Genomic DNA, 72,089 nt, shown 5'->3' on the forward strand with positions numbered 1-72,089 from the left:
TCATGTCTGAGGGAGTATGGGAAATAAAACCTGCATATGCCTAGAACACATTAGATTCTCAATTCCTAGGGTCCAGGAAGATTCATTCACACTCTACCCTGTGTTAGCCAAACATCAACGTGTAGCTAAGCAGGCCAGATTTCCCTGGGAGTCTCCTCTACCCCTCAAGCCAAGGATGGGGGTTCGGGACAGTGGTGGTGGAATTGTTGCCATTTCCAACATTTGTTTTTGTTGTCACAGGTTCAAGGCACACACTTCATTTCTTACTTAGGTGTGCCGTGCTGTGAGGGGTTAAAATAAGATGCTGCAGTGAATGAACTTAAACCTTGCAGATCGGTCTCTAGCAGGGATTACCAGTGATAAGTCCACTTTCTCCATTAGATGTTGTAGGAACTAACATAATTTGTACTAGGGGTCATGGCACTTGTTGGGTACACCAAAGGAATGGGTGAAGGTGCCTTCAGATTCTCAGGGAGGGTCCATGTCTCGGTTTGCTAAAGGTGCCAGGACGCACTGGTCTTTGTTTTAAGCCACACGCTGCTTTATCCATTGAAAAGAGACCCTTCCAGCCCAGAGACATTGCTGTGCAGGGGCTGAGAGAGTAGGGGAAAGATTGGGGCTGGTTAGATGTGTCAGAGAATAGCTGCAAATATTTTTAAATAAATAAATGCAGTTTTATTCAAATATATGCACACACCATATGAAGCATCCTAAGTATACAATCACTAGCTCCCAGTATCACCAATAGTTGTGCATAGAAATCCATGGTCAAACTTACGGTATTTTCATTACTCCAGATAAATAAAAATAAAAAAGAAACCCCACATCCTCCCATACCCCTTATCCCATTCTATTACTGACATTGGTAAGAGCCTATCTTGAGCTTCAAGGTGTCAAGTACTGCTTAAAGATGGAGTATGCAGACATCAATCCCACTACCTCTCGCATGCTAAGCAACATTTTACCATTTGGGTTCATTCTCTTTACTGCAAGAAAACCCCATGAATAGTAATTTTTACCTGTGACCCGCCAGCTCCCCATTCTGCCTCATGAATGATCAGCTCAGATTACAAGTTTGTCCCCCTTAAACTAGCTAGACACATGAGTAACTGCTGTTCAGTTCACTGACTGAGACTGCTCTCGATTGCAAAATAATCCTAAATGTACGTCACAGCACCTCTAACTCATCTATTCCTCGCTGGAGAAGCCGAAGGCAAAACCATCCTGCCAAGACACTCTGATCTTCAGATCTGGGGTGCTCTCCTGATTGCAATAGCCTGAATAAAATCTAGGTCGGTTTGTGTGCTTATGTTGTGCATCCAATTGCCTATGCAAACTAAAATACAAAATAGAAATAAACATTATCAAATAGCAGAATGATGTAGCCACCTTTGAAAACTGTTTGGCGCTTCCTCAGAAATTTAAATATAGTATTAACATACGACCCACAATCCTACTTCTATGTATACACCCGAAAGTATTGAAAGCAGGGACTCAGACGGATATCTGTATGCTAATATTTAAGCAGCAGCATCCAAAATAGCCAAACGATGGAAGCAAGGCAAGTGGTCCTTAATAGACGAGTGGATGAAGAAAATGTGATATACATGCAATGGAATATTATTCAGTCCTGCAAAGGAATGAAGGTCTGATATACACGCAACATGGACGAGTCATGAAGAAATCATGTTGAGCAAAATAAGCCAGATATAAGAGGACAAACACTGATACTGTAGGATCCCACTTATATGAATAAACTGGAAATGCAAATTCATAGAGACAGAAATCTTACAGGTTGCCAGGGTCGGGACATGTGGGATGGGTGGTAGGTTGGTGAGTAGCAAGGTAGTGCTTAGTGGGTACAGACTTTCTGTTTGAGGTGGTGGTAACTTTTTAAAAAATAATAATATAGTGACATATTTTTATTTAAAATATACACCCAGAAAGGGGTACAGCCCAATCATATAGCACAAAGTGAACACACTAAGGTAACCACAGACCATATCAAGAATTAGAATGTTAGCAGCACCCAGAAACCTCCCCTGTACACCCAAATAGTACCCCCAAAAGATTAAACTTTCTTTTGTTATATTATATGGGTCAGATTAAATTATTTTAAATAATGGGTGACTTTCTTTGTTAATCACCTTAGTTTTATTTTCAAAAATGTATTTAAAAATATTTTACTTGAGGAATCTCCACACAGATACAGTCCATATATGGTATACAATCAATAGTTCACAATATCATCACGTAGTTGTGTACTCATCATCCTGATCATTTTTAGAATGTTTGAATCACACATTTCTAAATCCAGAAAAAGAAAGAAAAAAATTCATACATCCCATACCCCTTACATCTCCCTCTCACTGACCACTAGTATTTCAATCCACGCAATTTTTTACCCTTCATCTTCCCTCCTTATTTATTTTTTATCCATATTTTTTTACTCATCTGTCCTCACCCTCGATAAAGGGTGCATCCGCCACAAGGTTTTCACAATCAGTCACACTGTAAAAGCTATATCATTCTACAATCGTCTTCAAGAACCAAGGCTATCTCTCTCCAGCCAACACAAGCAAACTCACCACCCTCCCCCGTCCACGTGGGACATGACTCCCAGGGGTGTGGACCTTCCTGGCAACGTGGGACAGAAATCCTGGAATAAGCTGAGACTCAGCATCAGGGGATTCGGAAAACCTTCTCGACCAAATAGGGGGAAGAGTGAAATGAGACAAAATAAGTGTCAATGACTGACAGATTCCAGAGTCGGGAGGTTATCCTGGAGGTTATTCTTACACATTAAAGAGATATCACCTTGTTAGTCAAGATGTAGTGGAGAGGCTGGAGGAACTGCCTGAAAATGTGGAGCTGTGTTCCAGTAGCCATGTTTCTTGAAGATGATTGTATAATGATAGAACTTTCACAATGTGACTGTGTGATTGTGAAAACCTTGCTTCTGATGCTCCTTTTATCTACCTTATCAACAGATGAGGAAAACATATGGAATAAAGATGAATAATGGGGGGACAAATGTTAAAATAAATTTAGAATGAAATGCTGGGGATTGGTGAGGGGGAGAGGTGGGGGTATGATATATATGAATTTTTTTGTTTTCTTTTTATTTCCTTTTCTAAATAGATGCAAGTATTCCAACAAATGATCATGATGATGAATATGCAACAATGTTATGATATTGTGAATTACTGATTATACATGTAGAATGGAATGATCAAATATTACGAATGTTTGCATTTTTTTTTGGTGTTCTTTGGTATTTAAAAAAATTTTTTTAATTAAAATAAAAAAAACTAAGGCTACTGGAACACTTACCTCCAGCTATTCCAATATCCCATTACATCTGCGGTCGGCTAGGAGGCATGCCTGCTGCAATGAATGATATTTGACTTAATTGGCTGTGGCTTAAATGACAGAGCGCAACGTAGCACAGCCCAAGCAGCTCGGCATACCTCATCTCAGCGCTCGTAGCTCAGCTCAGGCCTTTGGAGGTGCAGAAAGAAATCACCCCAGGGAAAGTGGTTGGAACCCAGGGGCCTGGAGAGAAGGCCAGCAGAGACCAGCCTGTGCCTTCCCACATAAGCAAGAACCTCAGTGGAAAGTTAGTTGCCTTTCCTCTGAAGAACTACACATTTTAAGTGAAATAAATCCCCTTTTATTAAAAGTCAATCCATCTCTGGTGTGTTGCATCCTAGCAGCTAGCAAACTAGAACACCACCCGATAATATTGAATGAGGATTAAAGAATATGGCTTTCCTGGGGTACACAACAGTTTCAAACTGACACACACCCCCATGCAAGAATAATTCAACTTTATTTACTTAGATACTCCCCCTACTTACATAACTCCCTATTCTTTAATTTTAGGCTGTGCATAGTGATTTTTTTCTAAAAAGTACAATATAGGGATGTGAGAAATAGTAATTTCACATTAGAGAAAATTGACAAAGAGTACCTCAGTCAGGTGAACAAGGCCAACATCACCAATGATGACGTATTGATAGTACGTACCCTTGATGTGACATAATGAGAGTGGCACGTCACCTCTCTTGTATTCATACCCCCAACCCATTACCCTAGTCTTATCATGAGGAAAACACCAGCCATAACCTTATTTAAGATGGTTCCACCAAATATCTGACCAATACTCTTCATAACTGTCAAAGTAATCAAAACCAAAGTAAGTATGATAAAATGTCACAACCAAGGGGAGGCTAAGTAGATATGATAGTTAAAAGTAGTGTGGTGTGCTGGATGAGATCTTAGGACAAAAAGTGGGCATTAGGTGTTGTCATGGTCAGGTTCATGTGTCAACTTGGCCAGGTGGTGGTGCCCAGTTGTCTGGTTGGGTAACTGCTGGCCTGTCTGTGACTATGAGGACATTTCATGGACTTAAATCATGATCATTTTGGTTGCATCCACAGCCAACTGCATTTGTAATCAGCTAAGGGGAATGTCTTCTGCAATGAATGGCACTTAATCTAATCACTGGAAGGCTTTTAAGGAGGAGTCAGAAGAGACAGTTACTCTTCCTGCTTCAGCCAGCCAGCCTCTCCTGAGAGTTCATTGAGGACCTGCATCAGAGCTGCCAGCTTGCAGCCAGCCCTACAGACCTTGAACTCTACATCCCCAGTTATGTGAGGCATTTTAATAAATTTTTTATTCACAGATAGTGCCTGCTGATTCTATTTCTCTAGAGAACCCTAGCTAATACAGGTGTTGTTTGAGTTTGCTAGGCTCCTGAAAGCAGATGACATAAAATCCATTGGCTTTAGTAATGGGAATTGTTTAATTTACAAGCTTGCAGTTTGGAGGCTGAGAAAAATGTCCAAATCAAAGCATCATAAAGGTGATGCTTTCTTCCTGAAGACTACTGGTGATCCTTGACTCCTCTGCCACTTGGCGGTACCTGCCTTTCTCCTATAGGTTTATTATTATTATTTTTTTGCTTCCAGTTTTTTGCTTTCATAGCTTTCTCTCTCTTGGCTTTCTCTCTCTTTATGTATCTATCACGTTTATCAAGAACTCTGTAAGAAGATTATCACCCACCTGGCACAATTTGGTTGATGTAACCTCATCAATTGGTCCTCCTTCCAACAAGTTTGTATTCACAGCAATAGATCAATTTTAAGAACATGAGTTTCTGGAGTACATTCAGTTTCAAATCACCACAGTCCATCTTCTGGACCGAAAAGGTATGCTCTTTCTACATAAAAAATATATTCATTCCATCACAATATCCCAAAAGCCTTAAGTCACTTCAGTAAAAATGCTTAGGTCAAAGTCTCAAAAAAATCATCTATAGGTGTGGTCTGTTCTGGGGAGCAATTCCCCTCTGTGTGTAGACCTATGAAACTTAGAGAACAAGCTATTAGCTTCCAATATGCAAAGGAGGGACAAGCATAGGATAACATTTCCATTCCAGGGAGAAACGGGAAGGTAAGCAGGGGTCACAGGTCCCAAACAATTCTCAAATCCTACAGGGCATACTCCATTAGATTTCAAGGTCTAAGAGTCATCTATGGAAGGAGGTTTTGACCTCTGGGCCTGATGCTATGGAAGCCCCATGCTTTCCAAGTGCTCATCCTTGCCCCAAATTCTGGATTGCAGGTTCCATCTTCGGCAAGCTTTGGGATAGAGGCCAATCTCTGAGCTTCACCTTCATGAAGCATCAAAGTGTTGGCAAAACTCTAGGTTCTACCCTCATCAAACATTGGCGTGGGAGCCAGAATCTCGGCAATCCCCAGACATTTGTGAGAAATGGGATGGTAAAACTTACTAAACAATAGGGCAGAAGGCTCCCCCCCTCTCCAAGTGCTGGGGTAGACTCGCCCTTTCCGCACACACAGGTGGGTCTGCTCTCTAGGCCTGAGAAGTTGTCTTTGGTCTAGACATTATCTTTCATCGCTCTGCTTTTGAAGTCATTTTCCTTCACTCTGCCCTTTTTCTGCCCCTTTACTCGAGGCTGGCAGTGGCTCCATTCATACAGACCTCATAAAAAACTGTCGGTTCTGCATATACTACTCAGCGGTCCAAACCATCAGACAAAAGAACTTTCCACACATCTTTTCTGGATAACTGCATTTCCAATCCCGACTTGCAGTGAAATGGCTCAGTGGTTCCATTCTTCAATTAAACCATTATACGGAGCACTATTCTCTGGGTACTCATTTTCTGGAAGCTCAGAATATTTCAAAACATCAATGTCTGCTATCTTTGTGCCCAGGAGCTCAGTTCTTTCAGATTATCCCTTTCCTCTCACATTTTACTATAAGCTGCAAGGAGAGACTAAGCTGAACGTTCCACATTTAGTTTGGAAATCTCAGGTAAATATCAAAGCTTGCCACTTAAAAATTATCCTTTTCATCTGACATTAGAACTCACTTTTTCCAAATTCTCTGCCACTTTAAAGTAAGGTTCAATTTTTTTCCAAATTGCATTGACATATTCATCATTTCTGTCTCAGGACTCTTCAGAAGTAACTTTAGCATCCATGTTTGTACCAGCAGTCTCTTTAAAAAGTCTAGGTATTTTCTAGCAAGTGCCTCACAATTCTTCCAGCTTTTCCAAAATGCCCAATTACAAAGCTGTTTCCAAATTTTTCTTTCCAATAGCAGTGCCCCGCTCTGTCACAAGGGAAGACACTTGGTGGCATCTGCTGTCTCTCCCTTCTCTCTCTCTCTCTCTCTGTCCCATTTATAAAAGACTCTAGTAAAGGATTAAGACCCACCCTGGGCCACAACTGAACTGATGTAAACTCACCAAAAGGTCCTACTAACAACAGGTTCACACCCACAGGAATGGATTGGACTTAAGGACGTGATTTTCTGGGGTACATACAGTTTCAACCACCACATGTATCAATATTGGTATCTTCGTTGTGATAAATGCATCTTATTAATTTGTAATGTTACTAATAGGGGAAACTGTATATGGTGCATAAGGAAACTACCTGTAATAGCTTCGCAATTTTTCTGCAAATCTAAAATTATTCTAAAATTGAAAGTTTCTTGTTTAAAAATATACCATCAGAGAATAAGGGAAAAGCCACATTTTGGAAAAAATACTTGTAAATCTCATTCTGATAGAGGACTCATATCCCAAATAAACAAAATACCTCTTAAAACAACAGAATGAAAATAAATAAGCCAATGAAAAAATATGTAAACTATTTGAAGACATGACACCAAAGATGACATACAGATTTTTTTCAAAGCAGATGGAAAGATTCTCAGCAATATTTTTCATTAGGAAAATGCAAGTATAAACTGTAATAAGATGACACTACACACTTTCCAGAATGGCTAAAGTCCAGACACCAAATGCTGGTAGGAAAAAAAGAAATAGTACAGTAACATTTGGAGATTGAAACATGTCCCTCACCAAAAGTATGTTCAGGTCCCAACCTCTGGTTCTGTGGGTCTGAACCCATTTGTAAATAGAACCTTTGAAGTTGTTATTAGTTAATGTGTGCTCAAACTGGATGACTGTGGATTTCAGTTCAAATTGGCTGAAGTCCCTATTAGCCAAGGGAATTGAACACAGGAGAGAAGTCACGCAGAGAAGTGGGAAGCCAGAAGTCAGTGGAACCCAGAGGACAAAGGAAAAGACATTACCACGTGTGTTGCCCTGTGACAGAAAAGCCAAGGCACTTCAAATAGTGCCAACCAGGCAGGTGATAGCCGCTCCAGGTTTGGAAGCAAGCCTTCAACCTCTGAAAGTGTGAGCCCATAAATTCCTTTTTTTAAAGCAAACCCAATGCATTGTATATTCTTTAGCAGCCTGCAAAGAAAAAGGTCACTCTAGAAGACAACTGACACTTTCTAATTAAGTTACCATGGATGTGATGGTTAATTTTATGTGTCAACTTGGCTAGGTTGTGGTATTCAGTGGTTTGGTAAATCACTAGCCTGGTTGTCACTGTGGAAATACTTCATGGTCAACAATGAGTTGATTTTAAGTAAATTACCCTGAATAATATGGGTGACCTCGTCCAGTCAATTCGAGCATTAAAGAGGGAGAATTTAATGTTCCAGCTATCAGAAAGAATTCTGCCTGAAGAACCCACCCTCCATTCCTCCCTGAATTTCCTGGCCAAGGAACTCAGAATCAAGAGTGCAACGTTACTCTTAGGGAATTTCCAGGCTTTAGCCTGCCCTACAGAATTTGGACTCACAAGTCCGCACAATTCTGTGAGACAACAAATTCTTTATTATAAGTCATATATATATCCCGTTGGTTCTGCTTCTCTCACTTATATAATAAGCTTTTCACAAGACAGAGAAATTATACTCCTAAGTTTTGCTTAAGTCACTTGAAAACTTATGTTCACGCAAAACTGTGTATATGAACCTTTACAGCAGCTTATGAGTAGCATATATAGCATAGCAGTGAATGAAATGAACAACAAAAAAAAGCTCTGCCCAAGATGTGAAAATGTTATTTAACGTTCAAAATAGACTTTCAATTGTAATTCCCTACATACAAAATGGAAGAGAAAATGAAACATTTGATCAAGTCTCTGGGTTAATAAAAAGTCTGTGAAAGAAACTCTTAACCAGTTCAAGGTAAATTCTTTTAGCAAACTGAGATTAGAAGGGAATTTCCATTTCCTACCATGTAAAGCAAATATACTTAAATGTGAAATGTTAGAAGCATTTTGCTCAAGACAGTGAGAAGACAAAAATGAATGTTACCTCTTCTACTGTTCAAAATCGCGCTGGAACAGAAATCCAGACCTGTGGACATCAAAAGAGGTAATAGGTGTGAGTATTGAAAAGAAAGAGATAGTATTAGGTGACAAGATGATCATCTACATAGAAAATTCAAAGGAATAGTATATTGGATATTCAAATGAATAAGCAACTTTAGGAAAATAACGTATGGATGATCACTAAAGTAAAGTCAAGAAACTTGCCCATGCAAAAACAATAACTATTTATAATATGTAATAGAAAATATCTCATCTACAACAACAATAAAATCCAAAAATTACTAAGAAGAAAATGAAATGTATAGATATTTGCGGTGGCAATTATAAAAGTTTCCAGATAGATTCAGGTGAAAGAAATAGAGCAGGATACCATATTAATTCATGGATACCATATTAATTCATGGGGAACGTAACATGGTAAAGCTGTCGATTGCCCTTAGATGATTTCCTGTAGCTGCCAAGATGAAAATCAAGATTGGGCTGGGCCTTCCACTTCCAAAATAATCCTGGAACACTTTGGAACTCAGAATGAATATATATAGATATATATACGCCGTATAATATTTATAAAATATTCTATATACATACACATATACACCACAAATATATAAACAAAATCTAAATTACATACCATGAGAAATCCCTGGGATAACTGAAGACTGTGTTGATGTTACTTGCGTTTAGGGTGATGGGAGTGGGTAGGCAGTGATAGCCTGCAATAGACGACAGATTACAGGATAGATAGGAAGTTTTTAAACATCTGTCCCTGCTTTATTGCATTAATCCGAAACAGCACCTGCGACCTTATAAGCCAGTAGCCATAAGGTAATATTAGGATAGGAGAAAAGATTGAGCTGATTAATGCAATATAAGTATAATCCACAACTAACATTACACTCAATAGTGAAAGTCTGAAAGCCTTTCCCTTAAGGCCAGAAACAAGACAAGTAAGCCTGCCTCACCACTACCCAATGTTGCGCTTGAAGTTCCAGCCAGAACAGTTCGGCAAGAAAAAGAAATACCAAATTGGAAAGGAAGAGGCAGACCTATCTCTTTCTGCAGATGACATGATTCTTTATATGGAAAATTCTAGAGAATCCACAAGAAAACTACTAGAGCTGATAAATGAATTTGGAAAAGTGGCAGGTTACAAGATAAACATGCAAAAAAAACGCGTGTGTTTCTATACACTGGCAAAAAAATTGGAAATAGAAATTTTAAAAATTCCATTCACAATAACACGTAAAATAATGAAATACTCTAGATTTAAATTTTACCAAGAAGGTGAAGGAAGTTTACACTGGAAATTAAAACTATTGAAAGAAGTTAAAGAAGACCCCAATAAATAGCAAGACATCCTATGTTCGTGGATAGGAAGACTTAATAGTGTTAAGATGTGAAAATGACTGAAAGTGATCTACAGATTCAAAGCAACCCCTATGAAAATCCCAGCAGCCTTTTTTGTAGAAATGGGAAACTGAATCCTCAGATTCATATGGAATTGCAAGGGTTCCCCAATAGCTAAATATTGGAAATGCAGAAACAAGTTGGAGGTCCCACACTTCCCATTTTCAAAACTTCTTACAAAGCCACGACAATCAAAACAGTGTAGTACTGGCATAATAGACACATAGACCAATGGCATATAAGTAAGAGTTTAGAAGGAGACCCATACATCGTGGCCAACTAATTTTTGACAAGGGTGTCAAATACGTTAATTGAAAAAAGAATGTTCTCTTCCACAAATGGTGATGGGAAAACTGGATCGCCACTGCAAAAATTGAAGTTAGAACTCAACTTCGTACCAAACACAAAAAGTAATTCTGAATGGGTCAAGGGCCTAAACATAAGGGCAACATCATAGAACTTTAAGAAGAAAACATAAGTGGAAACCTATAACTTTGGATTTGACAGTGATTTCTCAGATATGACAATGAAAGCATAAGTAACAAAAAATAAAGATAAAATGGACTTCATCAAAATTATAAACTTTGTGTATAAAAGGATATTATCAAGAAAGTGAAAAGACAACCTATAGAAAGAAAGAAAATAATTGCTAGTCATATAATTAATAAGGATTTAATATCCAGAATATATAAATACTCCTGCAACTGAACAACAAAAAGACAAACAATACAATTAAGAAATGGGCAAAGGACTTGAATAGACATTTCTCCAAAGACATATAAATGGCTAATAAGCACATGAAAAGATTCTCAATATCACTGGTCATTAGAAAAATGTGAATTAAAACCAGAAATAGATACCACTTTATACCCACTAGGATGGCTATTAATTTAAAAAAAGGCAGAAAATAAGTGTTGGCGAGGATGTGGAGAAATTGAAACACTTATACATTGTTGATAGGATTGTAAAATGGTGCAGCCACTGGGGAAATGAGTTTAGCAATGTCTCAGAAAGTGAAACACAGAATTAAGATGTCATCTAGCAATCCAATTTCTAGATATATACAAAAAGAATTGAAATTAAAAGTTCAAACAGATGTTTGTAGACCAATGTTCATAGCAGCAGTATTAACAAAACACAAAAGAAGCAATGCATGTCCATTCACTGATGAATGAATAACCAAACTGTGGTGTACACACACACGCGCGCACACACACAATGGAATATTATTCAGGCAAAAAAGGAATGAAGTTCTGTTGCATGCCACAACATGGATGAATCTTGAAGACATAATGCTGACTTAAGCCAGATGAAAAAGACATACATTGTATGATCTCATGTATATGAAATACCCAAAATAAGCCAATTCTTACAGACAGAAAGTAGATGACAGGTTACCAGGGGCCAGGAGTGAGCTTGAATGGGGAGTTATTGCTTAATGGGCACAGAATTTCTGTGTGAGGTTGTTTGGGCCCAGATCGAGTTCACGCAAAGCATGGGCTGGTGCTACTGAGTGACACAAAAACACACCAGGCAAAGAAGTATACATAGATTTATTAGGACTTATGAACAGGAGAGACTTATCAGTGGCAGCCAGTCTGGAGTGTTAGCCACCCAAAGGGATGGGGATACAAGGGGCAATATGTACATGACTTAAGAACAAAGGAATTTTGTTCTTAAGGACATCAGGATTCTAGGATAAATATCAGGATTGTAGTATAATCATTAAATGGACTAAGATCCTATTTTAACTTTGTTAAATGCTGCCAGAATGCAATATACCAGAAATAGAATGGTTTTTAAAAGGGAGTTTATTATGGTTCAAGTTTACGGGTATAAGGCCATAAAAATGTCCAAACTAAGGAATCCAGAGAAAGATACCTTGACTCAAGAAATACTGGTCTGTCATATGGGAAGGCATGTAGCTGGTGTCTGCTGATCCTTGTTCCTGGTTCTGTTGCTTTCAGCTTCTGAAGTCAGTGGTTTTCTCTCTAAGCATCTGTGGGCCTTCACTTAGCTCCTCTGGGGCACAACTCTGGGTATGCGCTTGCTTAGCATCTCATGGGAAGTTACACGTCGATGTCTGCTGGGCTCCACATCTCCAAACGTCCTTGTCTAGGCATCTGCTCTGCAAGGACTCAAAGAATCTCCAAATGTCTGTGTCTCTGTCAGCTCTCAAGCAACTGTTCTCCAAGCATCTGAACTTCCTTCAAAATGTTTCCCCTTTTACAGAACCCCAGTAAACTAATAAAGATGCACCTTGAACGGGCAGAGCCATATCCCATCAAATCAAAAGGTCACATCCACGATTGGGTCTGTCGCATGTCCATGGAAACAATCCAATAAAAAGGTAACACCCATAACTGGGTGTGTCATAACTCCATGGAAACTATCCAATCAAAATCTCCACCCTACACAATAGTTGTGTCCTTGCAAGATTGGATTAGGAACGAAAGCTGATCAAAAGATTGGCTTTTCTGGGGTACATAATTTCAAAACAGCACAGATGCCATCAGTGTCATTTTACGTCTGTGATTGCATTCTTTTTCCTTCAGGAGATTCTATATTTTCTCAACCTTTGGTCAAAGCAGTCCTGTTATGTGCTCAGCGCATCATTCCTCTTTAGGTGTTGGCCTGGGTTCTAGGCTGCCACAATCTATCCCCATGTAACAGATTGCATCCGTATACCACAACAACGATTTAAAAGAAAACAGAAGAGTAAGAATCCAACACATAGGCAGATAATCCTATAAAGAAACCCTGCCAAGGCTAAGAGAATTAAAACAAGTAGGAAGGGGGTAAATAGATCATCAATACTGTGTATGTGCCCTTGCATATGACTTAAAGCTTGTGAAATGTTACGTGAGTGATAAGGAATATATATGTACAACATTGCATGATTATAAGGACACAGGTTCTGCCTTGTGCCATAGTTAAAATGTCCAAAGCCATTCTATTTTGTAAGATTACTTTCTGTAATTGGGTGGTCTCATCATTTAACAATGATATTGCTAATTTAGAGTCATTAAATGCATGAGTTGTATGATTAGCTAAAGCTGTTATATGCTTTTTGGTAACCATCACAGCTTCCACTGGGGCAAGAATAGTTAAAGCTTAAAACCAGCATGGGTTATGCTTCACTCAATATCTCTATTTAACCATTTCTCAATTGCTAGATGTGTATGCTAAAGAGCCATAAAGTGTGGCAGGGACTTATGGTTGCCCCCAAGCACATCATCCTGTCTATCATAAGGTAAACAGGGTCATCCTTATTGCCCACAGGTCCATAGCGACCCAATGGGGGAGGCACATGCTCCATATCTGTTGGGGGAACTTTGCCATTGGAAAAAGCTATAATTTAATAGACCGATTGTAAAATTTCACTTTTTTGAGGGTAAGCACCTGATATCTCAGTTCCCATGAAGACATTCCATGCAGAGAGGGGCAATATGGTCTAAGGTTACTGCTTCTGCTGTCAGCCATCCTATTCCATCATGTACAGCATACTCTAATATAGGCCTGGGATTATCTACCTGTTCCCTTACAATGGAAAAGATATAAGCCTGAATGTCATTATGAGATGGTAACCGGATTTCCATTTTAAAAGAGAAAATCTCACTTCAGATTTGCCAGTGTGTCAAGCTCTGCCACATTAAAAGGGCATTCTACATAGTCCAGGAGGCAGGAGTTACGGTCCAGGGAAGGCCAGTAGCACTCGAAGATGGCTAGTCTGTGCAATCCAACATTGGGTTTGATTGTGGGGATGAGTTACCACTGAAGCCCACTGTAGAAAGGTTTTTGATAGGGGGCTATTGATAAAAAGAAACAATAATGGGTAAATACAGTTGATCTAATAATATACATGCAAGAGTTTCATTGGTAGATAGTAAGGTACTAGGCAAAGAGACATTATGGGGATATTTTAAATACCAGATATTCTCCCCCTGTAAATCTTGAGAGTCCTCCACCGCGACATCAATTGCTAGACTAGGTATAAGAAAGGGTCACATAGTTATATATAAGGTTCTTGTGGGAATAGGAGGCCCCAGTTTGGTGAAAAAAATTTAACAGCCATTTTTGCTATAAATTGTGGCCATATTACAACGTTTTGGGTCACTTCTATTCCCCAGGTACTTAAGATTCCTATCCAGCACCACTGCATAGGCCAGCACCAAGGTCAAAGTACCTCATTTCCCCCATTTGTATGGTCTGAGGCATAGGCAACAGTACATTATTTATTATTCCGCCTTTTAGGCTGTAAAGCGGCTGGCCCTTACATTTGTATCCCTAGTGCTTGCACTGGCCTTGCCATTAGCATTTCAAATGGAACTGGTACAGCACCTGGTGTAGAGTTTAGGCAGGTTATCGCCTGATATAGCCTTTAGTCCATTGTAGGAATTTCTTATCATCTTTCAGTTGTTCCTTTAAGAGGCCATTCATTCTTTCTGTAAGGCCTGCATCTATGGGGTTATAGAGTAGATGAAAAGTCCACATTACATCCTAGTTTACAGCTCACACTTGGGTCATTTGTCCAACGGAGGAGGTTCCCTAACCACTGTCAATTTACATAGGTATTCCATAAAGGGCACTTACCCTTTCTAGCCAGCTTATGGTTGCTCACTGATTAGCTTTCCTCACCAGAAAGGCTAAAAGAAGTCCCCTGCCAGTATCTACTGAGGTGAAAGCATACTTTGCCCCTCCAAGAGCAGGAGGGTGCCAATATAGACCACTTGCCATGGGGTTACTGGAGCCTGTGATTGCCCCATCTGGTGGGGCAATCAGTGTGGTTGTTGCAGGGAGGACAATGGGCACTCCCATGTGATGTCTATAAGTTGTCGGCACTGATGGGTAGCTGGAACTGCTGGGCTAAAACCATACGAGTTGAAATCCTTGATAGCCACTCTTTCTTTCCATGAAACCACTCAGCAGCTTCTTGGGTTTCAGTAGTATGACTTGAGACTCAAACAAGGGCATCTGCCTCAACCTTCTTGGGTAGTGCATTAGGAGGATGGTCAGGAACATGATAGACAGTTACCTTTAGTCACTGAGATGCATCCCAGATGTCTTCCCACAGCTCTCATCCCCACAGGGGGTGAACTATGACTAGCCATTGTTCTTGTTTCCACGTTACCATCTAGGTCATGAGTCACGTCGCCAGGTTCGTGCAAGCTACATCCATACTGCTTTTAACTCAGCCCACAGACTGCTTTGCATAGCACAGTCTCCCACCATGTTTTTTCAGTGCTGGGTTGTACAGCCATGTTGTTCATGTGGCAGGCTGCCTGCTAGCAGATCCATCAGTATATCGAGCAGACTCGGGAATTGTGCCTGTCCCCTCTATAGTGGGTATTTCAATAGCTAATTCAATAGCTATGGCCTTTTTAGAACGATAGAAAAAACTTCTAGGATATTCAAGAACTTTCATTCCCCATTTGGCTCAAATATGAAAACCATTGCATATGCTAATTATAAAAGATCATACTTGGGAGTGGGATGAGCCCCAGCATGCTGCTTTTGGTAAAGATATTTTCTTATTGTGAAATATAACATATATACAAAAACCAATACATTTCCCAAGTACATTTTAACAAGTAGTTGTAGAACAGATTATAAAGTTTGGTATGGGTTACATTTCCACAATTTTAAGTTTTGTCTTCTCGCTGTGCCAAGACACTGGAGACAAAAGAAATATCAAGATGATTATTTAGCAGTCATACTCATTTGTTAAATCCTATCTTCTCCGTTATGCTCCTCCTTCTCTTTCTTTCTTTTTTGTGAAAAATAACATATATACCAAAGAGTAATAAATTTCAATGTATATCACAACAATTAATTTTAGAACAGATTTCAGAGTTTGGTATGGGTTACAATTCCACAAGTTTATGCTTTAGTACTAGCCGCTTTAAGGTGCTGGAGACAAAAAGAAATATCAATGTAATAATTCAGCAATCATATTCATTTGTTAAACCAGACCTTCTCTGTTTAACTCCACCATCACCTTTGCTCTTTCTCCTGCTCTTTAGGGTATTTGGTCTATACCCTTTCTATGTTTTTCATGTTGGGAGGGGCTGTCAATAATATGTGATGGGGGGAGAACTAGTTGATGTTCTAGAGAGGCTGGCCCCTTTGCATTTCAGGACTTATCTGGCAAAGGCAACATTCGAGGGTCCTGGTCACAGTTATGGAAAGGGACAGAATTAGGATATGATCCCCTAGAAAAGAAACTGTGCGATGCATATAGTACTCTATTGCAAGTGGACAGCATTATGCAGAAAACTTGAGGACCGTCCTCCCTATACAGGAGTGAATTACAAACATCCCAATAAGTCGCCCTCTCCCAGTGAACAATTAAGTATCTTAGCAAAGTAGAAACTCTACTTGTTGCAATGCAGAATTTTCAATACTAGCTCTCTTAGTGCCAAGATGCACAAAATTCTAGGCCATTGTCCTATGTAGAGGATTCAACACCTGAAATCGCCACAATAATACGGCAGTATCACTGAGGTGAAAGCATACTTTGCCCCTCTGGGGCAAATGGGGAATGAAAGGTCTCGAATATCCTGGTAGTTTTTTCTATCCAACTAGAAAGGCCATTAACTGCTTTAGTATATGCAGCGTAGGAAACATTGCACCTAATCAATTACTGCAGAAAGGATAATTTTTGCTTTACCTGACCATACGACCATAAGAGTTTGACAGAGAAGCCAGGGCCTTGTAGCTTATCATGGTTGAGTGCCCATTCCTGGGTTTCAAAATGAGATATGAAGGTCTCTGATACCTCTTTTAGTTCTGAAAGAGAATTGCTGGTTCACATAATATGATCAATATAATGAAATAAAGTCACAAATTTGGGTTTCTCCCAATTGACCTAGGCTTTTGCCATTAAACCATGGGAAATGGTTGGGCTATGTCAATAGCTTTGTGGAATCATGGTGAAAGTCCTCTGTTGTCCTTCTCAGGTGAAGGCAAAAACAGGTTGGAAGACTTTATCCAAGCAAATACTGAAGAAAGTATTAACTATATCTAAATCAAATGATGACATAAATGAGTGCTAATTTCTTGTAGAAAAGAGGCAGTGCTTGGAACCACTGCATACAAAAGTGGTGTTACTTTATTTAACTCATGGTAATCTACTGTCATGTGCCAGGTTCTATCAGGCTTCCATACTGGGCCATACAGTGCTATTAGAAGGGCTATGGTTTGGTATTAATATTCCCATTCTTTCCGAGTTCCTTAATGGTTGCTGAAATATCCTCATGTTCTCCCAAGAGCTTATATTGTTTAATGGCTACAATCCTCTAGGTTTTGGTACCTTTAAGAGGACCATTTTGCCTTTCCCTTTAAGACTGCTTTTATTACTCTACCCTGGAGGTGGAATTCTCCCATAGTAGTTTGTAATGTGGAATTTAAGAGATGATCAATTCCTGAAATATATATAGGCATAGGAGACATATACACAGTCTATTGCCAGAGGGGCAATCTCCCAATTTGTCAAATCAAAATACGTCATTTGGCTGTGATTGTCTTTCTCCCATAGCCATCAATGGCCAGCATGGGTCCATTAAATCTGGCTACATTTCCATACATTAAAGTACACTCAGCCCCAGTGTTTAACCACTGTTTGTTAGTAGGGGATCAATAAAGAGTTAATGCTATGTGTGGCCTCCAGTCCCTGGGGTGCCCGCTTATTGCTCATACCCAGGGGTCTTGACCCTTCCCCTATGAGTGGGGAAAGGGAGCTTGTCATGTCTCGTCTGGGGGTACAGAAGGTTTCCATGTTTTGGAAGGGTGTTTCTTATTTGGTTTATCTGCCCCTTCAGCTGTTCAAGGATTCATTTTAGTAAATCTTTTGTCTTTGGGTAATTTTCTCCATAAGAAAACTAAACCAGTATTTGGCTGTTTATCTATGGTTTCAGTTCTGTCTCCACAGCAATTAGATAAGCTCATATCTAAGACCCGATTAGGGCCGTCATGTTCTTGGGACGTCTTTCCCACTGCCCTCATTTCTCTTTTCTGGAGCTGTTCAGATTTTCTAAGATCTCCTATGGCCTGGATAGCTCTTCAAGTGGGCTGTTCCACCAGAGAACACAAAATGGACATGAGGGGTCTATTGAAATGATTAGGAGAGATGGGTAGGATGGTGTTTTTCATCCCCACTGTAAAGTTTCATTGTCAGGGCCGGCAAAATTGTCAGAATATATTGCATGTCTCATTGCCAGATCCCACAAAATACCTTGCAGTTCTTCCATAGATTGCCAGTGGTGAGTACTTTGTGGAATATCTCCCTTATTGGGCTAGGCAGGCTTGCTTGCAGCTACAATCCAGGCTAACAACAATACCATCTCTTCATGACTTAGGGCAGTATACTGGTGCTGTACGGGGATGGGTGTGCCATAATAGATGCTAACTTACTCATCTCCATACCAGTATGCACCCTTGGCTCCTGTGCTCCATAATTGTAAAATCCAATCAGGTAATGACTCACTGGCTTGCTGCCTGAGATCACCGAATTCAGCAGCCGTATAATCTCTCATGATAACGTGGAGTTTCTGTTCAGGAGGTTGTTACGTCTGAGGGTCTAACCCATTAGGTCATTTCGTCACTTGTGTGCTATTTTTAATTTTTGCTGTAGCACAGGGTGTACTTGCCAGGGTGGCTCCTCTTCCTCTACTTCCCCTAATTCTTCCTTTTCCTTCTCTTCTTCAGATGAAAAATCTATGGGATCCCAAGCTTTTGGGTTCCACCCCAGATTAGTTAGTATTCTCCGGACTCAAACTCAGGGCTATTTTCAACTATGGGCTTGAGCATATCTACAGGCTAATGCTTCTCATTGATCATCCACGTGACGCAAACACTGGGTTAAGGTATCTTTCATGTCCACTTGAGCGAGTCCTATATCCCCTTCTAGATGTTGGGTTGTTGGTTTTGCCACTTGATCTGCCTCTGTGGCCATACATATGGCTCCTAGAAGGGGCCAGGCTGTGGCTGCAAATACTTGATGTTCTTTCTTTTTGTTAAGATGTAGTTGTCCTGTTATCTGTTGCAGAAGAGTTAGCACCCCACTGGAGTTTTTAGGGCATCCCCACATTCTCATGGCAGCCTTCATCCATCCAACAGGGCCGCCACCCCTCCCCACATGGAAGATGCAGGCCAACCCAGGATTTTACGCACTGAATCTCCCTTCCCTGGACCTATACCATACTGCTGCCATTGGTGTCTCAGTCTCCCGGCTGACTCAGGAATTGTCCGGGCCTAGACCATGTTCGTGGAAAGCAGAGGCTGGTTCTGCCACAAAATTGAAAATCATGCCAGGCACAGAAGTAGGCATAGATATATTAGAACTTACAAACAAGAGGGCTACTCCAGTGGTAGCTGATCAAGAGGGAAAACACCCCCCAAAGTGGTGGAGTTATAGGAGGCAATATGTGCATGATTTTAGAACAAAAATATTCCATAGAATATGAGAACAATCATTAAAGGGCACAAGACCTGATATTTTACTATGATGAATGTTCAAGACTAAGATACCATCAGTGCCGTTTTACATCCGTGATTATATTCTTCTCCCTATAGGGAGATTGTTTACTTTCTCTACATTTGGTCCAAGCAGTCTTGTCACATGCTTCGGGTAGCATTCCCACTTAGGAGGGGACGCAGGCCCTGGGCTACCACAGAGGTGATGAAAAAGTATGTCTGCTGGATGTTGGTGATGGCAGTACAGTACTGGAATTTAAGTAACATCACTGAAATGGACCCTGGAAAGTGGTTAAAATGGGAAATTTTGAGTTGTATATTCATTACTACAATAAAACATTTTAAAAATCAATAAAAAGAGAAAGAGAATTGACTACAACTACAACACAGTATCAGCGTGAAGCATGCATAATACGGGAACAGGTACTTGAATATATATATATAATGTACTATGCATATATTATAGATACGTTTATAAATATACCTCACATATATACTGTATATCCATATGTGTGTGTGTGTCTAAATATATATATATATATGTACATGCATACACATATAGTTTTACTCTGCCACAGTTGTTGAATAAATTACCACACACCAGTTGGCTAGTGTGGAATTTATTTTCTCACAATTTTGGGGGCCAGAGGTAACAAATCAAAGGGTTTGGATCATGCTTTCTCTGAAGTCGGTAGTGGTCTAGTGGTGGCTTGTAGGAATGCATGACTCTATCTGCCTCCATCACACAGCCATCTCCCTCCAAGGCTGTTTCTTACTACTGCAGTCAAGTTTCCTCTGCGTTAAAGGATTTCTGTGATTTTGGATTAAGGGCCACCCTGATTCAGTTTGGTATCATGTAGTTAATACCATCTTCAAAGTTCCTATTTACAAATGAGTTCTCATCTACAGAACTGGGGGTTAGGACTTGAGCATGTCTTTGTGGGGGGAATGATTTAATCCCTAACACATATTTATGGAACTGTCTATACGTATAATCTATATCATGTATTATATGCACATGTGTATATATATAAGAAGATATATACATATATAATATACATATAGTTGACAGAGATGTTAAATACATTTCTTACTATGAATGAGGGCTAAAAAATAAAAGTCACTGAAAAATGAAATGTTAGATCGTCTTTAAAAAGCAGCACCTCCTGAAATCACATGCCTTGGCCTCTTCCATGTCTGAAATACATGTCTTAGAACAAAAGATTTCCAAAGTCTAAGTCAGGTTGCTACACAGACCCCCAAAGGAAGATGTTTTCTCCTTTGGCAGTCCCAGCTTATCATGGGCACTGCAGGTTGTCCACCCAGCAACTAGCCCGGGACCTGGAGCCACTCTCTACAAGGTTTGTAGTTGGGAAAATGCCTAGGGATGTCAAGGAGGTAAGTCTCCCAAGGAGCACTGAATCAAATAGTCAGGAACCAAATGAAGATCCTCATGAGTGAGGGCTTAGTGGTCTACCCACCTCAGAGCAGAGGGAGCCTCAAAGAATCCATATCTGCCCCTTCTGTCTGCCCTGGGAGACCCCAGACAGAGCTATCAGGCTAAGCTTCCTCAACACTTAGGCCTTGGGGGCTCAGGGAGTGAGGGCCTGTGTCTGTGGAGAGCAGACTCAGGTTGGTAGATGGAGGAGGCCCAGGCCCTGGCAGCTATCAAGGCGAGGACCCCGAGGGAGGACTGAAGGGATCTCCCCACCCCATAGAGAGGGGGCCTCACAGAATTCATTTCTATACCTGCTTGCAGACCTTGGATCTGCCTTGTGATGGGGCCTTGTGACATGGTGGCCAGATGTGGCACCTCCGACTTCCATCTCAAGAGAGGGAGAGAAGTGATGGCCTTGGTCTGAGGGATTCTTTCAAGTGAGAAGAGGGAGGAAGCCCAGGCCCTTCCAGGTATCAAAGTGGGGACATTGAAAGAGGATTGACAGGTCTGCCCAGAATCTGGCTCCCCCGCTGCTGTCAGCTCTGGGAGGCATGGGTACATGATTGCCTGATGTGGCATCCCCTAACTTCTGCCTCTAGGCTTGAAGAGAGGTTAAGATCTTGGTTTGAGGAAACCAGCTTCAGGTCATCAGTGGGAGGGGGAGACCAGGCTCCGCCAGGATTCAAAGTGCTGACCCTGAGGGAGGATTGAGGGGTGCCCCCACACTAGATGCAAGAGATCTCCCAGAAATCCCCTCTTGCAGCACTGGGAGGCCCTGGGCAGGTCTATCAGGCAGACTCCCCCCTTTCCTCTTCAGGAGTCTCAGGGAGATGGTGGTATTGCTCTGTAGGACACATCAGGTCAGCAGAAGGTAGGGGGCCCAGGTCCTTTCAGGAGTAAATATGAATACCTTGAGGAGGACTGAGGGTAACGCCCATCCCGGACACATAGGGTCACACTGAAATCTACTCTACCCTCGACATCAGTCCTGGGATCCCTGAGCCAAAGGCCCCCAGAGTTGAAATTTTGGGACCCAGAAAGCTTAACCAAGGGAGGTCAACATTACTATAATGCCTTTCTTAACTACATTGAAGTCAGCACTATGACTCTTTTAAGATAGGCCTGAAGCCTTGAACTCTTAATGCCAGCAGACACTCTATGACTCTTAAAACAAAGAAGAACATTAGCTAATGGTCCTATAAAAGCCTTTGGATATATGTGCTAAGTCAAAACAAATACCAACTTTCTGCTGCATGCTAGTGCTGTGATCTCCCGAGTCGTATTAATCACAATTTCCCTCCCGTCAAATGGATAAATGCCTTTATATAAGTAACCAGCAGAGCACATCAGCTATCAAAGGCCATATAAAACATCCTGTTCAGTCCTTTAAAAACTTAAGGAAAGATAGGTGGGTATGTGTGTTAGGTAGATTCAGTTGTCAACTTGGTCAGGTGAGCATACCTAGTCTTGTTGCTGCGGACATAAGCCAATGGTACGTGAACCTCAACTGTTGCCAATTACATCTGCAGTCAGCTAGGAGGCGTGTCTGCTGCAATGAGTGATGTTTGACTTAATTGGCTGGTGCTTAAATGAGAGAACACAATGTAGCACAGCCTAAGCAGCTCGGCATTCCTCATCTCAGCACCAGCAGCTCAGCCCAGGCCTTTGGAGATGCAGAAAGAAGTTACCCCGGGGAAAGTTGTTGGAACCCAGGGGCCTGGAGAGAAGACCAGCAGAGACCATCTTGTGCCTTCCACGTAACAAAGGACCTCAGTGGAAAGTAAGCTGCCTTTCCTCTGAAGAACCAACAAAATAAATCCCCTTTTATTAAAAGCCAATCCGTCTCTGGTGTTTTGCATTCAGGCAGCTAGCAAACTAGAACAGTATGTGACTGAAGGAAGTTGGCTGTCTAAATGAAGATACTAGGAGCCTGTTTCAGAGATGCCACCAATGGCCTATTTCTATTCTTAGCCTAGGACATGTCCCTATAGTATAAATTAAGTCATTGAATCAATGCTTTGTAAACCTCTGTTGAAAAGCACGATGACCAATGACCAAGCCTGGATTCAGATGTGGGGACACAATTAAGGCTTTAGCACTGAAAAGCACCTTGGGAGGTTCTTTCAAATCCTCTTCATAATCTCCTTTAAAGCAAACAACGAAAGGGGCAGAGGATTGTACAACACATGAACCCTACTGTAAACGATGGACTATAGGTAATAGTACCCGTATAAAAATGTTTCATGAATTGTAAGTTACCTCATTAATGCAAAGTTTACTTTGCATTAGGATGGTGCATGGGAACTTTGTATTTTATAAATCTTACATGGTATTTCTGTGAATCTACAACTACTCTAACTAAAACTTATTAATAAGTTTTATTAATAAGTTGAGGGTACAGAACTGCACCCTCAAACAAAACAAAACAAAGGGGTGGATCCTCAAAAAGGGAAAATGATAGAATGACTAGTCTATCTCCCTACAGAGCAAATATTCAGAACACACTTGTCCAAAAGGCTACAGAATATATATCACCAATGACACTGTTGTATCATGCCAGCTGTGGTCCAGAATGACTTTCATGTGGGTTCTGTCCCCATCCCTCCCGTCAACTCATTCATCTATTTTCAAACATACTCTGATGAATATGTTCATGATGGCTTCTGTTCCAGTTTGTAAACTACCAGAAAGCAATATACCAAAAATAGAATAGCTTTTAAAAAGGGAAGTTTATTAAGTTGCAGGTTAAACTTCTAGGCTGTGAAAATGTCCAAATTAAGGCAAACCTATAAAAATGCTCAAATTAAGGCATTCAGGGAATGATACCTTGGTTCAAGAAAACGGATGATGTTCGGGATTGCTCTCTCAGCTGGAAAGGCACATGACAAGACCTGCCAGCTTTCTCTCCAGGCTTCCTCAATGGTTTCCCTAGGACTCTGTCCATTTTGCTGGCCCTGTTGGTTCTGGTGGCCCTAAAGCTTTTTCCAAAATGGTTTCTTCCGAAAGGGCTCCAGAAGCAACCACACCTTGAATGGGTGGAGACAAATCTCCATGGAAACCATCTAATCAAAAGTTAACACCCTCAGTTGGGTAGGTCCCATCTCCATGGAAACAATCAGAAAGGTCTCGCCCAGCAATATGGAACAAACATTAAAGGACATGGCTTTTCCTGGGTACATAATAGCTTCAAACGGCACATTCCACCCTTTGGACCCCCAAAAGACATGTTCTTTCCAAACACAAAATATATTCATACCATAACAATACCAGAAAGCCTTAAACCATTTCAGGAACAACACAACTACAATACAAAGTCAGAAAGCGTGCAAAACCTCATCAAAGTCAGCCACAGGTATGGTCTGTCCTAAGGGAAAGTTCTCCTCTGGCTCTGAACCTGTAAAACTCAGAACAAGTTAGCTGCTGCCAATATACAGAGGGACAACCATAGTCATAGAGTACATGTTCCCATTTCCATAGAGAGAAATTGGAAGGAACACAGGCATCACTGGACACATACAGTTCTGAAACACAGTGGACAAACTTCAAACTCCATTAGGTTTCAAAGTCTGAGAGTCATTTATCCTTGGGGCTTTGGAAAGCAGCAGTCCAACCCTTTCCAGGGGCCTATGCAGCAGCCTGCCTCTCTCTCTGAATGCACCCTTGGGGCACACTGGGGAGACCACTGTTTTATCATGTTCTACCCTCTCCAAGCATCCAGCTGCACCTGGGCTCTTTGCCAACTCCAGGGCACATGCTCAATCCCTCCAGAACAACGCACTGATAGCCAGGCTCTCCCCAATCCCCAAGGTATGTGCTCTTCCCCCTCTGAGGTCTGGGGCACAATTCTTCTAAAGTGAGGTGGAAGGCCCACCCTTTGCCTTTGGGGCCAATTCACCCTCTCCAAATTCTAGGGGGGTCCACTCGCCTGGCCCAAGGTGTCCTCGCTTCAGACCTTAGCTTCCATGGTTCAGCCTTTGAAGCTATTTTTCCTCCAATGTGTCCCTTTTCTGCCCCTCTTAGTCCAGATTGGCAGTGGTTCCATTTACACAGATCCCATAATACTCATGTTGGTTTTCTATGTAATAGGCAGGGATCATAACTATCTAACAATAGGACTCTCCACATGTCCTTCCTGGATAATTATATCTCCAATTATCGCATTTTTTGAAATGGCTGACTGGTTCAATGTTTAGTTAAATCCTCATGTGGGGCACTATTCCCTGGAGTCTCCCCTTCTGGAAGCCCAGTTCTTCAGACCATTAATTTTTGGTTTCTTCATCCCAAAGTGTTCAGTTCTCAGCTTATCTCTTTCCACTCGCATTTGAGTGTAAGCTGCAAGAAGCAGCCAGGCTGCATTTTCCACATTTAGTTCAGAAATTTTCTCAGCAAAGTATCCTGGTTTGTCATCTTTAAATTCTAACTTCCAGCCAACGGCAATACACAATTTTGCAAGATTCTGTGCCACTTTAAAACAAGGATCGCTTCCATCAAGTTTGCCATAACACATGCATCATTTCTATCTAAAGCCTCATCAGAAATATTTTTAGAGTCCACATTTCTACCAACAGTCTCTTCAAAGCATTCTAGGCCTTCTCTATCAAGCACTCACAGCTCGTTCTGAAGTTTCCCCTGATCCATTTTAAAAACAGTTCAAACACGTTTGGTATTTGCAAAGTGTAGCCGCAATCCACTACTGGTACCAAAATCTGTTCTAGTTTGTAAGCTGCTGGAATGCGATAGACCAGAGAAGGGAATGGCTTTTTAAAATGAAAATTTATTAAGTCACAAGTTTACAGTTCTAAGGACATAAAAATGTCCAAATTAAGGCATCCAGGGAAAGATATCTTGGTTCATGACGGCCAGTGATGTTGGGGATTCCTCTCTCAGCTGCTACGGCACATGGTGACATCTGCTAGCTTTCTCTCTAGGTTTCTTTAATGGCTTCCCTGGGGCTCAGTCCATTCTGTTAGCTCTGTTGGTTTTGGTGGGTCTAAAGCCTTATCCAAATTGGTTCCCTCTTAAGGCGCTCCAGTTAGCAACCCAATCTTGAATGGGTGTAGACACATATCCATGGAAGCCATCTAATCAAAAGTAACCACTTGTAACTGGGTGGGTCGTATCTCCACGGACACAACAAAAAAGATCCTATGCAGGAATATTGAATGAGGATTAAAGGACATGTCTTTTCTGGGATACAAAATAGCTTCAAACCAGCATAACTTTCTTTAGTCATGCCTAGCTAAACAAGCAGAAATTTTCCTTGGGAGTGGAGCTTGTATAAAGGAGACATTTAGAAGAGGATCTTACCCAAGAGGGAATAAGATTATTCAATGTACCTACTACCATCATGATAACCTGGTGGAAATGCTGCTTTAGAGGCGGCTACTACAAGGCAGTCCACTGACAGAAAGGTCACTGACTGAACTTGACTGGGGAAGGAGATTTGGAAGGGACAATCAAAAGCAGGTACTCCATAGTGAGCACGCCCTTGGGCAGCGAGAACAATATTTATGGGGACGAAATGGAAATTAAAGAAAATACCATCATGATATATAAAGGGGTGACATTTGGAGGCAACAGAGCTGAAAAGGAGCCCCCAAATTGTGGTGGAGAATGTGGTCATCCTATCATGAACTCTGTGGTGATTTGGGTACACTATCATTGAGGAAGGAGTTCCCACCATTCTTTCTACTGCGAATGATTATGTTTCCACACTTTTAGAAAAGAGAGAAGCTGGCGACCCTGGTACTTATCCCCTCCGCCTCACCTGCCCAGGGTTCTTTTTCCCAGACTGCCTCTGCCCCATCACTCTGACATCACATGTCATATGAAGAGGATGATGACTTCAGCTGGTTGCCCCACGACCAAGGTCCTAGAATTTTCTGGACACTATTTATTGGGCACCCCTGGGCCCACAAAAGGCACTTTGGACTTGACACAAAGGTGCTCTGGTCTTGAGTACCAAAGTACTCCTGATGTTAGCCTAGCTCCATGGCTACTCAGGATACCAAAGAGAAAAATAAAGTCAAGCTTGTGAGGCAACACATCAAAGCTAAAAATCAATAAGGGGGTTTATAAGGGAGGTGTGTAGGATTCTTGGTGGTATTTTTGTTTCTCCTTTTATTTACTTTATTTTGTATTTTTTTATTCTTCATTTTTTCCTCGTCTTTCTTTGTGGAAGGAATGGAAATGTCCTTATATAGATTGTGGTGGTGAATGTATAACTATTTGACTATACTGGAAACTATTGATTGTTTACGTAGGATGGATTGTATGGTGTAGGAATGAAATTGTTTTAAAACTGTGGAGAGAGATACAACTATTGACTGTTCTATTCACTGTTGGTAGGGAAGCTGAGTGATGCAGCCCCTCTGGAGGGCAGGGTGTGGTTTCAAGGGAGGCTAAGCATAGGGTTGCCATATGATCCTGCAACCCCATTATTAAGTCCATACTTGGAAGAGCTGAAAGCAGGGACACGAATGGATATTTGCACTCTGGTATTCATGGAGGCAGTATTCATGATTTGCAATGGAAGGAGGTGGCTTAAGGGTGCACCAACTGATGAACGGAAGGTCAAACTGTGGTGTACACATACAATGGAATATTGAGGGGCTGCAAGAAGGAATGAAGTTATGAAGCATGCAACTAGGTAAATGAAACTTGAGGACAGAATGCTGAGTGAAATAACCAGAAATGGAAATGCAAATATTACAATGTGATGGACTAGCTATAACGTGCAAACACTGAAAACTGAATTCAAGAGCACAGATTATCAGGTTAAGGCCTATTGTAAAGGTTCCGAGATTGTAAGCTCTTATAGCAGTCAAATCTATTCTGGAGTTGTAATTGTTATTTCCACATTCTGAGATGCTGAGCTTTTTGTGTATAATGTGGTCATTCCCTGGAACTGTGGGTATCTGTGTGACACTTGACATATACAGCTAGAGTCTTGCAGCTCTGAAAGTCAACATTACCCCATATAGCAACTGTTTAAAAATCTGAAAAAGAGATCAGACTTCAATTAGAGATATAAATTGAGCTTATTTAATTAAGGCTAAAGTAAATCAGACTAAAGGATAAAGGATGATATTGACTGTGTTTTAAAACTTCACCTTCTGTGTGAAACCAAAGGAAGTGAGGTTTACTAGGCACAAAATTTATATTTTCTGTGGCACAATACCTACTTTATCTTGTACAGTCAGTTTATTCTAACATTATAATTACATGGAAAGTTGAAAAGGGAGTGAGATCTTGGGGCATCACACAGTTTAGCAGAAATATTCAACTTCCCCACTTGGAATTCCTGATATTCTTGCTAGTTTGGGGGACTACCAGTTTAATAGGGCAAGCTCTCGGTCATAAGGCTTGCCCTTATGAAATGTATTCCTGCAAAGCAGAAGCTAAGCTTACTTATCATTATGCCTAAGAGTCACCCTCAGAGAGCTGCTTTTGCTCAGATATGTCCATTCTCTCTAAGCCAACTCTGCATGTACATTCACTACTCTTACCCTATTTGGGACATAACTCCCAGGGTGTAAATCTCCCTGGCAATGTGGGGCATGACTTTCGCGGATGAGCCTGGACCTGGCATCATGGGGTTGAGAGAGCCTTCCTGACCAAAAGGGAGAAGAGAGAAATGAAACAAAATAAAGTTTCAGTGGCTAAGAAATTTCAAATAGAGCTGAGAGGTCATTCTGGAAGTTATTCTTATGCATTATTCCTTTTTAGTCCTTTATGTTTTAGAATAGCTAGAAGGAAATACTTGAAACTCCTAGAACTGTAATCCACTAGCCTTAATTCTTGAACATGATTATATAACTATATAGCTTTTGTGATGTGACCATGTGGCTGTGAAAATCTTGTGAATGACCCTCCTTTTATCCAGAGTATGCACAGATGAGTAAGAAAATAAGCCCAAAAATAAATAAATAATAGGGGGGATAAGAGGGATGGGATGTTGTGGGTGTCCTTTTTCATTTTTTAATTTTGGAGTAATGACAATGTTTAAAAATTGATTGTGGTGATGAATGCACAGCTATATGATGATATTGTGAACCGTTGATTGTGCACTTTGGATGATTATGTGGTGTGTGAATATATCTCAATAAAATTACATAAACAAATAAAATGATTTAAGACGCATTCCCTCTTTTATCTGAAGAGATTGTATAGAATTACTGTTATTTCTTCTTAAATGTTTGGTAATATTTGCCATTGAAACCATCTGGGCCTGGAGATTTCTTTTTTGAAAGGTTTTCAACTACAAATTTGACTTTTTAAACAGATATACTTGCACTCAGATTAACTGTTTATTCTGTGTTGAGCGTCAGTATTTGTGTCTTTGAAGAAATTGTTCCATTTCATCTACGCTTTCGAGTGTACATTGTAGATTTAGTCATAAAATTATATTATTATGCCTTAACATTTGGAGTTCCCTACCCTTTCATTCCTGATATTTGTACTTTCTATCTCTTCTTCTTTTCTTTCCTCCTTTATTTCTTTGTCAGTCTGGTGAGAAGTTGAAATTTTTATTATCCTCTTCAAGGAAAAAGCTTTTGGTTTCATCAAGTTTCTATTTTCTTTGTCTGTTTTCATTCTCACTGATTTCTGCTCCGATTTTTATTATTTCCAAGAAAAGAATGAGATGTGAAGAGAACGTTCATTTCCAAGATCAGTCACAGCCATAGAACATTGACGCTCAGGATAATTCTGCGGTAATCGTGGCTCTTGGCTAGAAAAGCCCTTTCCGGGCTTGGCAACCAGAGTGAGGGGCAGTGCTGAATCTTTAAGCTACCAAAGAAAGCTTTCTGGTTTAGAGTGAAGACACTGTCGGGTTAAGGAAAACTGAAAGGATAAGAGGGAGCTGGATCTCCTCAGATGAGGGGCTCAATTCTTGCAGGTGAACGGAAGACATTTTCCCTGAGTCCGCGTTTTGGTTTGGGGCTAGGCTTGCACGAAATGGAGTAGTCGTGCAAGAAGAAATGAAGGATGTGGAGAGATAGGGAAAATAGATTGAATTACCACACATCACATGGGTTAAATGGCCACAAGAAAAATCTGTGATGTTCTGGGATCTAAAAGGTCATCTGCTCTCATCACTTACATCCACTACCCAAGAAAAGAAGTCGGTATGTTGGAGAAAGCCTTGCTACCAAAGTGATTTGGTAAAACTCCTTAAGGTTTCCTAGGTCTGGCACAATAATGAGACATATTAAAAATGGGAATATAGACTAAGGTTTATATCAACAGTGACAACTGTAGTTAAGGTGATTAAATAAGTAAATATCCTTGTCCTTAGGAAATGCACATGGAAGTACTAAGTGATCAAACAGCATGATGTATACAACCTGCACTCAAACGTTTACAAAGTTAATAGACTGATCTATAGATAAACAAATGGACAAAATGATACAGCAAATGTGGCAAAATGTTAAAACTGGTGGATCTGGGAGTCTGAGAGTGGTATATGTTGAAGCTCTCTGCATGTGTTTTGTATTATTTTTGCAATTGTTCTATAAGTTTAATATTATTTCAAAATTAAATGCTTAAGATAAAAAAAAATGATCTAGGGAATACAGGCAAAAATTCCCCTACCTTTGTAAGACTTTTGCTATGGAAATAAGCATCTTTATTAAGGCACATTACATCTCTCCTCCTTTGCCTCCACTGGCGCAATTTGGTGTCACATTATATCTAACTAGCTATGCTGAGATTGTGACTCCCGGCTTCACGTGCAGCGCCACTTCCCTCACGGTGTGTCTGGAGCACTTTCCCTGATATCTTGATACCTACAGAATCAGATACAGAACAGAAAGAAAATACATCCTGCGATAATAAGACCCAACTCTCTCGCAAAACAAAGCTACAAATATCAGTTGTGATATACATACAAGATTTTGTAGTAGTTAATTCAGAATTAACAGGGTTGGACTTGGTGACTCAAAATAGAACCATGGAAGTGAATACACGTGAGAAAAAAACATTAATAGGGGATAAACAGCAAAAAAATTGAGTTTTCTGGCCTTGATTTTCTGTTTAAAGTGAAGAATACTCCACTGCTGTGCTGATACAGCTCCCTGGTATAAGGTCTAAAAGGGAAACACTGAGCTGACTGGTAAGCAACTGTGGCACTTACCACTCAGAGAGCTAAATTTTCTTAGCCCTGAGAGCAGCGCTTTGGTCTGTTTGGAAAGCTGAGAAGCCACCCACTAGCAAACATAACAACACTCTTCAATCTCCTAATCAAGGTCATTGGGGCCACCCAAAGACTTCTCACTGATCTGAATGACTATGATGGTAACATTGTGTGTATGTCGGGGTGGGCAGAATCACACAGGGAGGGAGAGACTTTATTCAGTTACAACGATTTATCAAGCTACAGCTAGGCTGTAGCACTGTGCGGGATGTCTGGGGCAAACAATAAATGAGAAAGGCAAAAAAAAAAGCCGTGTCAGTGCCTTCATAGAGTTTATGTCAAATTGGAGACAACGGTTAATCTAAAAATGACAAAGAAATGTAAAATTTACTACTGTCATTGTCTTACCAAAGAGAGCCAGTCCAGGCTTGGGAGGAAATGGCGTTAGCAGGACTTTTAAGGAGGTCTTACCCAAAGAAGCAATACTTGAGTGGAAATGTGAAGGACACGTAAGATATAACTAAATGAGGAGACTTCCAGAAAAAGGAGACAATATAAACTGAAAAGATTGGGATATTGCAGGATGTGAAAGATACCCCTGACTACCAGATGGACAAGAAGAGAACGCTCTGCTTTTAATACCATTAGAGGGATAGACAGGGGTTGACCCAAGCCTTGAAAGCCTTATAATGGTATGTAATCTTAATCTAAAAGGCAGTGAACACGCCTGCATTGTATTGTTTCAAATAAATGGGTATGTGTGGGGCGGGCCGCGGTGGCTCAGCGGGCAAAGTGCTTGCCTGCTATGCCGGAGGACCTCGGTTCGATTCCCGGCCCCACCCCATGTAACAAAAACGGAGAAACAGAATACAATAAAACAAAGAAAATGTTTAAAAATGTTTCCCTTTCCTCCTTCCTTCCTTCCTTCTATCCTTCCTTCCTTCTCTCTGTCTTTCCTTTAAAAAAAAAAAAAAAAATGGGTATGTGTGTGTGTGTCTGTGTGTGTGTGTGTGATAGTAGCGGATGTGAGAGTCTTAGAAGGATATATTTAATAAGATAGAGATGCTTTGGACTAGAGTGGGTGCAGTTGACATGGAAAGAAATGAACAGATTATACAGACATGTACAAGGTAAAAATGGAAAACAGTCAGACAGGATTTAGACTTGAGGTGAGGAGAGGCAGTTGTAACGATTAGGTCAGCTTTCTGTGTTTGGTGACAAGATGTATGATGGTGCCGTCTATTGACATAGGGAAAACTGGAAGAGGACTGGGTTTGTGAAGAATCCCAAAATACAGCTTTTACTTGATTAATTCACGGTCTACAAGGAATAAACTAACCACTATTTAAATATTTCCCTTAAAGGCTCCTTCTATTTTAGAAAAAGTCAGGTATACTAAGATTTAATTTATATACAATAAAAGTCAAACTAAGTGTAAACTTGATGAGTTTTGACCAATGTAACCACCACGTTTTCTTCTTTTTTGGTCATGTTCATTACTACAATCAAAACACAGGAAATTCCCATCATTCCAAAATGTTCCCTTATGCCAGGTTCAATGAATCCTCTTTCCCCACTCTCAGTCCCTGGCAAACACTGATATTTATTCTGTCCTATAGTTTTTTTTTTTTGAAAATGCCATTTACAAGAAATCATATAGTGTCTAGCTTCTGGGAGTGGGCAAGGTCATGTAAAACATGACCAAAAAAAACCACAAGAAGCAGAGAGGGAAATGATTGGTTAAACGTATGTAAAAATAGGTATCATGATTTCTGCCCCAGCAGGTCAGGGCTTTCTGAGAGGCATCTTCTCCTCCGACCCCAACGTTCCCGCCACCAGCAGCTGGGTTGTGCGGTGACAAGAGACAAGCCCGGCCAGTCCCTGTCAGGCCTCAGGAGACGCCACATCCGGATCCGCAGTGGCGGGAAACGATCGCCCCGTGACGCGCGCGGGCTCAGTGCGCATGCTCTTTGCCGAGCTTTGCCCGTTATCCCAGCGCAGAGCGGTGTGGAGCTAGGGTAGCTACCGTCCTGCTTTCTTCTCCCGGCTTGAGAGTTAGCGGGTAGGTGTCCACGGCGGTCCTCCACGAGTTGAAGCGGGAACGAGAGCGAGGGGCAGCCAGCGGGGTTGGGGCGGGTCCCGGCGGTGCGATCATTTGGCCTCGGAGGAGGAAGGTCGTCGACGGTCGTCGTGTGTCTCCTCACGAGGGGCGCGGCCGCCATGACCGTTGGCGTCGTGGTGGGGCCCGGAGCCTGGGATGAGGGCCGCAGGCTGGAGGGGGTTAGTGGAAGCGGGGCGGATCTTGGGGACGCTGTTTGAGTTTTCTGAGCCGCAAGGCACCTGCAACTGCCGCAGGGGCGAGCTTCTGGCGTCCACACTGGGTCCCTGAGGAGGGGGCGGGGCGGCAGTCGAGAAAGAGCGGGAAGGCCGTGAGTCGGCACCGCGTCCCGTCCCTGAGGTGTGGACTGTGCAGGCCGTGCTGCCTCGTGAGGAAACGGCCGCAGTTCATCTCGGCTGCCCAGTGCTGCCAGCGTAGCGCGGAGACAGCCCGAGTCCATATGTAAGCGAGGACGTGCGGCCGTGTGTTCCGATCCAAATGACTCCTGAGGGGATAGAAGAGTGACAACGGGGGGAAGAGCCTAGTCATTGGGCATATGCCAGAACTGGTAGTATTACACTTAAGTTTCTATTCTCGGGTGGTATTTTACTAAATGTCTTCATCATGGGAAATCCATTTGTGAAACCAGCTCTCGTGCAAAGGCCTGTGCCTATTACCATGTGCTCTCGGGTGATTGCTCTGCCGGCTTGGTCACGACAGGGACACGTGCCGTATTTGGTGTGACCGCAAAGTATGCGTGCTTATCATGACACTGGGAAATGTTTGGGGGTTTTAAAAGATACAGACCTATCCCCTGAAGTGTGTTTTCCGAATCACAGTTTGCTGCTTAGAGTTGGAAAGATGAGTCGACGAGTCGTAACCATCCCCAAATCTGAAGAAAAATGGGATGAGCAAGGCTTTGAGCAGCCAACTGAAGCTGAAGTTGTGAGTGTTTTAACATTTCTACTAGCAAAACCTTTATTTCGGGGAGGATGGTGTTAAATAAACATACTCGTATAAAGGTTTTTCATGCTGAGAACAGGTGATTATTGAAGCTCATGATAGAAACATGATGCAAGATGGTTCCATCTTATTGTCTGGATGGTGATGCTGTATGCTCCCCATAAAGACGTCCTATGACTTCCTGGTCATGCTTATTAAAAACAGATGCACACGTCCATCCCAGCGTATATTAAAATAGCTTCCAAATGCTTGACATAGCCTCTCTGTGGAGAGAGTAATCTTAAGAATAAATATATAGAATCATGTTGGAAAAATGTCTTTAGATTTATTTGTAATTGGATATATCTGTGTGTGTTGGATATATACATGTGTTATATATATGTATATTATTGATATATATTAATAACAAGACATTTTATTTCTACACACCCCCCCAGGCCGAGCAGCCTGGCGATCAAGAACCGAAACATGATGAGCCACCAATCGAAATCCAGAATATTCTACCTAGCCAGGAAATAGAAGATGAAGGATCCGATGCATCCCAAGGTGATATGAGGGGAAAGAAGAATGCCTGTTTTGGGAGGGATGTGTGTGTACATCATGCATTATAACATACCGGTAACAGAAATCAAGAAATCATTGGGTAGGGATCTCAAACATTGCCTGAAAATGGGCTGTGAATGTGAAGAAAGTATAGTTTGCGGTTTCGTGAAGTCACTTGCTGTAATGAATATCCCCTTTTTTCTTCAAGACCTATTTTAAGTTCTTGAAAACTTGGCAAACCTCTACATTAGCAAATCCAAGAAAACTGTGTTTAATTTTAGTCATAAAATAGCATATCATTTCCCTAGTCAGATTTGGCCTCCTTGAATGTGTATGGCCCTATTAGTTATTGTATCCAAAGCTTAAGCAACTCTTAATAATATATGTAGGGTGTCAAGTCAAATGTGTCATAAAACCTTTAGTGAAGCCTGGTTGCATAGGCATGTTAACCCCATTTTATAAATGAGAAAACTTAGGCTCAGGGATTCTGTCTTAAAGAGCACTGCAGACAGAATTGGTATTTCTTTCCAGTCTTTGAGTTCTTCTTCCTACATGTGGCTGTAGGAAAAAATGAATAATTTTGCTTAAAACACTTAATACTCAAATGTCTGTACAGTAAGGTAGCTCAGTAGTGGCACAGGTGTAAGTCCTATTCAGTGTAATATGATAGAGACTCCAAAACGAACTCAATTAATGATAACAATTAATAATTATTAATGTTAATGATATTAATAGTTAATTAGTGGTAATTTTATGTGATAAATTTGGTTAAAGACTTGATAATTCAAGATACTAGCATATAGGTAGCTGCTTTAGTATGACTTTTTAAAAATGCTTAAATCCCTTTATGGTTAGAAAAATGGAAAGATTAACCTAGAATTATCATGAAACAGAAAGTTTCTTCCAGTCACGGTGTTTTGAAGCAGAACATTTATGTAACTCAGGCCATGGATTATTTTAGCAATTTATTTATTTCAGCAATTAATTTCTTGTTACCACACATTCCTCTTTCTCACAGTCAGACAATAATTCTGCTGTTATTCACCAAAAAAGTGCTGTTGTTTTGATATTTTGTTCAACATGGGATTCATTTATGGTAAGGTACATATAGGACCATTGGACCTAAGTAAAACTTCAGTTTATTTTAATCAAATTAAGTTTCTGGTTACCCCCATAGATGATGATATCATGACTATATTTTGACATAGACCTTCAAATCCATTTAATACTCCTTCAGAAAATTACATTTTAAATTTAATTACAATCTTATCCATGGGGTGCACGGCTGATTCAGTGGTAGATTGCTCACCTTCCATGTGGGTGACCCAGGTTCAATTCCTGGACCATGCACCTAAAAAAAAATCTAATCACGGTATAGATTCCACATTTCTTAGATAACCGATTCTCATCGTTCTTGATATACTAGGGTAAAATATGAGAATTGTAGATGTATTATGGTTTGTTCTTTTTTTTTTCATTTTAAATTTTTTATTAATTAAAAAAATTACAAGAAACACAAACATTCCCAACACATACACTCAGCAATTCACAATATCATCACATAGTTGCATATTCATCATCATGATCATTTCTTAGAACATTAGCATGAATTCAGAAAAAGAAATAAAAAGACAACAGAAAAATATAACAAAGAAAAAAAATTTTACATGCCATACCCCTTACTGACCCTTTCATTGATCACTAACATTTCAAACTAAATCTATTTTAACATTTGTTCCCCCTATTATTTATTTATTTTTTTTAATTTTTTTTAATTAATCAAAAAAAAGAAAAGAAATTAACACAACATTTAGAAATCATTCCATTCTACACATGCACTCAGTAATTCTTAATATTATCACATAGATGCATGATCATCATTTCTTAGTACATTTGCATCGATTTAGGAAAAGAACTAGCAAAACAGCAGAAAAAGATATAGAATGTTAATACAGAGAAGAGAATTAAAATAATAATACTAATAAAAAAATATATATATATATGAAAAGGAAAAAGAAAAAAACAAAAACAAAAGATACAAACACACAAACAAAAAACCATATTTCAGGTGCAGCTTCATTCAGTGTTCCAACCTAGTTACATTACACTTAGGTATTATTGTGCTGTCCATTTTTGAGTTTTTGTATCTAGTCCTGTTGCACAGTCTGTATCCCTTCAGCTCCAATTACCCATTATCTTACCCTGTTTCTAACTCCTGCTGGTCTCTGTTACCAATGATATATTCCAAGCTGATTCTCGAATGTCGGTTCACATCAGTGGGACCATACAGTATTTGTCCTTTAGTTTTGGGCTAGACTCACTCAGCATAATGTTCTCTAGGTCCATCCATGTTATTACATGCTTCATAAGTTTAGTCTGTCTTAAAGCTGCATAATATTCCATCGTAGGTATACGCCAGAGTTTGTTTAGCCACTCGTCTGTTGATGGACATTTTGGCTATTTCCATCTCTTTGCAATTGTAGATAATGCTGCTATAAACATTGGTGTGCAAATGTCTGTTTGTGTCTTTGCCCTTAAGTCCTTTGAGTAGATACCTAGCAGTGGTATTGCTGGGTCGTAATCCATTCTGCCATTCTATGTCTTTTGATTGGGAAAATTCAGTCCATTAACTTTTAGTGTTATTACTGTTTGGATAATATTTTCCTCTACCATTTTGGCTTTTGTATTATATATATCATATCTGATTTTCCTTCTTTCTACACTTTACTCCATACCTCTCTCTTCTGTCTTTTCGTATCTGACTCTAGTGCTCCCTTTAGTATTTCTTGCAGAGCTGGTCTCTTGGTCACAAATTCTCTCAGTGACTTTTTGTCTATAAATGTTTTAATTTCTCCTTCATTTTTGAAGGACAATTTTGCTGGATATAGGAGTCTTGGTTGGCAGTTTTTCTCTTTTAGTAATTTAAATATATCAGCCCACTGCCTTCTAGCTTCCATGGTTTCTGCTGAGAAATCTACACATAGTCTTATTGGGTTTCCCTTGTATGTGACAGATTGTTTTTCTCTTGCTGCTTTCAAGATCCTCTCTTTCTCTTTGACCTCTGACATTCTAACTAGTAAATGTCTTGTAGAACGCCTATTTGGGTCTATTCTCTTTGGGGTGCGCTGCACTTCTTGGATCTGTAAATTTAGGTCTTTCATAAGAGTTGGGAAATTTTCAGTGATAATTTCTTCCATTAGTTTTTCTCCTCCTTTTCCCTTCTCTTCTCCTTCTGGGACACCCACAACACGTATATTTGTGCGCTTCATATTGTCATTCAGTTCCCTGATCCCCTGCTCAAGTTTTTCCATTCTTTTCCCTATAGTTTCTGTTTCTTTTTGGAATTCAGATGTTCCATCTTCCAGTTCACTAATTGTAGCTTCTGTCTCTTTAGATCTACCATTGTAGGTATCCATTGTTTTTTCCATTTTTTCTTCTTTGTCCTTCACTCCCATAAGTTCTGTGATTTGTTTTTTCAGATTTTCTATTTCTTCTTTTTGTTCAGCCCATGTCTTCTTCATGTCCTCCCTCAATTTATTGATTTGGTTTTTGAAGAGTTTTTCCATTTCTGTTCGTATATTCAGCATTAGTTGTCTCAGCTCCTGTATCTCATTTGAACTATTGGTTTGTTCCTTTGACTGGGCCATATCTTCAATTTTCCGAGCGTCATCCATTATTTTCTGCTGGTGTCTGGGCATTTGATCAGATTTCCCTGGGTGTGGGACCCAGCTGGTTGAAAGGTTTTTCTGTGGAATCTCTGGGCTCTGTTTTTCTTTTCCTGTCCAGTAGGTGGCGCTCTTGGCGCTCGTCTGTCTGCGGTGCAGTCGGCCCGGGAAACCGCGCGCGGAGGGGGGGCCGCCGGCTGCTGCGGCCCGGGAGAGCGCCGTTCCAAATTGCCCAGCTGGCCCGAGACGCCAAGCGTGAGGGAGGGCCCCGCCATCCAACACCCCCAGTCAGACCGGGGAGCCACGCGCGCGGAGGGGACCCCAGTCGCCAGCCGCCCCGGCGGGGAAAACGTGCGCCCCTCGGGCACCCCACCGCAGCAGACCCTCCCCGCCCGTTCAGCTGCTCCAGAATGGGGCACGCTGTCTTTTTGGTCTCTGTCGTGACTCCAGGAGCTGTTTCGTATATTGTTTCTGTTTCTTTAGTTGCTTTTCTGGAGGAGGAACTAAGACCCGCGCCTCTTACTAAGCCGCCATCTTCTCCGGAAGTATGGTTTGTTCTTATTTAAACATTACAGAGAAGTTACAAGACTAGTAGCATTAACACTCATATACTTTTTACCTAGATTCACCAGTTGTAATATTGTCAGCCACATTCATTGCATATCCACTTCTGTCCCCTCCCACCTTCCTGACACCCCTGTCTATATACACATACACATGCAAATATTTATGCACTTGATAATGTTTAATTTATTATTAATAGTAGTGAATATTTTAGGTTAAGTTTCTGATATGATTCTTCACCCTAAGTAATTCAGTGTGTGTATATCCAAAGAGAAAGTGATTTTCTTGGATAAACTGTACAATTATCAAATTCAGAAAAATTAAAAAGAAAAAATTCAGTAAATTGCTATGCAATCTGTATGTCCCCTGTTGTCCCAGTAATTTCCTTAATAGAATATTTTTTTTTGATCTAGAGTCTATTCCAGAATCACACATTGCATTTAAGCATTATGTCTATTTAAGCTCCTTTAATCTGGACAGTTTGTTAATCTTTCTTTATCATGTCACTGACATTTTTTTAAAAGAACTGACCAGTTGTTTTAGTAAATGGTTCATCTGTTTGGGCTTTTTCATGTATTTTTAAAGATTTTTTTCACTCAGCATTTATTGATGCTTACACATGACGCTAGAAGGTGTGAGTACTAATGTGACATGATTTCTGCCTTGTGTTTACACTGTAGTTAGACTCAAACAAATCATTGATTTAATGTTACAAGTACAATAACAAGTACAAGACTTAAGTACAAAAGGGGCTTCTAAGTTGTTGGGGGAAATTGCTAATATTTGAAAACATTTGAAAAACCTTTCTTTGCTTTTTTGAGACATCAGACTCCTAAAATAATGCTCTTGGAATTCTGCTGTATCATAGGTATTATCACATTAACCTACAGGAATTGTTTTCATAGCATTGAGGTGATAAATATTATCATTTCCTAATTTATATTTCCTTCTTGCTTCTTAAACTGATAACTTTTTTATTGTTAAGAATTTGACCTGGAAACTGAACTCCAGGAACTGGCTAAGCCAAAGACTGGGGGTAAGCGTGGTGATGGTTCAAATGTCAAGGGGGAGATGCTGCCCAACCCTGAGCCGACTAACATACCAGAAGCAGGTATAGTATCCATTAAGAATGCATATTATGAGGTTTCTATATTCCACAATATTATATTGTTAACAAAGAGGTAATGTTACTGCTACTTTGATAATAGAGTTTATATATGAATAATCTTTGAAAGGTAGTTTAGGCCCCAATTGCCTGACTTACAGACTATCAGATGTAGAAACAGAGTGGGTTAAAGTTATTATTGGATTATAAAATATGAAAGCATTTTCTTACTCCTTAGGTCTTTTAACCTATAGCTAATCATTTTCAGATATTTCCATGAAGGTTTGCTTTTTTAGAATACTTCATGTATTTATAATAAACATCACTTTATATGATATATGCTGAAGAACTGAAGTAAATTCTGGTACCAGCTCTAACATAATTTGTGTGACTCTGGGGAAATCTCTTAACTTCTAACCCATCTTTGCTTTTATAAAAATAGTTCAAATCATATATTAAAATCATTTTCAGTTCTATTTTGCATTCCCTTCTTCTATTCATAGAATACATAGACTATAAAGATAGATGAGTAAACCTAAAAGAAAAGGAAAGGGGTCCTTAACAGATATGTATCACTTATTAGAGAAAGGAAAACTCCAACTAATGACTGATTCAAAAAGATTGCTCTTTTTAAAAAGGTATCTGTGAATAGAGGGTCCGCAAGTTTGTATAATCTTGTAGAAAATAGACAAAGAGCAAGTGTATACAATAGAAACGTGAACAATCCCAACTGCAAAATGGGGATAATGCTAATTGCCCTACCTGCGTCACGGGTTTGTTGTGAGGGTATACTGAGACAAATAATAGAAAGTACTTGGACAAGAAAGTACATGCAGATTGTAAGAAATGGAAACAATCATATTAAAGGCAATGGAATGGACTTTGGCAGAGGGTCAATGGAATTGTCTAGTCCTTTCTCTGTGTGACTTAAAACCAGGTCACCACTGCTTTATACATTTTCATTTGGCACAGATTTGTAATTATGCATGTAATAAATAAAGCCCAAAAAAAAGAAGAAATGTGGACAAGAAAATAACAGGTATTGAATGTATTTTATAATTAAAAGGTAAAGCATTATTGAACTCTAATATTTTCAAAATCTGGATGAAATAGATGGTATACCCCACTAGTAACTGAGTTACAAAAACCGGGTAAGAATTTTTAAAGATTGTCAGTTGTACCTCAAAGGCACTTATGTTTTAGGGACAAAACATAATATATATATGTCCATCTGTTTGTCTTTTCTCGTTTTTTCTTCCCCTTTTCCCTTTTTTCTTTTTACCTCTTTTCTTTTTTCCATTCTCCCTTTCTTCTTCTATTTATTTTGCCAGACTGTAAAAGATGGTACTATTTCTCTTTCACATTTTGGTGTCACCTATAATGGTAATAGATTAGCACTAGTATATTCATATACTTTATTGTACATACTGGAAATTTTTAAGGATATAAAGAGACACATTCTTTTTTAATATACATGGGCAGACACCGGGAATCGAACCCAGGTCCTCTGGCATTCCGGGCTAGCGTTCTTGCCTGCTGAGCCACCGTGGCCCGCCCAGGAGGCATATTCTTTATTACACCAGTCCTGTGGGTGAAAACAGAGACAGATGGTTATCCTACTTAAACAGATCAAGGCTAAACCACCCCCAAGAAACAGTTTTGTACTTTTCAAAATGGAGACAACAACCGTAATCCTGTGTTTCTGTTTACTTCACTTATACAGTTCCAAGTGTGATATAACTGTTAATATTATAATGGCGTATGTATAGAATACTACATCAAGTCAAAACACTTATATGATACTTTAAAAAATATGTGTATATTTTGTTTCTTAGGGTTTTTTGGTTGGATGGATTTTTACTAAAAATATATGTAATTTTTGCTGTCTTATTAACACTGCCTTTAAATAGGTTCATCTTATTTGACCTGTTCTGAATTTGAACAGTCTCTTTGTTTCATTTTAACCACTGGAAAAAATAACACGTTATAAAAATATTGTTAAAATGCCTGAAAGTCTACCTTCAGAGACTATACAGAGGTTTAACTGAAGTAAACTTGAGGGCCACCTTTAGGTTCCTGGTTTTAGTCCATTTTATAAAGCTTTATAAAGCTCTAATGTCCCCTGTACATTTTCTGTATCATCTTAATAAAGTTCTGCTAAGTAATATTCCCAATTATGTTTATATTATAGGTGAAGGGCAGCCTCAGTTTTAAAAGAAGACAAGATGAAACCATACAGACTGTTCTGATGTTGGAAACCTGACTCTTGATGTCTTAATAAAGATCAGCACTCATCTCCAAAGAAGTCTTGCACATCTTTTGTTAAATTTATTGTTAGGTGTTTGATGCTATTGAAAATTGCATCATTTTTTGAAATTTTTAGATCTTGGTTAGGCTGGTATATACAGATATGTTTGCAATTTGATTTTCTGTCCTGCACCCTTCCTAAAGATGTTTATTAATTCCATGTTTTCCTGTAGATCCCTTTTAATTTTCAACGTATGGATTCATATCATTTTTTAAAGATTGACAGCATTATCAAGTGTATTACACAATTTTCAACCTATCAGAAATGGAAAAAAATCACCGACAACAGGGGGATGAGGCCTTGGTCTTTTGGAGGCTTAGTTATTTTTTCCTTTTGTTGTCAGGGAATAAAACTGAAAAATGAGTCACTGATTAAAAGTAAAAATTGGGGAAGAAAATTCTCTAGATAAATGTTTTTCCTGGTTTTCCATATATCTTTTTCCTTAAACTGTCACCTTACTTGGTTTTCTCTACATTTTAAAAAGACACCCGGAGCTACTCGAGGATAAACACATCACTTAACACTTGGTTAGTTGGGTGGAGTGTCATGTTTTGAAGTATGATGGGGCTTAGGCACAGGAAAAGGCTACTACCTGTAGCATCTATCCCAAGGAAATGTGCCTTTCAACCGTGAGGATACTCCCTCAGTGACTGATAGCTGTGTCAGAATTGTGCTGGGAACAGAGAAAGGGTTCTGTCAAATTAAGTGTCTCATCTCTGAGCCAGGAGGGTCACCAGTGACCCTGTATCTCACATGCCATGCCTCATCTCACATGTAATCTCTTCTCATGTTGGATGTTATATGCCCAGTAGATGCATGCAGAATTAGCATCTCTCCCTGGGTACTGCAGGACCCTGTTGCTGCCTCCTCCTGCAGCAGCAACCACATTGCAATTTGGATGTTAAAGAGAAGCAATTTGATTTACTACATAGAAAATAACTCCCAGAGTGGTGGTCCTTAGAATTCTGATCTGAATTCATTCAAGTTAAATTCCATTTCTTCTTTGCTCCTTAACAGAGGCAGGTACTATGTCTAGGCACAGTGAGAGGAGCTATTAAGTCAGTCGAAAAGTGGAGAGACACCAAATTAGTGACTACCTGCCTACTAGTGCCAGGTTATCCCACAATAAGTAAAGGCAGGTACCTCGGGAATGCAAACCCATGCTTACATCAAACCTGGAAAAGAAAAGCATATAGAGGCAGGCAAAATCCTGCCCAATTCCCCTCCTTCCCCACGCCTCCTGTTACACATCACAATGGTTTTTCATTGCTGAGGTCCAGATGTCCCAATCTCCAAATGGTAATATCTTCCTCTAAACTAAGGAAGAAGACTTCATAGGCAAAGGGCCCATGTGTGAAATGGAAAATCCCCTTGAAAAGGGAATACCTAGAAGAGCTGGTAATTGTATGAGGCAACCAAGCACTGAGCAGCAGCAGGTGGTAATTGACTGTCCTAGGCTCTCTACCGGAAAGCAACCTCACAGGCCTTCTTTGCTTAGAACGGGAGGGATGCAAGTCCACTGAGGAAGCTAGGCATCAGAGAATTGAAAGGATTGAGCCTTCTGGGAGGTGAAGGAAATAATATGTGAAAGGAAAAAGCAAGAACAGAAGTAGCTCTTGATAAAGTGATTTCTATTCTCAGAGTTCCTCCTCAAAGGGTTGAGAGAATAAGGAAGAGTTAAAGAAGTGCTTCATTACCAAGGAGTTTGGATGTTCTTGGCCCCATCAGATCTACCACTGATTGGCATACCCAATCACTTTCCTAAACCCCACATAGGGGATCTGTTTCCTTTGGTAAGAAAGTCTTCCCACCAAATTCACCACTGATCTTCTCCCGGAGAATCATCTCTATGGAGACAGGTGACCTGGACATGATGTTTTCTTCCTGTCTGACATCCCTCCCAACCACATAAGTCTTTGGGTTCTTTCCCCTGGCAAACAGGAGGTATGGGATTGGGAGGGTGGCAATCTTCAATCATGTGAGGCAGAGGTTATTCCCTGAGTGTATACAAGGAGTTAAGGGGTTACAGGAAGGGGAAAGGGTAGAGTGGCCTCTGTCCTTTAGTCCTGATCAAAGTGAGGAGATGCAAGTCCATTAAAAAAATATTTGCTTCCAACCAGACTCCTTCCTCAGTGGTGCTGGTCCCAACCTCTATTCCAGTGTCTTTCATGCTCCCAGTTCCTTTCTTGGAAATATCATCATGCCATGCCGCTCTTCATTATGCAGCAGGTCTCAGCGCCTCCTCCTGCTCTCCTGGGACTGGCTAGGTGACCTCTCCCGGGATCGAAGTCCTGTCCTGGAGGAGCCCCCACCAGCACTCACCCTGTAGGACTTGGCTTCGATGCCATGAAGATAGTCCTTAAGAGAGAGAATGAGAACACGGTAGTGCTCATCATTGGCAATCTGGGACTCTTTTATGACAGCAATGTCTGTGAGCAGTGTCTCAGCCATGTCACTTTAATCCCATTCACTGGCCCAGCTACCACTTCGGAAATGGTGCTGCTGGAAATTTCTGTGTTTCACTTTATAATCTCCTCGAATTCAGCCCCGCTCACCATGGAGGGCAGAGGGCACAAAACTAAACTGCCCTGGTGGTTATAGGGTGCAGGGGCCTTCATGTAAGTATCTAGTGGAGGCCCTACTGTAGCATTTCGTGGGGGAGAAGGCTGGATTGAGGTGAAGGGCAGATGAGATGGCTCCGAGGGGAACTACAGCCAGATAAGGAGGTAATCAAAGAGGGACCATGAGATGTTAGTAGTGGATAAAGGAGGAGGATGAGGGACCCCGAAGCTTGAGGAGAGAGGTGGTGGGGATGGAACTGGGGCTGGGGCAAACTTCATTAGGGAGAGGGCTGAAGGAGGGCGACTGAAGTAGGGCAGAACAATGGGGGCTTATCCACAAGAGCAGATGTGAACCTCAAGTTTCTCAGAGGGTGTGGTTTGTGCATCAGCAGAATCACTAGAATCTCAAGAGTGGGCCCGTGGAGGTACTCCCCTCTTGAGACGCTATACACTCACATTTCTGAACCTGTGCTTCAAACTGTGACAGGTTCTGCTTGGTGTCCGGCTTCACGTCCACGTTTCTCCACTAAGAACTTTTCCCAGCAGGAATTCCAACAATTTGTGGACAGGGTTTTCAAAGGCTGCCATCACCTCAATATACCATTTGGACTGGCCATTTGTTCAATTCCCTGCAAATTTCAACTCCACCACATCACAGACTCCTACAGAGCAAATAACCTGGATCAGCTGCTGGTCTGTAGTCCACCGGCAGTGCACTGTAGATATATAGAATTGTTGAACTTGGGACATGGCTTCTGGCAAACAGGAGGAAGTAGTTTTGTGCTGCTGCTTCTGTCATCTGGGGGCTATGAGGTGGTTGTCAGCACATCATCATACAGGTCAGTCTGATCTGTATTCTTGAACTCTGGGTCCTGGTTGAACTCCTCATCAATACATATATCAATGACGTTCACCCCTTTCATACGTGGCTCCAAGAAAGAAGAATATGGGTCTGAAGAATGGACAAAGTGAAAAATGATGACATGGGAATATAGCAGCAGTACGTCTGGATTTTATATCATTTTTAAACTATAAAGTTTGGTTTTTCCTTTTCTAAACACTATTATCTTTTATCTGCTTTTCTCATTTTATGGAATCGGACAGACGCAAGGAGTACAATTTTAAATAGAACTGGTAATAGTGGACGTCCATGACTTATTCCTGGTTGTAAATGGAAAAAATTCAACATTAACTCCATGTTTACCATGCTTAAAAAAAGATACACTTTATTAGAGAAAGGAAGTCTATTTGACTCCTAGTTTTCTAAAAGTGTTAACTTGAAAATATGCTGAATTCCATCAAACACACTGCAATAGTGAGGTGATCATAGTATTTTTCTTACATAAATGTGCTAATTTTAATTATTTTGGTAAATTTTTACATTTAGATCCATCTTGCATTCTCAAAGTAAACAAATTGGTCACGATATTATCTTGCTTCCTTAATATTCCTTATATATATATATATATATATATCTCCTAATCAAATACATATATACACACAGACACATATCTTCGTGAGTGAGATTGTACTTTTATTTCATGTGCTCTTTTCTGCTGGACTTTGGTATCAAGTTTACACCAGCTTCATAAAATGAATCCAGATGTACAACCTCTTTCTCTGCTCTCTGGAACTGAAATCTCTACAGTGTTGTGAGCAATGTAGGGCTAGGCCCTGACCAGCTAGTTCTGGGTTGCTTCTCTCTCTAGGCTCAGATCCCACCTAAAGGGCAGTAACAGAAGGGGAAGTTCCAGGTTCCCATCCCTTCAAACATTGTAAGACACATCTTGCCCGGAAGATGCCTCCAATGATGCTGTCACTCAGAAAGCTACCTGCTCCTGTGTCTTTGTTGATATTAAATTTCTGTAACAGAAAGAAGTAACTGCTCTATTTGCCAAGATAATTTTGGTCTTCATCATATGATTGTGATGGGATGAACAACCCTAGAGCTGGGCACAGTTATGAGAGTAGCTCCATTTATTGAGTTCTGTAATGACGTCATGTATTAGGTGTGTAAGATCTGTCAGGACCTTCTCTGTGTATGTGCATGACCTCATTTGGTACTCACAAAGAAAGTGAGTTAGAGTTTTCACAAAATTTACAATGTCGGACCCAAGTCAAAAGCAGATTTGGGGGTTCAAGGTCTAAGTTCAAAGGTATTGCTCTTTTCTCATAGTAAAAGTTTCTGAAAGTGTTGAATACAGAAGAACTGATGGTGTGCATGATGGTTGTTTTAGCGGTAACTTGATATTTTTATAAAAATTTTAAGTATTATATATACTTTACGGTTGACATTCTTCCCTTGAAGTGTTTTCTAAAGTGTGGTAGGCAGACCTCACATAGTATCCCAGATGAAATCATTGATATAGGAACAAACATTCAAAATCATTTTAATAAGATTTTATTATGCTATAAATAGTATAACTACAACAATTAATCCCATGTGGGACAATTTCTGTAGAGACAGAGCAAAGAAATGAGGTTAAAAAAAAAAAAAAGAAAGGAAACCATGGGAAAATTCCACAAAATCCCCTGAAATTACTTCTGCCTTTCCTTCAAAGTTATTCCAAGGCAGAGAGGAAGCATGCACAAATTTCTTGTTTTCCTCTAGTAACTCTACATTGACATGACAGTCAGCAATTCTCATTAAGAAGCCCCTCCAGCTGATTGGTTCCAGTCGAATAGGCCCTATTGCTATACCCAATGACAAGTTACATCGCTAAGCCCCCATTTGAATCCTCACACACACACACCCAAAAAAAAACAGTTCTGCCACAAAGTAACGTACTCAGAATCCACCCTGCATAAGGAATGGCAGGAATTTTCAACAGCAATTATTTCTCTCTTTTACAGAGGTGTGAATATATTTCCTGATCAGAAAGGACTGAAAATCAATGCCAGAAAACATGAGAGGGATCCTTAAGTTGTGAACTGCCTAAAAGTATTAGTACCCAGGTAGGAAAAAGGCAAAGGAACTAGGGGAATTTCATGAGGCAAAATTACATTGATCCAGGAGGATTGTGGAACGATGGCAGTGTAGACAGCTCCAGGACTGAGCTGTCCCACCAAAACAACAAACAGAGAGGAACTGTCTGAGACAACTATTGAGAAACTCTGGAGGCCAGAAGAATCCTGTACAGCATCCAGGGAAGAGCAGAAGAAAGAGGTTGATAAAATATGGTAAAGAACAGTAAATGCTTTATTCATGGGGTGGCTACAGGTACCCAACCCTACTCTCGCAGCAGGCCACCATGAGATCCAGTCCCTGGCTAGCTTGCTGGTGACAGAAAGTGACATAAAAATACTCTTACCCAAGAACAAGAGTGGGCATTGCCAATCACTGATCACAGCATTTGATTAATGAATTCAGATCACTGATGGCCTGGCTCTGAGGGCAGCCATTGTTTCACTCCGTCTGGACACAAGCAGTAGCAGCCATTGTTTCAATCCTCCCTGGACAGGTGTGGTGGCAATGGAAACTCAAATCACTGTGCTTCCCCAGGTTGCACGTGACAGTTAGTTGAAGGCCAGGAAAGGTCAGATTTAGAGAAGCGCTTGGTGCCATTCCTGATCCCCTCTCTGGGGCACTATGGAACCGGTATGTGCCCATATGATAGGACCTGGCCCCGTTTTGCCTGGGAAAGACTGACTTGGGAAAGTGTTCTCTGGTGTGTGCCTCCTCCTAGAATTTTCCCTAAAGGCAAAATCAGCTACAGCAAACAAAAGGAGTGTAAGGAAGAATAGAGGTGGACAGTCTGGGTAAAAAGTCTGCTGGTTTTCAACACCAGGAAGAAGGAGGACTGCCTCCTGAGAAACAGAAGAGAAATCAAAACTCCAGTAAAGAGGGGACTCCAAAATAGCTAACAAGCAAAAGCCCAGGACAAGACGTAGACCCAGAAAGACAAGGAAAACCCTGCATGCTGAATTTGCCTTGGGCAGACTGTCCTGGTAGGAGGGCTGAAGCTCAAGAAAATCTGTCTTATCACCAGCTGCTTAAAAATGAAGAAACAGACATCTCTGGGAATATATCCCACAAATAACGATTTTTATATATTAAAATGCACAGTGTGCAAGAAAAGAGTAAAACACCAACAAATAAACAGGAAATTATGGGCCACCCAAAGAAACAGATTAAAAAACAAAAACCAGGGCGGGCCACGGTGGCTCAGCAGGTAAGAGTGCTTGCCTGCCATGCCCAAGGACCCGGGTTCGATTCCTGGTGCCTGCCCATGTAAAAAAAAACAAACAAAAAAAACCACAAATGCAGAGGACAAGACTGTAGACACACTGAGCAATGCCTTTAAACATGATCTTAAAAAATCCACATGGAAACGAAGGAAAATACCAAGAAATAACTAAAGAATATCAGGAAAATAATGAATGAGCAATATGAGAGTCTTAGTAAAGAGATAATTTTTTTAAATAAGCGAACAGAAATATTGGACTTGAAGCCCTCAATAACTGAAATGAAAAATGCCCAGGAGGTTTCAAGAGTAGAATGGAGCTGGCAGAGGAAAGGATTAGTGAACTTGAAGAAAAGACACTTGAAATGAATCAGGCTAAGGAGCAGAAAGAAAAGCAAAATTAGCCTAAGACACCTCTAGAACACCACAAAACATACCAATATATAAATTAAGGGAGTCCCAGAAGGAGGAAAAAAGAATAGGGCAGAAAGAATATTCAAAGAAATAATGACAGAGAACTTACAAAACATACAAAAGATGTGAATGTCCACATCCAAGAAGCCCAGACAACCCCAAACAGGATTAACAGGAAAAATACAACCCATCATATATTGATCACACTATCAAATGAAAGGGACAAGGAGAGATTTCTGAAAGCTGCAAAAGAAAAGCAACGTTTTAACGTAAAAGTGAGTCCCAATTAGATTGAGTGTCAATTTCTCATCACAAGCCATGGAGGCAAGAAGGTAGTGGGCTGAAATACTTAAATTGCTGAAAGAAAATAATTGCTAGCCAAGAATTCTCTACCTGGTGAGACTATTTTTCTTAAGTGAGGAAAGATTAACATTCACATATAAACAAAAGCTGAGGGAGTTCATCGCCAGTAAACCTGTCCTATAAGCAATGTTAAAGGGAGAACTTCAGACTGAAAGGAAAGGACACCAGACAGTGGTTGAAAGCTGGCACTCTAATGAAGGTCCTCACCGAACTCTCAGGAGAGGCTGGCTGGCTGAACCAGAAAGAGTAATAGTCTCTTCTGAATCCTGCTTCAAAGCCTTCCAGTGATTAGATTAAGCAACACTCATTACAGGAGACACTCCCCGTAGCTAACTGCAAATACAATGAGCTGTGGATGCAGCGAATGTGGTCATGATTTAAGTCCATGAAATGTCCTCATCACAACAGACAGGACAGCATTTGCCTGAATGGACAATCCGGCACCACCACCTGGCTTAGTTGACACATGAACCTGACCATGACAGTCCACCCCTTGTCAACTTGGCAGCTATACACATCACCTTAAACCAAACTTAATCTCTAAATAGAAAACAATGACATACAATTTTTTCCTCACGTAACAATACTCAAATATCCCACATACAACAAGAAACGCAGTAAATCTCTCCAGAATAGGGGGCAAGTCCTTGGGGGAATATTCACTCTTAAACTTGAGATCTTACAACTTAAATAATATAACATGAACAAAACAGCTTTTGTCATATGATAAAGGGAATAAAATAAAGAGGAAAACAAACATTTGATTTATGTATAAATACACAGATACTAATTATAAAGCAAGGAAAAAGTATTCATACCATTATACCCCTTATTTCTGTAACTGATTGTGTGACCACAGTTCATATTTATCACTAACTTCTTCCACTACCCATTCCGTGTTTCCTTTACCCTCAGGAAGCACCTTAGCTGGCCATAGTTCTTTGCTGGTGGGATGATCCAAACTTTCATTCCTGAAGTTTTAGAGCCATTGGTAGTCCTGCCCGGAATGTTTTGTTGCAGATTTCCATCGATTTTAATCACAGGGCATGGTAGTACTAAGAGACACCCTAGGGGATCTCCTATATTGCAGGAAAACTCTTCTTTACCCCCATTCTATAGCTGCAGTCCTATTTCCCCAGATAGTCAGGGTCAATCGCCCCAGCCAGTAAAAGAATCCCCTTCTTGGCTTGTTGATCCAGGGGCATGAGTAGCCCAAAGTGACCAGGTGGCAGCCTTAGATTCCAGTTCAATGGAATCATTGTTGTTTCTTCCGGAGGAAGTACTACCTCTTCTGGAACTAAAACCTATAGACCAGCAGAGCCCAAGATCACATGGATAGGTGGCAAAAATTTTCCGAGTGGATCACTATAGATAATAGTAAGTGATGCCACTCCCATTTTTACCCCTTTGTTCCTGGGCCCATGAATTCGGGCTATGGGAGAAACAGCACCATACAGCGGACGCTGATTCAGAGCATACAGAACCTCCTGGAGAACATTACCCCAGCCCTGCAAGGTATTGTCACCTACTTGGCACTGTAATTGAGTTTTCAAAACACTATTATACCATTCTATCAATTCAGCTGCCTCTGGATGATGGGGAACATGGTAAAACCAGGGAATTCCATGAGCATGTGTCCATTCCTGCACTACATTTGCATAGAACTGCTTCTGGGTTCCTTGATCAGAAGTAGTGCTGTGTGGAATACCATGATGATGGATAAGGCATTCTGTAAGTCCACCGACAGTAGTTTTGGCAGAAGCACTGCGTGCAGGGAAAGCAAACCCATATCCAGAGGATATGTCGATTCCAGTAAGAACAAATCGCTACCACTTCCATGATGGAAGTTGTCCAATGTAATCAACCTGACATGAGGTCGCAGGCTTATCACCTTCAGGAATGGTGCCATATCGGGGTCTGAGTGTGGGTCTCTGCTGCTGGCAAATTGGGCACACAGAAAAGGCTGTAGCCCATGCATAACCTCCATCCCTACCACCATGACCACTTTGTTCATCAGCCCATTTGGCAATGACAAGAGTTGCCAGGGAAAGAGGCTGACTGGTAACCACAGAATAGGTCATCCTATCCGCTTGATTATTAAAACCTTCCTCTGCTGATGTCACCCTCTGGTGTGCATTCACATGGGACACAAATATCTTCATGTTATTAGCCCACTCAGAAAGGTCTATCCACACACCTCTTCCCAGACCTCTTTGTCACCAATCTTCCAATCGTGCTCTTTACAGGTCCCTAACCTTCCAGCCAAACCATTAGCAAAAGTCCATGAGTCATATACAAATGCACCTCTGGCCAGTTCTCCTTCCAAGCAAAATGAACAACCAGGTGCACTGCTCCAAGTTCTCCCCACTGGGAGGATTTCCCCTCACCGCTGTCCTTCAGGGACACCCCAGAAAGGGGTTGCAGTGCTGCAGCTGTCCACTTTCGGCTGGTACCTGCATATCGTGCTGAACCATCTGTAACCAGGCCCGAGGTTTCTCTTCCTCAGTCAATTCACTGTAACGAACTCCCCAAGAGGCCATAGCTCTGGTCTGGGAAAGAGAAGGTAACATGGCAGGAGTGGAGACCATGGGCATTTGGGCCACTTCCTCATGTAACTTACTTGTGCCTTCAGGACCTGCTCTGGCCCTATCTCGTATATACCATTTCCATTTTATGATGGAGTGCTGCTGCATGCACCCAACTTTATGGCTTGGGGAGTCAGATAACACCCAGCTCATGAAAGGCAACTCAGGTCTCATGGTAACTTGGTGGCCCATGGTTAAGTGTTCAGTCTCTACTAAGGCCCAGTAGCAGGCCAAAATCTGTTTCTCAAAAGGAGTGTAGTTATCTGTAAGAAATGGTAAGGTTTTGCTCCAAAATCTTAAGGGTCTACATTGTGATTCTCCTATAGGAGCCTTCGAAAGGGTCCAGACAGCATCTCTATTTGCCACTGACACTTCCAGCACCATTGGATCTGCTGGATCATATGGTCCAAGTGACAGAGCAGCTTGTACAGCAGCCTGGACCTGTCGCAGAGCCTCCTCTTGTTTGGGTCCCCACTCAACAAGCTGCTTTTCTGGTCACTCGAAAAATAGGTCAGAGTAGCACACCCAAATGAGGAATATGTTGTCACCAAAATCCAAAGAGACCAACTAGGCGTTGTGCCTCTTTTTTGGTCCTAGGAGGGGCCAGATGCAGCAACTTCTCCTTCACCTTAGAAGGGATATCTCGACATGCCCCACACCACTGGATACCTAGAAATTTCACTGACGTGGAAGGCCCCTGTATTTTTGTTGGACTTATCTCCCATCCTCTGACATGCAAATGCCTTACCAATAAGCCTAGAACAGTTGCTACTTCTTGCTCACTAGGTCCAATCAACATAATATCATCAATATAATGGATGACTGTGAGTCTTGTGGGAGGAAAAAACAATCAAGGTCCCTGCGGACAAGATTATGACACAGGGCTGGAGAGTTGATATACCCCAGAGGTAGGGCAGTGAAAGTATATTGCTGGCCTTGCCAGCTGAAAGAAAACTGTTTCTGGTGGTCCTTACTAAAAGCTATTGAGAAAAAAGCATGTGCCAGATCAATAGCTGCATACCAGGTACCAGGGGATGTAATTGATTTCCTCAAGCAATAATAATGACATCTAGAACAGCAGTGGCAATTGGAGTTACCATCTGGTTGAGTTTATGATAATCCACTTATATCCTCCAAAACCCATCTGTTTTCTGCACAGGCCAAATAGGAGAGTTGACTGCAAATGTGGTGGGAATCACCACCCCTGCAACCTTCAAGTCCTTAAGAGTGGCAGTAATCTCTGCAGTCCCTCCAGGAATCGAGTGTTGTTTCTGATTTACTATTTTGCTAGGTAGGGGCAGTTCTAGTGGCTTCCACTTGGCCTTTCCCACCATAATAGCCCTCACTCCATGAATCAGAAAGCCAATGTGGGGATTCTGCAAGTTGCTTAGTATGTCTATCCCAATTATGCATTCTGGAACTGGGGAAATAACTACAGAATGGGCTCAGGGACCCACTGTGATATGGATCTGAGCTAAAACTCTATTGATCACCTGACCTCCATAAGCCCCCACTCTTACTGGTGGACCAGAGTGACGTTGTGGGTCACTGGAATTAATGTCACTTCTGAACCAGTGTCTAATAATCCCTGAAATCACTGATCATTTCCTTTTCCCCAATGCACAGTTACCCTGGTAAAAGGCCGTTGGTCTTGGGGAAGGCTTGGAGGAAGATTCACAGTATAAATTTGTGGCAGTGTAACAAGGTTCTCCCCCCAAGGGACCTGGCCTCCCCTTCCTTCAAGGGGCTCTGGGTCTGTAAACTGTTTCAAGTCTGGAAATTGATTAAGGGGCCGTGACTCTGTGTTTTTGTAATTCAGGTTAGACTTCTGTTCACTCGACCTAGACCTTTTCTGCTTATACAGATAAAACAAGAATTTAGTAGGCTGCCCAGCTATTGTACTTCTAGGTATCGCATGATCTATTGGCCAATGCCACAAGTCTCTGAGAGTCAGATTATTTGATTCCTGCTTTGAGTCTGCTGTTCATTATGATAGCCATGCCTACCTTTTCTTTGAGGCTTAAGTGCTGCCACTTGGCTTCGGCCAACTCAGGATCCAGTCATCCCTATTGTGTTTAAGGATTCTAGCTTAGTGACAGCAGTTCCCATGGTAATATATGCCCACAATATTTCTCCCTATATTCCCAAGTGATTGTGTCAGTGGAGAGGAAGAGCTCCTGGAGAGGACTATCCTGGGATTCTTCCAGTGTAAGGCCAGGGAAACCCCCAGGAGCATAAATCAAGACATCTCTCAGGTGTTTGAGTCCCCAACTCCTCAGGAGCATTGTCCTGGAATTCTTCTGGCCCAGGGTGGGGCTAGAGTCCCTGATCTGTGTTTGAAACTCTCCAAGAAGTGTAGGTCTAGACATCTCTAAGGAAATGTGTTTAAGGGACACCTGGTGACAGTACTCACCGTGTTCCCAAGTGATTGGGCTGACAGAGAGAGCCATACCCAGATCTGATGCATGTTGGGATGCCACATGATCACACTGATGCTAGAAAGGATCCTCTTTCTCTTTTTTCCAGAGAAAATTGGACATACAAACAGTCAATATAAGCTAAAAGATGGGGAGACATAGCCCTCCAATAGAACTTGCAATACCATCCTCCAGTCTGTAAAAGACAGGGAAAGTAGTAAGAAATTCCCTATGCCCAAATGTTTATGGATCTCTATCAAGACAAGGACCTGAGAACAACTTGTTGCTTGTGTTATGCCCAGGTCTCAAATTCCATTAGGGGAAAAAAAAATCTTCTTGATAATCCCCCTGTGCTGGTTTTAATGTATTATGTACCCCAGAAAAGTCATGTTTTAATCCTGATCCAATCTTGTGGGTGCAGCCATTTCTTTTAATCCTGGTTCAATACTACAGTGTGAAACTTTTGATTAGATTATCTCCACAGAGAAGTGGCATGCCCAATTGTGAGTGTTACCTTTTGATTAGTTGGAGATGTGACTATAACCTTTCCAGCTGGGTCTTTATTAGTTTACTGGACTCCTTTAAAAGAGGAAACATTTTGGAAAGAGTCAGAAATGACAGAAAACAACAGAGCCGACAGAAACTTCAGAGAAGAGCTGACACAGACGCCAATACTCAGAGAAAAGAGGCACAGATGTTTGAAAATGCTTGAAGCCCAGCAGACATTGCCATGACATGTTAAGCAAGGCAGAACCTGGAGAAAGCCAAGGGAAGCCAAGAGATGAAAGCCAGCCCCAAAGAAGCAAAGTAAGGAACCCCCACGGGAAGAGGCTGGAAGCAATGGAGCCCAGGAGCAAGGGACCAGCAGATGCCAGCCATGTGGCTACCCAGCTGACAGAGGTGTTCCTGATCAATTGAACTTCCTTAATACCTTAATTCAAGGTATTTTTCGCTGGATGTCTCACCTTGGACATTTTTATAGGCTTAGAACTGTAAACTTGCAATTTATAAAATTCCCCTTTTTAAAAGGCATTCCAGTTCTTGTATATGGTATTCTGACATCTTGCAAATTAACACACTCTCTTTTAAACTTTCGCTAAAAGGCATAAGAAAATGTTCCACCAAGCCAGTTAATTGGAATACACTAAGGGAAATCACTCAGGAGAAAGAGGAAAACTAGGCCCTGTTCCAGGCGAGGCTGGTGGAAACACTAAAAGGTATACTAATGTCAGCCTAGATTCCAAGAAAGGTCAGATTTTGCTGCACCCTCATTTTATCAGCTAGTCTGCCCCTGACATTTGGAGAAAGTTGCAAAACCTTCCATGGGCACACAAACACCCACTAATAACCAGGTAAAACTGCCTTTTATGTCTTTAACAAACAAGACAAGGTTGAGGAGGAGGAAAACGCAGAGAGGTAAGCAAAATACCAGAAAACAGTCTCAGTTTATTGCAGTCACTATTAAACACACCCTGCCCCCTTGAGGTTACCCAAATCATGTTTCCAAGCCTCAAGGGCCTTGCTTAAACTATGGGTCAGAGGGCCACTGACAGAGGGAGTGCCAGAAACCTTGAGACAACCCTCAACCTCAGGACCTATTGGGGCCTTCCCTCAGCTGCCAACAAAATAGGCATCGAGCCCAGGGACTCCACCATCTCCTGAAGGAGGACAGGACAGCCCCCAGAGTCATGCTTATGGCAAGTAAAGAAGGCTGAGGGTGCCTGTGCTGGTTTGAAATGATGTGTGTCCCCTAGAAAAGCCATGTTTTAATCAAAATCCCATTTCACAAAGGCAGAATAATCCCTGCTCAAAACTGTATGTTTGAAACTGTAATCAGATCATCTCCCTGGAGATGTGATTTCACCAAGAGTGATTGTTAAACTGGATTAGGTGACGATATGTCTCCACCCATTTGGGTGGGTCTTGATAAGTTTCTGGAGTCCTATAAAAGAGGAAACATTTTGGAGAACGAAGGCAATTTGGAGAGAGCAGAGAAAGCTGCAGCACCACAAAGCAGAGAGTCCACCAGCCAGCAACCATTGGAGATGAAAAAGGAAAACACCTCCCAGGGAGCTTCATGAAGCAGGAAGTCAGGAGGGAAAGCTAGCAGATGATGCCGTGTTTGCCATGTGCCCTTCCAGCTGAGAGAGAAGTCCTGACTGTATTTGCCATGTGCCTTCTCACTTGAGAGAGAAACCCTGAACTTCATCGGCCTTTATGAACCAAGGAATCTTTCCCTGGATGCCTGTGATTGGACATTTCTATAGACTTGTTTTAATTGGGACATTTTCTCAGCCTTAGAACTGTAAACTAGCAACTTATTAAATTCCCCTTTTTAAAAGCCATTCTGTTTCTGTTATATTGCATTTCAGCAGCTGGCAAACTACAACAGTGCCTGAGGCTGCTTATGAACCTGCTGACATCACATCTAACCATCAACCTAGAGGAGCCTTGGGTGACCCTTGACATGGCAGGTACAATTATTAATTTCTTAATTAAATAATAGAGCCATTTACTCTGTCTTAAACTGTCACTCTGGGCCTATCTCCACTCAGGCTTGCCTAGTTATGGCAGTCGACAGTAAAGCCAAAACTAGAATCTTCACTAATCTTCTCCTTTGTAAGCTTGAAGACATTCTAATGTACCATCGATTTCTTATTGTTCCTGAATGCAAGACCGTAACCACTTGGGTTTTTCTGTTAAAATTTCAATCCAAATGAATATATAGGGGATTTGGTCAGGGTGGCCTGGATCACCAAAAATCTCCTTTGGACTTCATAAGCCACAGATAGGTCTGTGCTTCCCTCAGGAGCCCACCCAGCACCAAAATTGGCCACTCCCGTGAGCAGAATTCTCCCAAGTTTAAGGCATTGACAGGGGCTCTGTAGTCTCTGGCCTTCGGCTGAAATTCCTGGAAATATTATAAAAAAAACACTGAATGGGAGTGCAGACAGTTGAACTTGACTGACCCATGGCAATTATGTCAAGAACGAAACAGTGTAACGAGACCAACGATTGAAAGGAGGGACAAAATGAACCAAGACAAACAAAGCCTTATCCCTCATTGATTCCTAACCAGAATCCTGGGCAACGTCTTGCTCCGGGACCTGACCTTGGAAGTAATGCTGCGTCCAGCCTTCCCGAAGTCCCCACTGGATCCGGTAACAGACCTGTACTCACCGGTGAGGTTTCCAGAAACAGGTGACTCCATCAGATTTTGTATAATTTCAGAGGGTCCTGTAGAACCGGCCCGGTTCCTGGTCCTTGCCTGGGGTGGAGGAACGTCTCTCCGAGGCCTTCCCCTAGGCCGGACCTCAGTTCTGGGACTGATCCCCAGGACCTGTGGTCACCAGATGTCCCATTACAGATGATCTCGCTTGGGTCTCCAGATGCTGTGGGGCGCCAAGTTGGAGTCTTTATTAGCCGGCCAGGACTGTCTCAGAAACTTCCAAGAGGGAAGATTCAGAGAGCAGCCCCGAGAGGTTTTCAAGGTGTGTTTATAAAGACTAAAATCATGTTGCGGTTTTGCAGTTGCTAGCAAACAAGTGTGATCATAGAAGCAGAAAAATGCCGTTAGCTGTTACCATAACACATGCCGTTCTCAGTTTCCTAACATTGGTTATTGTTTAAGTCTTGGGGTCATTCTGCCCCAATGTTGTGGGGACTTTCCCTACTTGGGCCTGATTGATTACTCCTGACTGGGCCTGAGTAATTACTCCTGGGCCTCCACAATACTCAGTATTCATGAGAATGTGGAATAATTTGAGCCCTCATACACTGCTGGTAGAAATACAAAATGGTACAACCCACTGTGAAATAATTTTAGCACCTTGGCAATAAAATTATAAAAAATAAACTCTAGTTAAATTGCAGAAAAGGAACTTATGGCTCAAGTAAAGCAAGGGAAAGTATATATAGTGAATGTGAATTTAAACAGAAAACAATTGTATTAGTTTGCTAAAGCTGATGCAATGCAATATACCAGAAATGGAATGGCTTTATAAAGGGAATTTATTTTGTTACAAGTTTACAGTTGTTAAGGCCCTCAAAATATCCACATTAAGGCACCAACAAGAGGTTACCTTCACTCAGGAAAGACTGATGCCATCCAGAACACCTCTGTCAGCTGGGCTTTGGCTTGCTTAGCATCTCACGGGAAGGCACATCGTGACGACTGCTGGGCTCTGCCTGTGTCTAGACATCTGCTCTCTTTGTAGGCCCTCAAAGCCTCCGCAAACGCCCATGTCCCTGTCAACTCTGAAGCAGCTATTCTCCAAGTGTCTACATCTGAGGTTTCTCCAAAGTGTTTTCCCTTTTAACGGACTCTAGTAAATTTATAAATACCCACATCTCCATCTATCAAAAGGCCACACACACAATTGGGTGTATCACACTTCCTTGGAGATAATCTAATAAAAAGTTTCCACCCTACAGTACTGAATCAGGATTAAAATAAATGGTTGCCCCCCACCCCCAACAAGAATGGATCAGGAGGAGTTCTGGAGAAGATGGCTGCCTAGTAAGACACGTGGATCTTAGTTCCTCCTCCAGAACAGCTACTAGGGGAATAGAAACGATACAGAACAGCTCCTGGAGCCACGACAGAGATCAAAAAGACAGCGTACCCCATACAGGAACGGCTGACTTGCTGAGAGAACCCGTTTCAGTGAGATCGCCGAGTGGCATGGGTTTCCCCGGGCGGGGCGGGAAGCGGCCAGAATCCCTCCCTTCCTCCTTCCTGGGCCAGCTGGGACAATTGGACAGGCGGTCCCCTCAAGCCGCGGTGGCTAGCGCCCCCACCACGCACGGCCCTCCGGACCAACTGAGAGAATTGGATCGGAGATACCCAGGCCACGGAGAATGGTGACGGGGGGGTCCCTTCCAAACACGTGACTCCCCGGTCCGGCTGAGAACGGTGCGCTTTCCTGGGTCGCGGTGGCTGGCGCCCTCCCACCACGCTTGGCACCCCGGGCCGACTAGGAAATTCGGACGGGTGCTCTCACGGCCTGTGGTGGTCGGCGACCCTCCCCACGTTCGGACCCCTGGGCCGGCTGGCCCTCTACCAAGTCGCTTCGGCTGGCGAACCTGCCCCACGGTGAGAGTTTTCCAAAGTTAAAGGACACACAGCACCTTTTACTGGTGGGACCCGCAGACAAACGTGTGCCGCGAGCGCCACCTACTGGGCAGGATAAGAGAAACAGAACCCAGAGATTTCACAGAAAAATCTTTCAACCTGTTGGGTCCAACACCCAGGGAAATCTGATTAAATGCCCAGACGCCAGCAGAAGATAACGGATCACGCGCAGAAAATTGAAAATATGGACCAGTCAACGAAACAAACCAATAGTTCAAATGAGATACAGGAGCTGAGACAACTAATGCTGAATATACGAACAGAAATGGAAAAACTCTTCAAAAACCAAATCAATAAATTGAGGGAGGACATGAAGAAGACATGGGCTGAACAAAAAGAAGAAATAGAAAATCTGAAAAAACAAATCACAGAACTTATGGGAGTGAAGGACAAAGAAGAAAAAATGGAAAAAACAATGGATACCTACAATGGTAGATCTAAAGAGACAGAAGCTACAATTAGTGAACTGGAAGATGGAACATCTGAATTCCAAAAAGAAACAGAAACTATAGGGAAAAGAATGGAAAATTTTGAGCAGGGTATCAGGGAAATCAAGAACAATATGAACCACACAAATATACATGTTGTGGGTGTCCCAGAAAGAGAAGAGAAGGGAAAAGGAGGAGAAAAACTAATGGAAGGAATTATCACTGAAAATTTCCCAACTCTTATGAAAGACCTAAAATTACAGATCCAAGAAGTGCAGCGTACCCCAAAGAGATTAGACCCAAATAGGCGTTCTCCCAGACACTTACTAGTTAGAATGTCAGAGGTCAAAGAGAAAGAGAGGATCTTCAAAGCAGCAAGAGAAAAACAATCCATCACATACAAGGGAAACCCAATAAGACAATGTGTAAATTTCTCAGCAGAAACCATGGAAGCTAGAAGACAGTGGGATGATATATTTAAATTACTAAAAGAGAAAAACTGCCAATCAAGACTCCTATATCCAGCAACATTGTCCTTCAAAAATGAGGGAGAAATTAAAACATTCTCAGACAAAAAGTCACTGAGAGAATTTGTGACCAAGAGACCAGCTCTGCAAGAAATACTAAAGGGAGCACTAGAGTCAGATACAAAAAGACAGAAGAGAGAGGTATGGAGAAGAGTGTAGAAAGAAGGAAAGTCAGATATGATATATATAATACAAAAGGCAAAATGGTAGAGGAAAATATTATCCAAACGGTAATAACACTAAATGTTAATGGACTGAATTCCCCAATCAAAAGACATAGACTGGCAGAATGGATTAAAAAAAAGGATCCTTCTATATGCTGTCTACAGGAAACACATCTTAGACCCAAAGATAAACATAAGTTGAAAGTGTTAAGATTACTCTCTCCACAGAGAGGCTATGTCAAGCATCTGGAAGCTATTTTAATATACGCTGGGATGGACGTGTGCATCTGTTTTTATAAGCATGACCAGGAAGTCATAGGACGTCTTTATGGGGAGCATACAGCATCACCATCCAGACAATAAGATGGAACCATCTTGCATCATGTTTCTATCATGAGCTTCAATAATCACCTGTTCTCAGCATGAAAAACCTTTATACGAGTACGTTTATTTAACACCATCCTCCCCCAAATAAAGGTTTTGCTAGTAGAAATGTTAAAACACTCACAACTTCAACTTCAGTTGGCTGCTCAAAGCCTTGCTCATCCCATTTTTCTTCAGATTTGGGGATGGTTACGACTCGTCGACTCATCTTTCCAACCCTAAGTAGCAAACTGTGATTTGGAAAACACACTTCAGCGGATAGGTCTGTATCTTTTAAAACCCCCAAACATTTCCCAGTGTCATGATAAGCACGCATACTTTGCGGTCACACCAAATACGGCACGTGTCCCTGTCCTGACCAAGCCGGCAGAGCAATCACCCGAGAGCACATGGTAATAGGCACAGGCCTTTGCACGAGAGAAATCCATTGGTTTCACAAATGGATTTGCCATGATGAAGACATTTAGTAAAATACCACCCGAGAATAGAAACTTAAGTGTATTATTACCAATTCTGGCATATGCCCAATGACTAGGCTCTTCCCCCCGTTGTCACTCTTCTATCCCCTCAGGAGTCATCTGGATCAGAACACACGGCCGCACGTCCTCGCTTACATATGGACTCGGGCTGTCTCCGCGCTACGCTGGCAGCACTGGGCAGCCGAGATGAACCGCGGCCGTTTCCTCACGAGGCAGCACGGCCTGCACAGTCCACACCTCAGGGACGGGACGCGGTGCCGACTCACGGCCTTCCCGCTCTTTCTCGACTGCCGCCCCCGCCCCCTCCTCAGGGACCCAGTGTGGACGCCAGAAGCTCGCCCCTGCGGCAGTTGCAGGTGCCTCACGGCTCAGAAAACTCAAACAGCGTCCCCAAGATCCGCCCGACTTCCACTAACCCCCTCCAGCCTGCGGCCCTCATCCCAGGCTCCGGGCCCCACCACGACGCCAACGGTCATGGCGGCCGCGCCACTCGTGAGGAGACACACGACGACCGTCGATGACCTTCCTCCTCCGAGGCCAAATGATCGCGCCGCCGGGACCCGCCCCAACCCCGCTGGCTGCCCCTTGCTCTCGTTCCCGCTTCAACTCATGGAGGACCGCCATGGACACCTACCCGCTAACTCTCAAGCCGGGAGAAGAAAGCAGGACGGTAGCTATCCTAGCTCCGACCACACCGCTCTGCGCTGGGATAACGGGCAAAGCTCGGCAAAGAGCATGCGCACTGAGCCCGCGCGCGTCACGGGGCGATCGTTTCCCGCCACTGCGGATCCGGATGTGGCGTCTCCTGAGGCCTGACAGGGACTGGCCGGGCTTGTCTCTTGTCACCGCACAACCCAGCTGCTGGTGGCGGGAACGTTGGGGTCGGAGGAGAAGATGCCTCTCAGAAAGCCCTGACCTGCTGGGACAGAAATTTTTTAAAAATATTTTTATTGACAAACAACACACAACACAAACTTTCTTAACGTACCAATGTTCCATACGTGGTGTACAATCAATGGCTCCCAATATCACACGGTAGTATATTCATCACCATGATAATTTTTCAGAACATTTGCACCACTCCAGAAAAATAAATAAAAAGAGGAAAAAATGCTTACGTATCATATGTCATTACTCCTCCCTCTCATTGACTGCTAGTATTTCCATCTACCCAATACATTTTAACCTTTAGAAGTATAAATTTTTAACTAAATAAATCATTTTGTTAAAAGATGATTCTTCTCTGGTGTGTTGCATCCTCGCAGCTTTAGCAAACTAAAATACCACCAAACTTTTTCATCGCAGTTCCACCATTTATAGTCCCATTAACAGTGTCGGAAGCTTCATAGTTCTCCACATCTTCATTAACACTTGTAAATTTGCATTAAAAAAAATAGTCACCTAGTGGATGCTGGAGTGGTATGTCATTGATTTGCTTTTCCCTGAAAGCTAATGATGCTGAGCATCTTTTCACATCCATATTGGCCATTTGTGTACCATCTATGGAAAGATGTCTGTTCAAGTCCTTTGCCCATGTTTTAATTATCTAGTTTTTCTTTTGATTGTTGAGTTGTAGGAGTTCTTTATATATCTTGGACATTAAATTCTTATTAGACATACGATTTCAAATGCTTCTTTCATTCTGAATGTTGTCTTTTTGCTTTGTTGATAATGCCCTTTAGTACACAGAAGTTTAAATTTTGATGAAGTCCCATTTTTCTTTCGTTGCTCACACTTTTGATGTCATGTCTAAGATTCCATTGTATAATAATAGGTTCTGAAGTGTTTTCCTCAAAGGATTTTATTGTATTGCCTCTTATATTTACACCATCGATCCATTTTTAGTTTATTTTTATATATCATGAGATGTATGTGGTTTGCCAAGCCCCAATCAAAATCATTCCTGCTAACCCTTACAAACACCTAGGGCTTTCAGTGAGATTCAACAAGGCTCCATGTACTAGGGTCACTTTCCAGAAACCTACAACCTCCAGATGGGTCCCTGGACCAAGTAACTCCTGAAACCCAGAGGGCCCAGCCACTCCAGGACATCAGCTATTTCCATCCCCCTACCCCATATTATCAATAGCCCCTTCCCACATGAAAAAGTTAAAATGGGCATAGCCCAAATACCACTCAAGAGTGGGAGAAAGCTCAAAAGAAGGTGGAGTTGTAACAGAGGAGATAGGATTTAACAAATGAGTATGACCGCTGAATCATTATATTGGCATTTCTTTTCGTCTCCAGGGTCTTGGAGCAGCTAGAAGGAAAATCCTAAAACTGTAGAACTGTAACCCATACCAAATACTGAAATATAGTCTATATCTAATTGTTACAGTGGATTTTGAAATTTATTGCTTTTTTGTATATATGTTATTTTTCACAATAAAAAAGAAAAAGATTTAAAAATAAAATGAAAATCTTTTTTTTAAAAAAAGACATAGGCATCAAAATTTATTCTTCTGCATGTCAATTTCCAGTTGTCCCATCACCATTGTTGTAGAAACTGTGTTTCTTCCTTGAAGTAGACTTGGCATCCTTGTTAAAAATCAACTGGCAGGGGAAGGGAGGGAGGAAACGGCTTGGGGGAGGGAGTTCCCTGGTTGGGGGGCGCTGGGATTATGACCTGCCCGGGAAGGGAGCAGCGGGAGGTGCGGAGGCCCCCGCCTGGCCCCTCGGTGGAATATGCTGCTGTGGGCCCAGGAGGTGCGGGCAGCCGAACAGGCTTGCTGAGTGTAAATGCTGCTGCTGTCCCGAGCATCGGGGCCAGGTTACAATGGAAATCCTTTTAGTAAATACATTTAATGTAGGGAGGATTATTTTATGATATGGATTCATTACACCAAAATACCAGTGTGCGAAAGAGTAGTCTCTCGTGAGGGCCGTTTTTTGCGCCTAGATTTTCACGCCTATGGGAGACATTTCCACCTTGGAATGAAGAGGGACACTTCCCTTTTCAGTGATGAATTTAAAGTAGAAACATGAAATAAACTACTTGATTAGGACACCTTTCATAGTTGCAGTGGACATAGTGATGGCGAAGAAGGAAGTTTTAGCCATGTGTCTGTCACTGATGGAAGACTTGACGGATGCGTCCAGACTGTGGTGGCACATTTTATGTTGAGCCAGCAGAGACTGAACCTGGCCATTGCGTACTGCCATTTATCTTGACGAAGACATCAGCTATCCTCATAAACATGGTTTACAGGGTCAGTACAGATCATTCAGTATTTGCAAAGATGAGGAAGTACCAAATGAATGATGTAGAGGAGCAAAACAGAAACCTCAAGATGAACACCCTGCTAACGGGTAGGACTAGCAAGGGAAAAAAGTGCAACCCAAGCTGAAAGATACACCTGTCAACTTTATATTCAGACTGATCATCCGACTGGTGTCTGTTCTTTAAACATTACAGAACACGAGAGGCTGGGATTGCCCAGATATCCAGTCATGTCAAAGTGATGGATACAATTTACCAGATTGCCAGCTTCTCCAGAATCCATACCATCAAGTTTATGGTGAACCAAATAAGAATCAATACAACTATTGATGAGAAGGGTCCTACAAATCCTTCCCCTTTTCCAGGGTGGAGAAGTTTCTGGAACTGAATGCTGAACAGAATCATGAGGACTATTGTTTGGTCTATGTCTGCACAGACCGAGATTTTTCAAAATTTTAAAATTTTTTATGAACAAAACCAATCAACATACAATATGAACATTCTTTTTTATCACATAGTTGTATATTCCTCACCATGATCATTTCTTAGAACATTTGCATCAATTCAGAAAAAGAAATAAAAAGAAAACAGAAAAAAAATTCATACATAGCATTCCCCTTACCCCTCCCTTTCATTGATCAGTAGCATTTCAAGCTACTAAATTTATTTTAACATTTGTTCCCCCTATTATTTAGTTTTATTCCACATGTTCTACTCGTCTGTTGACAAGGTAGTTAAAAGGAGCATCAGACACAAGGTTTTCACAATCACACAGTCACATTGTGAGAGCTATATCATCATTCAGTCATCATCAAGATACCTGGCTACTGGAACACAGCTCTACAGTTTCAGGCAGTTCCCTCCAGCCTCTCGGTTACATCTTGAATAACAGGGTGATAGCTACTTAGTGCGTAAGAATAACCTCCAGGATAACCTCTCAACTCTGTTTGGAATCTCTCAGCCATTGACACTTTATTTTGTCTCATTTCTCTCTTTCCCATTTTGGTCGAGAAGGTTTTCTCAATCCCTTGGTGCTGAGTCTCAGCCCATTCTAGGATCTCTGTCCCACGTTCCCAGGAAGATCCACACCCCCGGGAGTCATGTCCCACATAGACGGGGGAGGGTGGTGAATTTGCTTGTAGTGTTGGCTGAGAGAGAGGCTACATCTGAGGAATGAGGAGGATGTCTTGGGGGTGGCTCTTAGGCCTAATTTTAAGTAGGCTTAGTCTATCCTTTGCAGGGTTAAATTTCATATGAACAAACCCCAAGTTTGGTGCCTCATCCTATTGCTTTGGTTGTCTCCTCTGCTTGTGAGAATATCAAGAATTCTCCAGTTGGTGAAGTTGAATTTTCCCCATTTCTCACCATTCCCCAAAGGGGACTTTGCAAATGCTTTTTCATTCACTGTTCAAATCCTTCTGGGATTTATCAAGGCATCACTCTGGACAAACTTCCACAATCTCATGCCATACTCAATCTTCCATGTACTTATGCTGTTCAATTAAGCCGTCCACATAAGTTACATTAGGAAATCCACTAGTCAAAATATAAATTTTATACCAAATAAATATTTTTTTGCTTTAGTCTCACACATAAGTTAAAAATTTAAAATCTATAATTACCAGGGGACGGAAATTTGAATATGCATTTTTATATATGTTTAAGCGATCATTTCACTCTCTGCTTCTTCTATTTTTTGGTCATGGTTTCCATGACCTTGCCCACTCCCAGGAAAAAATTAAAACATTCATGTCTTGTAAAATTTTTACTTTTTTGGTTTCATTATTGTACATTTAAATCTCTGAACTACTAACAATATGTGTGTGGTCCTTCAGTCAGTATTCTTCAGAAATATCGATTTTTGTTCTAGAATCTGAACTTACCGAAAAAGGTGAATTCGCTTATCATATAACCGCATTACTTGAATTATCAGCTAAGCAACCCGTTGATAAGACAAAGCTGTCTTTTTTATATACCGCTGTTAGGGAGAGCTCTTCCTAGACAGATTTTAGTAGCATTTAGAGATGAAGGGGTAGGAATACTTTTTTTTCTAGATTTTGAAGTATAATAGAAAGCAGGTTTCTCAGGGTGGGACTGTGTGGTTAGTGTTGTGTAAAGATCATGATATAACAGTTTAGGATTGGTGAACACAGCAAGGCAAGCTGTGTTGGTTTGAAAGGATGTATGTCCCCTAGAAAAGCCATGTTTTATCTAAATCCCATCTTATAAAGGCAGAATAATCCCTATTCAATACTGTATGTTTGAAACTGTAATCAGATCATCTCCCTGGAGATGTGATTTAATCAAGAGTGGTTGTAACGCTGGATTAGCTGGAGATGTGTCTCCACCCATTTGGATGGATCTTGATAAATTTCTGGACTCCTCTTAAAGAGGGAACATTTTAGAGAATGGAAGAGATTCAAAAAGAGCAGAGAAGAACAACATAGCCACGAGAAGCAGAGCCCACAAGCCAGTGACCTTTGGAGATGAAGAAAGAAAATGCCTCCCAGGGAGCTTCATGAAACAGGAGGCCAGGAGAAGCAGCTCCAGATGACACCATGTTCGCCATGTGCCCTTCCAGATGAGAGAGGAACCCTGACTGTGTTCACCATGTGCCTTTCCACTTGAGAGAGAAACCCGGAACTTCATCAGCCTTCTTGAACCAGGGTATCTTTCCCTGGATGCCTTAGATTGGACATTTCTATAGACTTGTTTTAATTGGGATATTTGCTTGGCCTTAGAACTGTAAACTAGCAACTTATTAAATTCCCCCTTTTAAAAGCCATTCTGTTTCTGGTATATTGCGTTCCGGCAGCTAGCAAACTAGAACATGAGGATTTTGACACAAGGGTTCAAAGAGACTTGACATTGAAAATGTTATTTTGGTCTTTTCATTGATATGTTGGTTGTGGCATGGGGGACAGGGAGGCAGGGCATGGTGGGAGACAGATCTGGGGCACTGTGTCAGAGCGGGGGCCATGGGGGGTCATCGGTGGGAGGTGTGGTCAGGAAGCGTGAGGGTGTGGTCAGGGCATGGGTGGTTGGGGTGGGGGCGCATGCAAGCATGGATGCGCATGTGGAACCCGGGGGTTGGGGTGGGGGCGCAGGCAAGCATGGATGCGCATGTGGAACCTGGGGGTTGGGCTGGGGGCACAGGCAAGCATGGATGCGCATGTGGAACCCGGGGGTTGGGCTGGGGGCGCAGGCTAGCATGGATGCGCATGTGGAACCTGGGGGTTGGGGTGGGGGCGCAGGCAAGCATGGATGCGCATGTGGAACCCGGGGGTTGGGGTGGGGGCGCAGGCAAGCATGGATGCATGTGGGACCTGGGGGCTGGGGTGGGGGTGCAGGCAAGCATGGATGCGCATGTGGAACCTGGGGATTGGGGTGTGGGTACCTACTTCTGTGGGTCGCATGGGTTGGGGGAAGGGGAGCACAACATGGTGGGGTTTGGTGGGGCATGTGGTCAAAGGTGCAGAGGTGGCAGGACATGGGTGTGCATTTGTATGGGGATGGGAGCGGACCAGGGCGAGGAGGCACGAGTTTATAGAATGGGGTGGTGGGGTGTGGGTGCCCACAAGCACGAGACTAGTGTGTGTGTGTGTGTGCCACAGATGTTCACGTGAGTGCCTGTGGGGGTGGGGATGCAGAGGCTGGTAGGGTGCAGTTATGTGTTTGTATGGGGCAGGAGGGATGGAGCCCGGTTTTGCAGGGGTGTGGTGGTAGGAGGGGCCGCAGTTGCATATGTGCGTGGAGCAGGGGGTTTGTTGTGGCACAGATAGACACATGAGCTCCTGTGTAGGGGTCGTGGGGGTTGGGGCGCAGTGCACAGGTGTGAGGTGGGCAGAGCGAGCAATTCCAGGCTGCAAATGCACAGGGTAGGGGCACTGCCTGGGGTGGGCAGGCGTGCGCACGTGCATTTCTGGGGGGCAGGCTATGGGCGCGTTGGTGTATTGCAGTCAGGACACGGGCGTGCACATGCACTGGTTGGGGGTGTTGGGGTTAGGATGTGCGGGTTCTGGAGGGTCAGGGTTTGGTAATTTTGGTGCCGGGGTTGGGCTTTGTTGCGTGGGGTGTGGGTGGGGGCAGGTCATGGGTCACAGGGGTGTGGGGGCTGTGCTGGGGTACGTGGAGTGGGGGAGGTGGGGGGTGTGGGCTCTGTGGAGGGGGTGCGGTGCGCGCGTACATGGGGTGCATTCAAAAAATGTAGCTTGACTTATTTCGTAGTCCCTGTCTCCCTATCCACGCACTCCTGAGGGTTCTGGGCTTCCATTTGGAAAGGGGCACATATGCTTTTTGCACTAGCTGGATGGCCTCTGGCTCTTTGCATCTTAATTCTTCAGGTTTTTCAATTAGGACCTCCCTATGTGGTGTAGAAGACCCTCTCATGTCATTTGCACCCTGGAATCGCTTTCCCAGTTGTTTTTCTGTCACTTCTGTAGCTGTTCCTTGAAGCAGTGTTGAACTTGGCCTGTCCTGTTCCACCATGTTTCCGGAAGTTATCACTGCTTTTTATCAGCTATTTCAGATCACCGGGGGCCAGTCCTGAGCTTGGCCATTGTTCCAATCCCCCTCAGGCCAAAGTGGCAAAGAAGTCTTAAAGACAGTTCTCTTCTAGTAAGTACGGAAAAATTTTAAAGTGCTGCAGTAATTGGGAAAATGCTGAGTCAAGGAAACAGTCTTCAAAGCCATAGAAGCTCCTAGCACCCTTGCTGGTCACTCCTCTTTCCTTCTCCAGACAAAGTATGGAGCCAGGCTGTGTTCGCAATGTGGTTCACTATTCTTGGGGGAGGAAAATGACCCTTATGGGCATCCTGGGGTGCCTGTATGTCAGTGCCAATAATTGGAAGGCTATCTGAAAGACTGACCTAGGAAACTCCTTTTAGGGTTATCTCCCCAGAATTTGCCCTCCAGATAGAAACAGCTTGGGACAGCTAAAACAGCATAAGAAACAATAAAATCAAAGCAGCCTGGGTCAGAGAATTACCTGTTTTAGGTCATGCAGTGGAGCACTCAGGAGAGGGTGAACGTATATTTCACAGGAAGTAGAGTGAACAGTTCCTGTGAACAGGGGAATTCATAAGGCTAGGAGCAACACAAGAGCCAAGGACAAGAGGCAGGTTCAAAAAAGCCAGGGTGGACCTTGCATTTTGCATTTGCCTCAAGTCAATCTTCTTCATTAGAATGTCTGAATTCTGAAGGAGAGTACCAGCCAATGTAGAGGCAATTTGCAAAGAAGGTGAAAGCTGTTTTTTGCTTTGCTTTGTTTGGTTGTGTAAGCTCCTGGCACTCAAGGAAATCTCTGTCATAACCCGAGCTGGATATAAACTCAAGCAACAAATAGCTCAGAGACTAAATTCCAGAGTTAATACTTTAAAATATTAAAATGTGCAGTGCTCAACAAAATATTACCAGACAAAGAAACAGGAAATGATGTTCAATCCAAAGGGACAGGATAAATTCCAGAAACCATCCACAAAGAAGACCAAATTATGGATATATCTAAGATTTAAAAAAAAAAGATCCTTAATAAGTTCAAGGAGCTGATACAAAATACAGAGAAAAAACTAAAGGATACCAGGAAAACAATGATTGAACAATATGAGAACCTCAGTGTTCTAGTTTGCTAGCTGCCAGAATGCAATAATCCAGAAACAGAATGGCTTTTAAAAACGGGAATTTAATGAGATGCTAGTTTATAGTTTCAAGGCAGAGAAAATGTCCCAATTACAACAAGTCTCTAGAAACGTCCAGTCAAAGGCATCTGGAGAATGATACCCTGTTTCAAGAAGGCCGACGAAGTTCAACGTTTCTCTCAGCTGGAAGGGCACATGGCGAACATGGCGGTGTCTTCTGGCTTTCTCGTGGCTATACCAAAAGGGACTCTCTGCTTCATGATGCTGCAGCATTCTCTGCTCGCTCTGAATCTCTCCTTCCAAAATGTTTCCTCTTTTATAGGACTCCAGTAAACCAATCAAGACCCACCCAAATGGGTAGAGACATGTTGTCACCTAATCCAGTTTAACAACCACTCTTGACTAAATCACATCATCCAGGGAGACGATCCAATCACAGTTTCAAACATACAGTATTGAACAGGAATTATTCTGCCCTTATGAAATGGGATTTTGATTAAAACATGGCTTTTCTAGGGGCCATACTTCCTTTCAAACCAGCACACTCAGTAAAGAGAAAATTTGAAAAGGAACCAGACAGAAATACTGGAGTCAAAGACCACAATAAGAAATGAAAAATTTCCTAGAGGGTTTCAAAAGTAGACTTGAGCTGGTAGAAGAATTACTTAACTTGAAGACAAGACAACTGAAATGAATCAGGCTGAGGATCAGAGAGAAGAATCATTTTAAAATGCAAAATAGCCTGTTTTAGTTTCCTAGGCTCCTTAAAGCGAATACCACCAAACGGTTTATCTGTTTAAACAATGGGAATTTATTCTCTCACAGTAAAATTGCCAAATCAAGGCAATGCTTTTTTCCCAAAGACCAGCAGCCAGAAATCCTTGACTCCTCTGCCACATGGCAAAGCACATGGTGTCGTCTGCTGCTTTCCCCTTCTTGTGCTGGTTTAAAATGGTTGTGTATACCAGAAAAGCCATGTTCTTCTGAACCATTTCAGGGAGGCAAGCCTATTGTGGGTGGGAACTTTTGATTAGGATGTTCCCACGGAGATGTGACCCCCACCCATGCAAAGTGGGTCTTAATCTGCTTGCTGGAGTCCTTTATGAGAGCGTAAAAGACACAGACCTTTTGGAGAGAGCTCAGAGACAGAAATGCCCTGGGA

The 72,089-nt window shown here is 41.8% G+C and overlaps 1 protein-coding gene and 1 pseudogene across 1 annotated transcript; one reads left to right on the plus strand and one right to left on the minus strand.

Annotated features, from left to right (window-relative positions):
• The first annotated feature begins 33,159 nt into the window (after positions 1-33,159).
• Positions 33,160-42,447, plus strand: LOC143670123 (P antigen family member 3-like). Its single transcript, XM_077144755.1, has 5 exons — positions 33,160-33,247; positions 34,123-34,228; positions 34,684-34,792; positions 40,004-40,129; positions 42,315-42,447. The coding sequence occupies exons 2-5, from the start codon at positions 34,145-34,147 to the stop codon at positions 42,335-42,337; spliced, it is 342 nt and encodes a 113-aa protein (XP_077000870.1). The 5' UTR covers positions 33,160-33,247; positions 34,123-34,144; the 3' UTR covers positions 42,338-42,447.
• A 1,675-nt stretch (positions 42,448-44,122) lies between these two features.
• LOC143670122 (cleavage and polyadenylation specificity factor subunit 7 pseudogene) lies at positions 44,123-45,929 on the minus strand (annotated as a pseudogene).
• Positions 45,930-72,089: the final 26,160 nt, after the last annotated feature.

This window comes from Tamandua tetradactyla, chromosome X, assembly GCF_023851605.1.
Source record: "Tamandua tetradactyla isolate mTamTet1 chromosome X, mTamTet1.pri, whole genome shotgun sequence".
NCBI lineage: Eukaryota > Metazoa > Chordata > Mammalia > Pilosa > Myrmecophagidae > Tamandua > Tamandua tetradactyla.

Bases quoted from the DNA above. Each gene is read 5' to 3' on its own strand.
- LOC143670123 (XM_077144755.1), top strand. From the start codon at position 34,145: ATGAGTCGACGAGTCGTAACCATCCCCAAATCTGAAGAAAAATGGGAT. The intron at 34,229-34,683 runs GTGAGTGTTTTA...ACACCCCCCCAG, and splicing joins AGCCAACTGAAGCTGAAGTT to GCCGAGCAGCCTGGCGATCA. The intron at 40,130-42,314 runs GTATAGTATCCA...TTTATATTATAG, and splicing joins GACTAACATACCAGAAGCAG to GTGAAGGGCAGCCTCAGTTT.